We start from the raw sequence: 72,089 nt of genomic DNA, 5'->3' as shown, positions 1-72,089 counted from the left end.
ACGTCCTTTACTTTTTAACTTTAAAATCCTACATTTTTTTTGTAATCATAAAATTCGAAACACTCATTTAAAACAAATCAACCTTTAAAAATATTAAATGAATAAAAATTCATAAATCATCAACCACCAAAATCATACGTCAACTTGTCAAATAATCCGAAAATAGACTTCAAAATAAATCATAAAATCTCTAAATAAATAATCCTCAAAATCTTTATGTAAAACATTAAATACTAAGTAAGTGCAGAAAATAAAGTCCCTCGGGAATGTACAGCCGGATTCTATCAACTCAAGCTTCAGCGCCTCCCTCAAAATCGTCCTCATCTGCAACTATCCAAACCTAGTTAGTCTAATGACTCAGCATGTTCTAACCATACGTAGCAATTAATACATATACAGACACATGCATTAAAATCATACTTTTATTTAAAATAATCTAGCATGATTTGTAAGCGTAAATAAATCATTAAATCATAAAGCTTTCAATCATCATATATCATTTTGGGTGCAGTTTGATCCTTGAAAATGACTACCTGTAATCGTATCATCATTTGGTCGACTTATCGGTCTTAGCTCACAAAGTACATGGGGACGGGGCATCAGCAACTCTCGTCATAGCAAAGAAATGGAAATATAATCGTCGGGCTCTCTTGGGGCCTTTCTCCCGTAAAAAAGATCCTTCTGAGGTCTTTTTCCTCACGATATCCTTAATCATATTATATCATATTTGTCACAGTTAATTCACATACTTTAAAATATTTTCCCTTCCTTTTATTTATAAAATATCGTATCCTTCAAAATTCGTAAAATAGCATTTTTCAGGAAAAATCATTTAGCCTTTGCATATATCAAAAAATATCAAATTTTCATCATAAAAATTTTAAAATATCATTTAGCATGTATTATGATTCCTCGTTACCCCGCCAGACCTTTCGTACTACTAGGGACGCAAAATAACCATTTGACTCTGGACTCCAAAATTCTCGATTTTGATTTTATCTCACTTTTATTGACTTGAACCTATCTCAAATCATCATACAAGCTTAAATTTGACTTCTAAATTTTTCTTAGACGGAAATTCGAGCCTTTCGATTTATTTTCTTAATAACTAAACTGTGAAACGTTTTAAACCCAAATTAATTCAAAACTTAATATCTCAATCCCAAATTGGAAACATAGACTTTTCATACCTAAACTACCCTTGTGAACCATGAACCAACTCCGGTGGACCACGGTTCGAGCACCTAACCGCCCCTAGCCATAATCAAGCCTTCAACCCTTCCTATGCAACTTTTTTTCCCAAAACTTTCAAACCACCCTCGAGCGAGCCCGGACCTCGAGCGAACCAGACCTTAGCCTACTGTCCTGGACCCTCACTGACTTGCCTAGCGTAGCCGTAGCCAGCCCTAGCGATGCACGTGATCTTGCCCTCGTTTTTGCACAAGCCGCACGCCTGGTCCTTTCCCATCACTCATGGGTCCCTTTCTTGGAGCAGCATGCTACGACCACCCGTCCGAGGAACAACCTAGGACCCTCCTCGATTCCTCTGGACCAGTCCCAAGCTGCCCATGACCGCCCTTGATCCTTCATCCATCCGTGCGCACCAACATGATTCCTATGGCTCGAGGTTGTTGCTCCCATTTGTCTAGCCACCATCTAGCCTGCCTTGAACCCTTCTTAACCCTCCAGACGCAGACACACAGGGCCTGGTTCAAGACCTGGCACGACCTTCTTTTGGGCGAGTCCATCATGTGCCAAAAACTCCATGGAAGACTCTAGAAAACCCTAGGTTCATATTTCCATAACCATGAACATTTCCAACCTATGTTCCTCCGTTAAACGACTTTTTTTATGACACATAAATGTCTCATATTAGCAACGCGTCCTTAGGAATCATAAAGCGTATCAAACAAGCGTAAAACGTGACAACTTTGAAAAGTATACATCTAAACGTAAAATAATTTGGACTTCAACGTTTTTCATGCTAGAAAACATAAATCATACATAATATGATTTGAATGGTGCAAAAGAAAGATTGAAAATGTGTCTTTGCATTTAGAACGCTCGAATATTCGATCGTTGGCGTGGGTTGCGAAGAAAGACGAGCGGGAAACGAGAAATATTTGAATTTTGCTCTTGGAGTTTTCGAATTTTAGTGTGTGTGGTGTGTGCACATTTCGGCTACTAGGAGATGTTAAAACCCTAGGATTATTATTTTTTTAATTAGTGTTTAAAAAGTTATGGTTTTAGGCTTTAATTTTAGGAATAATTCGGCCCAATAATCTTAGATAAATTAAGCCCATTAATACCTATTTAATTGTAAAATAAAAGTTCACAAAAATTTGTTTTCAAAAATAATAACTTCCGAGCCTTTAAAAGTCCTTCTTTTGGCTAAAACAGGCTTCCGGGATAAATTAGGTCTCGACTCGTAAAATAATTTGTACTCCAGCATTTTTAGAAAATTTTAATCCTATTTAATCATATTATCGAGCCTTAAAAACATTTATCGAAAAAATTTTCATCTTGGTCGTCCCCGCTCTCTTTTCCTCAACCTATTATCGAATATCCGGTTAAAATCTTTAATTCTCATGAAATCATGCAATTAAATCTTCAATCATATAATATGCATCATTTAAGCATTTAAAATTAATTAAATAATGCAATTAAGTAATTTAAATAATTTGCATGCATGTGGCTTACGTGGAATGATTTTTGGACGTTACATTCCAGCTCCTTGATTTCTGTTTCAGTCCATAGATGGATCTCTAGTTTACATACTTTATGCTAATTTCCTACTGATGTAAATCTTTTAGGTTGAGACATGTAAATCTCTTCCTTAATATTGCCATTAAGGAACGTTGTCCTCACATCCATCAATCATATTTCATAGGCATACCATGTTATTGTGGCTAGCAATATCCTAATAGACTTGAACATAGCAACTGGAGAAAATGTTTCCTCATAGTCAATACCTTGCTTTTGCGTTTATCTTTTTGCTACCAATCTTTCTTTGAAGGTCATGAATTTTCCATCCGCCCCAAGTATTCTTTTGTAAATCCATTTTCTTCCTATGAGAACAATTCCCTCAGGTAGATCTACTAAGGAGCGTACTTGGTTCGAATACATGGAGTCCATCTCGAGCTGCATGGCTTCAAGCCATTTAGATGAATCGACATCATACAATGCTTATTTGAAGTTTCTTGGATCACATCGATAAATGGACTCATCTTGCCTTTCTTCAAGAAGTAGGCTCATCCTCTTAGTTGGCATTGAGACCTTTTTGGATCTCCTATGAGTTTGTGCTTCTTCAACTGGCTATTGGGGTGTGGGTTCTACTATTTTAGCAGTGAATATCCAATATAAACTCTTTCTCTAAGAAGGTGACATTCTTTGAAACAAGCACTTTTGTTTCAATGGTATCATAGAAACAATATTCAATGGAATTCTTTGGTTATTGGATATCCCACAAAGTAGCACAAATTGGCTCTACTATCCAATTTGTTTCACATTGTCTGTTTTACGTAAGCAGGACATCCCCATACTTTTAATAAAGAATATTTTGGAGATTTTTCCATTCATATCTCATATGGAGTTTAATTCACTTTTTTTTTTGTATGGGATTTGTTCAACAACATTGCCGTAGTCTCAAACGCAAATCCCCAAAGAGATGGCGGTAATTCAGTGAATCACATCATAGATCGAACCATGTTTTTCAATGTTTGATTACATCGCTCCGACACACCATTAAACTGGGGTGTGGCAGGTGAGGTCCACTGTAAGGGAATCCCATTTTCTTTAAGATAATCTTGAAATTCAGTACTTAAGAAATCTCCACCTCGATCAGATCAAAGTGTTTTGAAACTCTTTCCTAATTGTTTCTCTAATTCAATTTTGAATTCGTTGAACTTTTCAAAGACTTCAAACTTGTATTTAATTAAACACACATACATTTACCTTGAAAATCTATCAGTAAAGGTAATGAAAAAGGATTAGTCATATTTCGTGCTAATATTTAGTTGGCCACACACATCTGTATTATCAAATCAGATAGATCATCTACACGTTCCACTTTCCCTAGGAAATGGGCTTTGGTCATCTTTCCTTTGAGACGGGACTCGCTTGTTTCAAGATAATTAATCTCCGACATATCAAGCATTCCCTCTCCTACTAGCTTGTGCATCATTCTTTGGAAATATTTGCTAACCTAGCGTGCCACAAGTGTGTTTGATTTAGATTATCTTGTGTTTCTTTTGCTTGTTTTTGAAATTGTTTGGACATTCAATTGTCATTGTCAAAAAATTTCTGGCCCGGATATTTTCTTATATTCAGATTCTTGCAGTGAAACAAATATATTAAAACTTATTGGTCTTTGTGGGCCTTTTAAGTATCATTTGGAGCTGGTATGTTATCGGGCTTATTTTTCTTTCAAGGGGTAGAACATTTTTTTCTCTTAAATTGAGGGCCATTTTTCGTCCTTGGTGAGAAGCCCACGAAGAAAACAACATTTTCCTTCTTTCTGGTGGCCTCGTAAGTGATAAGCATATTGACTTGCTCTTCAAACCTAGCCTCTATCTTATTCATACTGAAGTTCACCATGAACCCTTCAAATGAGTAAGAGATTGACAAAAAGATGATGTCATCATGTAACTCGTTAGGAATCATTAATTCTAAGCCCGCCATCTTCTCAATATGCTCAATCATATGCACACCATGCTCAGTAGAGGAGAAGAGGTGGTGGAAACGAAAGTTCAATTCTACCTACTAAAGTTGAGCATGGCAGAAGATAAGACATGAGGAGAGGAAGGGAGCTTTGGCAAGCTCGTACCCCATTGGTTCCAAAACGTCAAAGATAAACTCAAAAGAAACCATATATTGAAACACATGATACTCGATGTAGCATAAGGGTGTTCAATATAGTGGGTCTCATACATATCAAAAGTGCGCAAAAAGAAGTAGCCGAATATAAGTGTCATACAATCCATAATCGCATAATAAACTAGGAATGGAAAATAAAGCGTAAAATGCGTGACAAAATATGGCTCGAAAGCAAACATCGTCTGCAGCAATGGTAACATAGAATAAACAAATAAATATTGTCTAGAGGTCAGGAGAGAGACTCGCTAAGAGGTCCCTAAGGCTGATGAAGTTGGGGGAAGCGCCTGTCGGAGGGTATCCATGAGCCTTGAAGGGGTTGACTGCACCCTTGAAGCCCATCTCCAAGTAACGAAAAGCTTTTGGATCACAAATATCGCGGAATATAATTCTTCAAACTTGAGAAATTCTCCCTTGAATGAGGAGGCTTCCTTCACGTGTTGAGCCTTGCATCTTTGAGATCTTTGCGGGCTTGTGCTACTTCAGCTCGGGAAACCTTTATCTCTTCCTTCAACTTCTGGAGCTCTGTTTTGTGGCCTTCTGTCAGTCGCTGAAGCTCCTCCTATTTCTTCTTCAGAAGCTCGTCATATCGAGCTTGAGACTCCAAAAGCACTTCAGCATTTGTTACCTTCACCTCGTCGATCGTCGCCTAAATTAGGTCGTGAGGGGCCTACCCTCGTGCGAGTCGTGGTAGGCATTCGTCCAGAAGACTTCAGCGCGCTCAACCAGCTCTCTTAGATACATGACGCCCTGACCAAAGGAGATGAGAATGAAAAGATGAGAGGAAAATTAATCATATATTGAACATCAATTTAAAGTATAAAGGGAGAAACATACCTCGGTGAGATTGTTTCATGTCCGGCGAGCAAGATCAGACCATCCCAATGAATTCAAGGACGCTGCATCTGCGTGGGAAAGAAACTGAAATAACAACTTCTGGGCTATGTGTGTATGACCTCGTCCAACAATAACCGATTCTGGGGTATACAACGGGTGTATCCCCGGCCCAGAAAGATGTTCATCGTTTGATCCGAACACCTTTTGAGAAGAGGCCGATGTGATCGAGATCTCGGAAAGTTTCTGTTTACCTTTCTGTTGGACTGATGGGCTTGGATCTATGTGAGTTTTCTTCATGCCAAAGTGACGAGAGGACTTGGCTTGAGGAGAAGGGGAGGGATCAGATTTTCCTGGGGGATGCATAGAGGAAACTCACCTCTGGATTGAGGAGGATGAGCTTAACTTTTTTTCTTCATGGTGGTAGTCGAGCCAGCAGGTTACTTTGTAGTAATGGATCAATTATCCTTTGTTTTTGTTGTGACTTCTGGAGTAACTTGCTTTTTGGGTGCCGATGATGAACCCCCAGCCTTCTCCTTCTTCTCAAGCTCACGTAGAAATATGGTATTCATCATGCCTCTAGTCCGTGTGAATAAAGACAATGAACTAGATGAGAATGTTATCAAAGAGCAGAATAAGTAAAAATAAAGCAAGGTAGTGTAAGAAGAAGAGAATATCTACCAACTTCCCCTTTCAGTTTAAGTTTTGCAGGACTTATCCCAGCATAGCACAGGAGATCTTCAGATAAAATTTTGGGAATACTAGAACATCGGTCCCATAGTACACTCACTATGCGCATGTGTGCTTTATCCTTCTTGACACCCTTGGGAAGGATAGGCTCGGTGAAAATGGGATACCACTCCGTGGTACAAGTCTACTCTTTGAGAGGTTGGATAAAGAAAAAGTTTTTTTTCCAATCCTTTCCGTGATTAGGAGTTCCATTAAAAGCTTACGGCTGGATCAAGAGGTTACGTAGAAGGCCCTTCCTTCGATTTGGCCAAGACCAAAAAGTAGGAGAAAATAGTGGAATCTAGAGTAAGGTCTAGACCCCGTAATAATACAATGAAGCAACATATCAAACGAAAGGCATTGAGGGTGAGTTGACATAGGTTCACTTGGTAATAACTGCTCAGCTCTTGAAGGAACTCAGATAGAAGAAAGCGAAGACCTACATCTAATTGATGTTGGAAAAAGGTACAGCAACCCTTGGGAGATAGATAAGGTCAGTCTTCGGAGGTCGAAATGATGATTTTGTTGGAAGAGAGAATGTGCCACGAAGCCCTAAGGTCTGATTCACTAGTAGGAGGGATGTGGGATGATAGGTGGCCATACAATAGTGTACCAGCATTGGCTATGTTCATCCGTTGATTCACGTGATGGATTTCCTTACCAGGACGACTATGGCTTACGATTTCCTCTTCTTGGGAGTTAGGGGAAAATTTTGGATCTTCAAAAGAAGTCCTAGTCTCATCAGACTCACTAGACCTCTCGAAATCACACGAGAAATTGAACTTAGAATAAGATTAAGACATGGATTTTAAGGGTAACTAAGCAAGTAGGGGAGAAAACTTACCCGGAAAGAGCGTAGGAAAATACTTGAGGTAGAAGACTAAGGGAACGAGCAAATAAACCATTGGAGTCAGACAAAATGTTGCTCCATGAAGAAAGAAACTCGTATCACAGGTGTAGGGAAATTGTCGAACAGAAACGAGAGTCTAAGGCGAGGGGTTGGCGAAGGCGGGGCTGTGGCGAAGGTGAGAGGGTGAGGCTAGGACGAGGATGCACGAGGGAGGAGGCGGGTGAGAGGCGTTGGCGAGGCGGATAGGGCTAGCGAGGGGCGAGATGAGGCTGCGAGGATGGGGAAAAGAGACTGGCGAGGATGGGCGAGAGGAAGAAGGCGTGCGAGAGGCATGGGCGAGGTGGCTAGGGCAAGAGCAAGAAGCGAGGCAGGTGAGCTGCGGCGAGGGGCGAGGGAAGATAGTGGCGAGAGTCGAGGGCTAGGGCGAGGTGGGCGAGGGGCAGCTGCGGGCGAGGCGGTTGCGAGTCGAGGCATGTAAAGCTATGAGAGAGGGGCTGTGGGTGAGATGGGAGATAAGCGAGGCGACTAGGGCAAGCTTGAGCGAGGCAATATGTGTGAGGCTACGAGAGAGGGGCTGCGGGCAAGGAGACGAGGCTGCGGGTAGTGGTAGGCGGACGTGGGCGAGGAGATATGGTGGAGAGAGGAGGCTGTTGGAGAGGGAGAGGGTCAGGAAAGGTTGGGGTGAGGCAAGAGCGAGGTGTGGAGGGAGGAGCTGTGGGCAAAGAGGCAAGGGTGGGCGAGGCGAGGGCCTGGATGCGAAAGGCGAGGCTAGGGTGAGCTAGGGCAAGGGAGGCACAGGCGAGAATGTGAAAGGGAATTGATTAAGGTTCTTGCTAACGCAACGGAAGTTTCAAAAATTATTTTTTAGCAAAATCGAGCACCCTAAACACTATAATGTGCAGCAAATACAATAAAACACACAAATGTCATACATAGGGTGTTTTAGAAATTATACCTATCAATCTCTCAATATTGATTATGGCTCCAACTTAGTTGTCAAACAATTAAGCTCTTCAATTGCAAGACTAATCTTCAAGCTTCCAATGAGCACTCCTTGCTAAAAAATTAAGCCCACCACCAACAAGGAAGAACCCCTCTAATTTTGCACTAGAACAATTAGAGGATTTTTCTTTGAGAAGTGTATATAATCTTCAACAATTGAAAAAGCAAAAATAAAGGAGAGAATAGCTCAAAGTTTCGGCCAAGAAGGTTTTGATAGAAGAGAGGAGTTTTCTTGGTTGTGTAAAAAGTTAAAGTAAAAAGTTGGGTGTGCATGCGATGCCATTGACTCAAAAGTTGCCTCCAACCCTTCACCTCCCAAGCTTGCAATTTTATTTGGACTTGTAACAATTATAAGGCCCATGGAATTTTATTTAAATATCTCAAACCCATTTGAGAAAATTTAAACTTTACTTGATTTTACTCAAGCCCACTAGTTGAATAATTATTTCTATTGAGCTCTACAAGACCCAATATTATTTAATTAATTCAACACTTGAATTAATTTAATTATTTGGACTCTACTAGGTCCACTAGTGTTTAATTAATTCAACATTTGAATTAATATAATTTAGTCCATAATAATGTTTGTGAAAATCACAATTTTCAAATACATTATTTATTTGGCCAACTTTTAATTTAGGAACACTTCCACAAATTAAAAGTTACATTCCCCTCATAGAAGTCTCACTTCTATTTTTCTTTACGCTTGTAAACTCCTTTATAAGCCGTTCAACACATTGAACTATTTTTACTTCTCAACGGGATCTAGAAGTTAGCACTTGTGTGGCCCTCAATGGTTCGTTGATACAACTAGCCGTGGGTTCACATCTCCATGTGATTCGGGACTAAACATGTCCTTATATGACATTACCACAATTGCTCCATTCTTACTTATCAACTCCTTGATAATAAGAACGTCAGAACTCAAGTCTGATAGTACCCAACCAATCATGTTAAACGCCTAGCAGCATCGCTTACATGATTCCCTAGGTATCAAATGATAGTGCATGCATGAACCAATCTATTATGTTTAGCGTATAGTACGGTCTCTTTATCTCATATATCCCGACCGATTCGACAACTATTGGTATATCGAGAGTTGTCAATGAATCGATACTACGTGTCATGTCGTAGTTGCATCGATGATGTAATCTATGAAACCCCTTTCCTAATTACCACCGACACTCTGATCATAGATTTCATACTACATACACATAGGATATCCATACCCGAAGGTAAGCGGTGAATCCCTGACTACAATGCATCGACTCTATATGTTTCGACAGAACACCCAACATTGCCACCTGATGACCCCATGAGAGTCTGTAAACAAGTCAAAGGGCAACGCTAGCATATAGAGTCTCAATGTTGTCCCGGGTCATAAGGACTAATGGTGTACAACTATAAACTAAGACGTTTCCACTCGATTAGTGAGAACCACTTGGAAAGTCCTTTATAGAGGGTTGTTCAGTGCACTCTACAAGGAGCACCTATCTGCATGCTCGGACATCACAATGTTCCCTACCAATGAAACATGGTACTCACATCGCAGATACTAGTCTCAAACTCGAGCGGCCTATATCCTTCTTAGGGGCGGCTGAATCGACTAGGAACTGTTTAGAAATTACAGTATTCCAAATATGAGTTTCATGATACTCATCATATGAGCATTTCATATTCTTTCTACTATTTGTATATTCAAGTGCTTTATCTATGCAACTAACATGGGTATAAAGATAAAGATGTGCCAAAACAATAATTTCAAATATAATTAAAATAAATATTGTTTATACATAGAGTTTCATTGTGAACACTCGGCCAACACTTGGCTCGACGGACACATACTCTAACAAAATGTGCCAGGCATGGATGGAAGAGGCGCAAGCAAGAGGAGCGAAGGGGAGACAGGCGAGAGGAGAGGGAGGCAAGTGCTTGCCAAGCGAGGCTGTAGGTGAGGCTTGAAGAGGAGGCGCGGAAGAAGTGCTGATTCGACGGCGGCATTGCTAGCGTAGGCGCGGGTGATGGCGAGGCTAGATCAAGGCGAGGGGCGAAGCACGGGGCATGATGCATGGGCGTGGGCGTGGGTGTGGGCATGGGCAAACATATTAGGGATAGAAGAGAAAGGGAGAGCTAGTGAGTGAGGGGAGGAGAAAATATTGAGTTTGGGGGAGGAGAATGAAATGAGGAGGGGACATCTATTTATAGAGAAATAAAAAAAAATGAAATGAAGGGAGATTGATGGATGACGTGTCTAGGGATATGGGAAGGTGATTCAACTCATGACATTTTTTCATCTTGTTCCAAAGTTTTTGGACACAAATGTACAACAGAGGAAGAAATCATGGCTCACATATGGTAAGCCAAGGTCAGCGCAATTAATCAAACTTCGAACATGCGATTCAATTCAACTTGAGAGGGTGATACTGGTGATATCCAATGAATGGGCCCATCAAGATCAGGTCCAAACTGGACTTTGGACCTCCGTCCCATTCTTAATAGAGGTAGGTGGTCCATGATGGATCCTAGATACTCTACGGGCATTAATCGATCGGGTGCCTTGAAAATTGGCACGGTACTCGACATAAGATCAATGCAAAACTCCACCTCGCGCTCAAGTGGGATACCCGCAATTTCGTCAGGAAACAAGTCAGCAAAAATTCTGACAACTAGAATGTCTACCACTGTCTGACTAGTAGTAGCAGGGGTTGAAATAATGGTCGCCAAGAATCTCTCGCATCCGTTATGTTTGAGCTTCCTAGCCTGAAGACATGATATCATTCGAGGCATGTTGTTGCATCCATTTGGCTCGAATACAAATTCATCCTCACCTAATGGTCGGACCCTCACTGATTTTTGTTGGAAGTCGATCGTCACTACATTCTTTGGCAACCAATCCATTCTCAGAATGATTTCAAAGTCAGGCATCGGCAGAACAATAAGGTCAGCGTAGACTGTGTGGCCCTGCAGCTTGAGACTCATGTCTCTAACCACAATAAAAGTAGACAGTTCCTCCCCGGATGGCAAGGTCACAGAATAACTCACATCCAGCCTAGTGGGCTTGACGCCCAAATAACTCACAAAGCCGTCTGATATAAAAGAATGAGTAGCCCCGGAATCGAATAAAGCATTCGTGGCTACTCCTGCTATAAAGGTCCTTCCTGAGATAATATTAACATACACTCAACAACTTCCAAAAAGGACTAAACTTAATCTTACGCACATGTTGAATTCACTATACTAGAGTTCTCATGTAAATTTCGAAAATTAGTCTTCTCGTATACCCAAAATTCGAGCCATGCATAATAATTTCCAATAACTAATACGCTGCTGAATAAATTTTATTACCTGTCAAGAGTGTAGTGTCTGGGCACGCCTCCTCGGCATGCATTGCACAGACTTGACCTTGAGTCAGCTGCTTCCACTATGGATAGTTCTAAAGCATATGATCAGCAGATCCACACTTGAAGCACTTACCTGGACCCCATAAGCACTCTCCCTCATGCTTGTGATTGCACTTTGTGCATACCGGATATTCAGTAGGCTTCTAAACAGCCTTTTTCAGTGGTTGTTGTCCTTTGCCCTTGTTAGTCCTTGAAACGCCTTCTTAGCTGGTTGCTGAAACTATCGCAGAGGTGCCTGAAAGAGTCTCTAGCCCTGCCTGTAAGTCTCGATCTCTTTCTGATCATGCTCAATCGCCAAATCTATGGTCAATGCAACGACATAAATAGGAGGACCAGCTATTAACATCACGGCACAAGATCGATCGTAATCCATCCATTAAGTGCGTCAATTTCTCCCTGGCGTCATTATCTATCAGGGGCACGAAGTGACACCCCTACTCAAACTTCCTCACGAATTCCGCCACACTGCGGTCACCCTGTCTCAACCTCATAAACTCCCTAGTCAGTCGGGAGCGTACCTCATCAGTGAAGTACTTGGAATATAACACCTCCTTAAAGCATTCCCAAGTAAGGGTCTGCAGGTTCACCGACACTAATACTCCTTACCACCATAACCGAGCATCATCCTTTAGCAAATAAGTGGCACACCTAACTCTGTCAGCATCCTGCAACTCCATAAAGGTAATGATCACCTCTATGGACTTGATCCATCTCTCACCCACCATAGGATCAGTCATTCCTCAAAAATCCGTAGGGTCCATCTTACTGAAACGCTCATACACAGCCTTTGGCCTCGCCCTCCTATCCACCACAGCATTGTTCTTGAAAAACTTCTCAAAGAACTGGGTCATAACTGAAAGTATCTGAGCCTGAAGATCTGGTGGTGGACTTGGAGGGGAAGATCTCTGCTCCTCACGAGCCTCGTGGCCCTCACAATCAATAACACGTCTAGGAGGCATACTGTTCCAGAATTTGACCCAACACATAACCAACATGCATAACCGAACTTCTCATATAAATGCTAAAATGATTCAAAACTTAAACATGTAGTTAATGAAACTCGTACTTAACACTTAATACATTTAAAACCATAAAAACTTATAGACTTGAGTCGTGACTTCTTGAGCTTCTCGCAACCAACAGTAAGTACAACCCTATATCAGGAAACCTTGCACTCTGATACCAACTATGACGAACCATGTCTTAAAATACTACTACTTAAATATTTAAGGAAAATTTTGAAATTTTTTTTAAATAATTTATTTTAAACATAATTTTTAAAATAAAATAGTGGCTACCATGCATATTAAAATAAAGTTAAAATTAAAACTCCATCATTTTTAAATTCCACAACCATAAAAATCACAAGTTAAAACATCCACCATAATTTGAAAAATCAAACATAATATGAAAAGTTTCAATTTTCTAGTCACCAAAACCAATGCAACAAAGTTAGAGTAAATAGTTTTAAAATGTGCATAATAAACTCTCGCAACTACAAGGTCCTTGGGTTTGCACTGCCACTGGCCTGAGCTTGCTCACTGGTCACCAACTCCCCTCTCCTCAACTGCATCTTCTGCATCGATCAAGCCTAGTGAATCTAAAGACTCAGCATGCATAAATCTTAAATAACAAATAATACGTAATAAAATTCATGCAACTTAAACATAGCTCGTACATAGCATAATATAAGCATAAATATGTATAACACGAATTTCCTGCAAAAAAACATTCATAAAATCATATTTTCGTGCTCATCATCGTAATCGTAAATCATTTTGCGTAGAGTTCTATCCAATGCAAATGGCCCATAACATAAATCTTTTGATCAAACTAACTATAGTACTGGGCCGACAGGGATCACCACAGTCCTTGGACTAGATGTTCACTCCCTAACATAACATTATTCCTCCAAAGAGGTTGGAGAGGTCCCCGGACACATTGTTCGCCTTCCAAACCCGTAACATATTTTGGTCACAAGACAAATTGCATACCTCAAAAATAATTACTTTGCACGTCATACATACTTTCAAACATCATGAACCTCGTGGGATCATCATTGGACATGCTGCCATAACATACTAAAGTTTATACCGAAAACAACCCTTAAAGTGCATTCGGACACATACAACTTCTGAATTAAATAGAACCACTTAGGATGTACCAATCGACTCGGGACTCAACCCATACATAAAACATATCCTAACCTACTGCGCAAAGCCCTAAACCAGCCCAAACCATGCCCGAATCCCATACCATTCACAACAAACCATAATAACACAAGATGCCCAAAGAGTGACGCTATGTCACCTATGTGTCCTGTATGACTTCTTAACGATTCCAACTCGAATCAAGCCTGAACCAAGCCCTAAACTCAACTCCTAGACATAACTTAAGACTCTGGTCCAGCCCGTTCCAACCCATGAACACATGCACAGCCCCTAAAACCACCAAAATCGTAACTCCCATGCTCGAGCCCTCACGCACGCGCATGACCTTCTTGACTCCAGCATCTCTTCCGTCCAACCAGTCCAACCCATACTAGCCTACCCCAGAACCCTAAGACCCCACCTAGACCCTAGCCACGAGCCCTGGTCCAGCCTACAATCAACCCTTACACCACCCAAGCCGCAACCACCCTTATGCATGCGGTGAAGCCTCCTTCGACTCCTACTGCACCAAAGGCCTGCTGGCACATCCCGGCCACGTGATGACCCCTAAACAAATCTCTTAACATGACCATATGTAGCAGCAAGCCATATGATCGGTCAAGCGAAGACGACGATCAAAAACTTGAGAAAACGAAGGAGTTCATGCATATCATATATCGAAACGAGTTTTAATTACGATCAAGCATACATATAATCAAACCAATGTTTTTCAGGTATAATTTGTATCAAAATACAGTATATAACATGTTCGATGAGTAAAAGAAAGGTTTAGACATGCCTTTGCATTAAAAAAGAATGAAATATCGACAACGAATGCGAGGAAGAACGGAGACCGAACGGAGACGGTTTGCTACATTTTAAGGTTTGAATAGAGTCTAAATTTATCAAGAAACATTGTGTGATCGATGATCGCCCTATGTTGTTGCTAGAAGAAAATCGAAAAACCAAAGCTCTAGCCTTTAAGGATTTCTCAGCCAAGTGTGTGTGTGTGGTGTGTGTTAGTTTGGGTGTTTTGTGTGTAGCGTGGGTTTTGAATGAAGTTTGGTTAGGACTCTACCTCTTATTTAAATAAAATAATAGCTAGGTAATTAGGTTAATTAATCAAGTTTTTATATTACTAATTAAGTCCTCCAACTTTTAAAATTTACCAAATTAAGAGTCCTGCAAATCCTAAATTCTATCCATAATTAAATAATAATTAATTTAGTCATTAAAATAATTATTAAAATATTGTATTTCGAGTGAAAGTATTTAAATTTCCTTACTTTTTGAAATTTTCTAATTAAAATGCTTAACGTCTCTATTTCACTCGATAAATTAAATTTAGTCCTTAAATGCTAAAATTCATAAATCCTATTCAATACCTAATTTTTCGATTTAAAAAAATATATATAACTTTAATTTTTTAACACCTTAATTGTCTCAGGTTTCCTTTCCCAGTTCGGTATCGAATACTCGTCTGAAAAATAAAACTTAAGAAAACATTTTAAATTGCATAAATAAATAAATATATATACCTTTTAAAATAATTTAACATATAGTATGCATCACCTAAATATTAATTAAATAATTAAATTATTTCAATCATGCATGGTGTTTATGTGTACTAGTTTTTGGGCACTACATATATATTAATTTTTTTGTTTACAATACAATTTGATTTAATTGTCATATAGAATATTTCTTGTGTAAAAAGTTTAATTTAATACATTAGAAGAGAAGTAAAAAAATAAGTTTACTTTCATAATGAATTAGACAACTGGAAGAATATATTTCGATGTGCACCAAAAATTGGTATATTCTCTTGTTCATGTTATAATTTGGGTACATTGGAATGTAAAACTAGTAAAAAAATGTATTTTCGGAGAAAAGAAAAGGAGAGACCTCCATCACGAGTTGATTTATTTCATGCTTGCTTCACTCATGCTAATGGAAGCCCCTCAAACATCATTGTGGCAAAAAAATTGATAAGCTGCATTATAAACTTCAGCTACATTATTTTCAAAGAGATTTTTTTTATCATCACTGTTTATTAAATAAGTTCTATTTTTTGATGTTTTTGTAAAGGCGGGAATGGAAGAACTAGAAAATCAAATTCTTGAAAATTCGGATGATCAAGTTGGTTATGATGACATATTTGCTCAAATCATTGGATTAGATAGATCAGACCGAGCACGTAAGTTTTGTGATGGTGTTAGCCCATATGATTTATGGGGAGACGTTCCAAGTCGTAGTACATGCAACCGAATAGTGATGGAGAAAATTACAAAGTTAGAAAAAATGGGTGAGCAAGTTAGAAAACAAGGTCAACACATTGCCATGTTAGAAGAAAAAATTTCCAATCAACCAATGTTAGAGTAGGTGCCCAGCGAGGCTAACATTTGTGTTGTAAACGTCATGTTTCATTGAAAAGGGCATGGAGATGTTCATTCACACAGATCGGTGATCATGTGATGATGCACTAAGGAACCCTCCATCGGACTGTATAAGTGGTTCTCACTTATCGAGTGGAATAGTCAGTAGTTAAGGTTGTACACCATTAGTCTTTTGACCCGGGACAATGTAGAGGCTATACATACTAGCATGCACTTTGATCCGTTTAACGACTCCATTGAGGGTCATCAGGTGACGAGGTTGGGTGTAGTTTTGAAATACGTAGGAGCAAATGCATTGTAGTCGAAGATTCACCTTTCACCTACGGGTTAAGATATCCTATGTGATTTAATGAGTTAATAGTGCAAGAAGTCTCTGGCCAGAACAAGAAATGTGCTTTAAGGAAATGTGTTTTCCTAGTTGCACATACCATGCCACTATTAATACTCAAAGATAAATCGCATCGTTATCGAATTCATATGCAACTCTCGATATACCAATGGTTGCAGATTCGATCGGGATATATGTGTTGAAGGGACCATACTGTACTCTAATCATTACTGAAGGTTCTTGCAGGCACTATCAGGGATACCTAGGGGATCATGGGGCGATACTATTAGACGCTCTTACCAGGATCCGATGGGTGCAATGAAAAATGAGTTCTGACATTCTTGATCAAGGAGTTGATAAAAAGAATGGGGTTAACTAGTGTAAACCCAAATAAGAATAAATGTTATTCTGAATCACATAGAGATGTGAACCCACGGCTAGCTGTATTCGTGAACCATTGAGGGTCACACAAGTATCGGATTCTGTGTTCCCGTTGAGATAGTCAAATTTCAAGGAGTTGGAATGTAACATCCCGAAAATTTGAAGGTCCACGTGAACCACATGCATGCAAGTTATTAAATTTCTTATGTATTTTAATTAAATGGTTTTAATTGCATAAATTAAATATGGTGTGCATGCTTACACAATTAAAATGTACTTTTCAACATGGGTGCATAAAACTGTATTTTTAAAGGTTATTCGAGATGCGATCGAGGAACGGAGATCGAAGGCTGAAAAAGAGAAAATATTTTTATTAAATAATTGTTTTTAATTATTTAAAATAAGGTTGATGCTTTATGATATTTTTAAAAATATAGAGTTTTGATGTGATTTTATACGCCGAGTCATAATTTTTAACGGTATTCGATTTTCAACGAAAATAGGAACTTTTTAAGAACTCGGCTTGAAACGTCCTCTAATCGTTTTCTTAAAAAGTACTAGAATTTTTTTTTCCTCTCAATGATTTGGCCGAAACAATACATATACATATATATTCTTCAAAATATTAGTTGCACCATTTAAAAAAAATAAAACAACCAACTATATTTGAAAGTCAAAGGAAAAAGTTTAAGAACATAAAATCGTCAAACGTTTCCAACTCCTAACTTAGCAATAAAGCTAAAACTAACAACCTCTCAAAAACCACTCAAAGCATAATAAAAGTCGTAAAAAATTTTAACATAAACTTAAAATCATAAGTCATAATCAAATGCGGAAATTCTAGCGCTGGTCCTCGGATTATGTGCACATTCAGTCCAGTAAGATAAACCATCAAGACCTCCACTACCATCATCATCAAACTCACCTGCATCGATCACACCTAGTGAGTCTAAAGACTTAGCAAACCATAATCTTGATAACAAGTAATACGTATACAATCACATACAACAGTGAAAATACTTTTACCTAAAATAACATTTTCATAATCATGTATAAACATAAACATTTTTATTTCATCATATACATAGTCCATATCATCATATACATATTTCATATCATCATATACGTATACGTATTCCTTTTCGTTGAATTCAGATCGTTAATTGTGACTTTCGTATTCGTATTGGGGGCGATGGAACCATCTACCTGTAACCACAGTACTGGATGGCGGGAACATCAGCGACACTGTCACCCGTCAACTGAGTCTTGGCCTTACGTATTCACATATCATCGTATTCTTATTATCGTATTAGTCACAATTACTTCACATACTTCAATATTTCATATTTCCCTCACTTTATGAAATCCATGCATATAAATATCATTTTTCTTTTAAACCAAGCATGCAATATATCTTTTAACGTTAACGTTTCATCATAAAATTCCATAAACATTTAAAATAATCATATTAAAATATAAAACAACATTCAGAGCACTGCCATGACGTTAACTATTTTCTAGGTGCAAAATGACCGTTTTACCCCTAGACGTAAAATTTCAAGAGTTTAATTTTTTCTTATTTACGTTGACTATGGACCATCCCAAATAATAATTTAATCTTAGATAAATTTTCTCATATTTTTATTTAGCTTAATCGATGGCTTTTTATTTATTCTTTAATTATTAGTTATTAATGCGTTTTAATCTCGAATCAATTCAACCTCTAATATAAAATTCCAAAATTCAAAACTTAGACTTTTTATATTTAATTTGGCCTTGTGAACCATGATTCGACCCCCGTTGAACAATGTTTCAAACCCTAGCCAACAAAACCCGAACTTCAAACCATGCACTAAACCCTTAAGCCATCTTCGGACCAGACTTGCCCTGAACCCTCATGAACCCTCTAGACCCCTAGGACTTGACACTAGCCCCAACCGAAGCAATCTGCACCAGCAGCGAGAAATCGGTCGAGACTCCAACCTAGACAAGGACTCTACGATTTCCTGCTAGAACCTTAACCACAGGGCCAGCCCCTGACCCAGACCCTTGTGCACCCTCTTAGGACCCTAAAGACCTAGCCTTGCCCAGCCCTAACCCCCTGTCCGAGCCACAAGTCCCCTCGCGCAGTAGCTGAACCTGAGCGCATACTCTCGGGTGGAGTCCTAGCTTGCTAGGACTCCTTCCCAGCCACTTCTCTCTAATCCTATCGTGGCTAGGACTCCTCTCCTGACCCAACCATGACCCAGCCCAGCCCAGCCCAGCCCTGGTCGCACCCAAGTCAAGACATGCACCATGGTCCCCCCTGAACCGAGCCCTTGACCCCAAAAAATTGAAGCCACAGTTCCAGCTTGAGCAATTCTCATGTCCATCTTATTTCGTGTGACTTAGGACCCTTAAATCGTGTAAAAACGTTGTCCTTTTAATCCTAGAACATGGCAGCCCCTTCATGTGTGAAATCATCAAGTTTTGGATAAAAATCCATGCTTTGAAATTCATGTTTTGCACAAAAAAGAAAATAAATAAAAGATTAACTTGTTTTTCATGCAATTCATATCAAATACATATTTAGGGTGTGATAGATGAGAAAAAGAAGAAATGTGGCGTTCTTTTGCGTATTTAACGCATGAAATTTAGTTGACGATGCGAAGAACGACGACGAGAGAACCTTGGCTGAAAACTCTTGAAATTTCAAAGCTTTTCTCCTTTGAAATTGTGTGTGCCGTGTGATTTTGATGGAGGAGTCTTGTAAATAAAATATTAGGGTGGAGCTTGTATTTATTAAAAGATGGGTAGGGTTTTGGGCTTTATTTTGATAAAATAAATAAGTGTGCAAGCTTGAGCCCATTAGAAAGTTATACTAGGCCCAATAAGTCCAATAGTGATTTAAAAATTATTTTGTTTAGGAAAGTTTGTGAAATTATTAGCCGGTTTGTCAAAACGTTCGTATTTTTGTTCAAAACCGATAAAAATTACGTCACGGCGTATAAAATCATCTCAAAACTCTTTATTTTCAAAAATAATAAAAAGTATCAACCTCATTTTAAATAATTAAAAACAATTATTTAATAAATTTTTTTTCATTTTTCAACATTTAGCCTCCGTTCCTCAATCGCAACTCGAATAACCTTTAAAAATATATTTTAATGCATTTAAGTAGACAACTACTATAAAATCATATAAACATATTACACATAATTAATTTATGTAATTAAAATAATTTAATTAGCTATTATTCATTTTTCCTAGATTCGCATGTAGTTAGATTACGTCGTCTTAATTTTGGACCTTACAATTCCTCTCTCCATTAATAAAATTTCGTCCTCAAAATTAGAACTTACCGAATAGTTCCGGGTAGGGACTCCTCAAGTCCCTCTCGGTTTTCCAAGTAGTTTCTTGCTCCGAGTAATTTAGCCACTTGACCTTGACCATTGGAATGACTTTTTTTCGGAGTCTTCTTTCTTGCCTACCCAAGATTTGTATAGGCCTTTCTTCATAAGTCATATTTGGAGTCAATTGTAGAGATTCTTGATTTAGTAAATGTGATGGGTTCGACATGTACTTTCGCAGCATCGAGATATGAAATACATTGTGTACTCCAGATAGCATCGGTGGCAATGCCACTCAATAGGCTAGTGTTCCAATACTCTCCAAAATCTTAAACGGGCCTATGAATCTTGGACTAAGTTTGCTTTTCTTTCCAAATCGTATAACACCCTTCATAGGTGTTATTTTCACAAATACGTGGTCTCCCACTGCAAACTCTAGGTCTCTTCGTCTCTTGTCGGCATAGTTTTTCTGTCGGCTTTGTGCAGTCTTCATTCTCTCTCGAATATTGACTACTAGCTCGGTGGTCTGATCGATCACGTCAGGACCAATATCCCTTCTTTTGCCAACCTCGTCCCAATGAATGGGTGATCTACATTTTCTTCCATAAAGTGCCTCAAAAAGAGCCATCCCAATAGATGATTGATAGCTATTATTGTAGGTGAACTCCACTAGAGGTAATTTCGGTTCTCGACTTCCTTGGAAATCGATAACACAAGCTCACAGTAGATCCTCTAAAATTTGAATAACTCGTTCAGACTGACCATCGGTTTGTGGATGGAATGCTGTGCTGAATAACAATTTTGTCCCCATCGCTGCATGCAGACTTTTCTAGAATGACGATGTAAATCTCATATCTCTGTCAGAAACAATAGATACGGGAATCTCATGTAGACGAACTATCTCTCGAATATACAGGTCAGCATACTGTATCATGGTGAATGTCGTCTTGATATGTAGAAAATGCGCTGATTTGGTAAGACGATCTACTATCACTCATATAGCATTAAATCCCTTGATAGTCCTCGGCAATCCCACAACAAAGTCCATAGTAATATTCTTCCATTTCCACTCGAGAATAGGAAGTGTCTTAAGCTTCCTCGCTGGCCTCTGATGCTCCGCTTTGACTTTTTGACATGTCAAACACTCGATCACAAAACGCAGAATATCACGCTTCATGCCTGGCCACCAATATAACAATTGAAGATCTTTGTACATCTTCGTGCTTCCAGGATAAATGTAATATGGCGAGTCATGAGATTCCTTCATAATGAGCTCCCTCAAAGAGTCGTCACTAGAAACCTATAAACGATCTCGTATCAAACTATACCATCCACCTCGGAATATAATTTCTGGCCCTTGGCTTCATCTCTCAATCTCCACTTCAGCAATTGTTCATCAGTAAACTATCCTTCACGGATCCTATCTCTCAAGGTCGACTGTACTGTCAAGGTGGCAAGATTAGGGGCCTCACCCCTAACATACACTGTAAGCTCAAACCGATGCATCTCGGATTGCAGTGGTCTTTGAAGAGATAATTGAGTAATAAATGCTGTCTTTCGACTCAATGCGTATGCCACTACATTAGCTTTTCCAGGATGGTAGCTAATCTCATAGTCGTAGTCCTTCACCAACTCAAGCCATCTTCGTTATCGCATATTCAACTCCTTTTGGGTAAAGCAGTATTTCAAACTTTTATGGTCGGTGAAAATCTTGCACTTCTCCCCATATAAATAATGTCTCCAGATCTTCGATGCAAAAACTACAGCTGCAAGCTCAAGATCATGAGTGGGGTAGTTTTCTCGTGAACTTTCAACTGTCTCGACGCATAGGCTATAACTCGGTCATTTTGCATCAGAACTGTGCCCAAACCAAGTTTAGAAGCGTCGGTATTAAGTACATACTCTCCTTGCCCCGATGGCATAGATAACACTGGCGCTAAAATCAAGGCTTGCTTCAACTTGTCAAAACTGTCTTCGCACTCAGATCTCCATAAAAACATTGCATTCTTCTTTGTCAAGGGGGTCATGGGAACCACAATAGATGATAATCCTTGAATAAATTTTCGATAATAGCCAGCTAGTCCCAAGAAACTACGAATCTCGGTGACGCTCTTTTGTACTTGCCATTTTCTCACCTCCTCTACTTTACTCAGATCAACTTCCACTCCATCACTAGAAATGATGTGGCCTAAGAATGCCACTCTATCAAGCCAAAACTCGCATTTGCTGAACTTTGCATATAAGTTCTTATCTTGGAGTACTTGCAGTGCTGTCCTCAAATGATGACGGTGCTCCTCTTTATTCTTTGAATAGATCAAAATATCATCAATGAAGACAATGACGAATTGATCCAGATACGGCTGAAATACGCGATTCATGAGATCTATTAAGATCGCTGGCGCATTGGTCAACCCAAATGGCATGACCATAAACTCGTAGTGCCCATATCTAGTCCAAAACGCTGTCTTATGAACATCAGACTCTTTCACTTTTAGCTGATGGTATCCAGAACGAAGATCAATCTTCGAAAATATCGATGCTCCTTGCAATTGATCAAATAAATCTTCAATTCTTGATAGAGGATACTTATTCTTGATATTGACTCTATTCAACTCTCGATAATCGATACAGAGTCGCATACTACCATCCTTCTTCTTCACAAACAATACCGGTGCGCCCCACGGAGAATAACTAGGGCGAATAAAACCCTTGTCTAGCAATTCTTGAATTTGTTCTTTTAATTCTTTCATTTCAGCGGGTGCTAGACGATAAGGTGCTTTAGAAATGGGTACAGTGCCCAGCATCAACTCAATAGAAAATTTCACCTCACGGTCAAGTGGAATGCCAGAAACGTCCTCAGGAAAGACACTAGGAAAGTCTCTGACAATATCCACATCCTCCAACTTCTAACTGATAGGAGCATCTGCGGTAGTGACACATGCTAGAAAAGCTTGCATCCTCGTCTCATAAGCTTCATCGCACACAGACAAGAGATAACGTGCGGCATTTGCTTGTTCCTCGCCGCCTCAAAGACAAAAGATTTCCCACTAGACGGTCGAATAGACACTGATCTCTGGCGAAAATCTATCGAAGCTCCATTCGTTGATAACCAATCCATACCGAGTATGATGTCAAATTCAGGCATAGGGAGTATGATAAGATATGCTCGAACCAAATATTTAAATAAACGAAGCTCCAGATTCTTCACAATACTAGACGTGATCATTTGGTCACCACATACTTATATTTTCAAAAATTGCATTTCGGTCCCTAAACATTTTCGAAAATTTCAATTAGGTCCATAAATTTTCGAAAATTTTCATTCTTGCCCGAAAAGTTTCGGTACCTGCATAATGGTCCCTCAAAATTCAAAAATCCTCTAACAAGCCCTTGGTTATGATTTTTTTCTCAATTTTTGGCCATAGAACTTTCATTTGGAATTATTACATCCTTTACATAAATTAAAGCTCAAAATCAATACCGTTTTCTATGGTTTCCATCATCATTCCTTAATTCCAATTAAGGTAGAGCATGCAACCTAATTTCTACTAGTTTATCTTGATCCCAAATTCAAATCTCATAACCAATGTAATATTTCATGCAATAAAATAAATATAAAAATATTAAATGACTAGGTTACCAGTAATAAGAGTCGTGTCTGCCTCCTCTTCAGCCTCCTCGGCATGCATAACATAAGCTCTGCCCACAGTATGTGCATTCTTCTTCAGGCAGTCAGCAGCCTTATGCCCTTCCTCCTTCCATATGAAGCATCTAAAGTATCCCTACATGCACTTGCCGTAATGTAAGTGATTGCACTCCTTGCATGGTTGCCTCTCTGCAGGCTTTGGTGCTCCAGGATGTGGTGGCTTAGGAAGTCCTGGTTTCTTGACTTGACCTTGGGGCTTTTGCTGCCCTGGAGGTCTAGGAGGCCCCATGTATGGCTTTTTACTCGGTTGAGAATTCTGCTGGTGTTGCTGCCATTTCCACTGCATGTCAAAATCAATCTCTTTCAAAGCTTGCTCGGCTTGAAATGCATAGGCAGTGGCAGCAGCGTAATCCAAGGGACACATCATCGTCACGTCACGTCGTATAGCAAGTCGTAGACCATCTAGAAAGTGCCTCAACTTCTCAGCAGTGTCCCTAGCGATAAGGGGTACAAAGTGACAACCCCTATCAAACTTCCACAAAAACTCAACTACAGTAGTGTCTCCCTGGCGGAGAGTCATAAATTCCCTCTTCAATCGTCCTCGGACGTCAGCAGTGAAGTACTTCTCATAGAAAATTTCCTTGAATTGAGCCCATGCAAGAGTATCGAGATTAATACCATGCTCAGCTCCTTCCCACCATAAAGAAGCATCGTCCCTAAACATATATGTAGCACACCTCATGCGATCAGAATCTCGCATCAAGTAACGAAAATGCACCTCAAGTGCTCGAATCCAAGCCTCAGCAACAAATGGGTCTGTGGTGCCAAAAAATTCCTTCAACCCTAGCCTCCGGAAATGATCATAAATATCGTGTTGTGGCCTAGGGGCCTGCTGAAACTGCTCAAAGAAACGAGCCATGCCCTCCTGTGCATGCGTAGCAGCATCCCCATTAGGAGGTGGGGGTGCATTAACATGACGATCATCAACATTCTCGACTTGCCCTTCAGCATTAGGTGCGCGTCTAGGAGGCATAATATCTTAACATTTTTTCACAATTCTAACGTAACCAACATACATTTAAATCTAAGTTTTCTAACCATGCAACGTATTCTAATCCGTTTTGAGCAATTTAAGCATATAAAATATATATTCTCAAAAAGCTATTAAACATGTGACATAAACGTATAATTCATGTAATCATCCAGGTAACATCGTAAAAATCATATAAAGCATATAAACTTAAACATAAACATATAATTCATGTAATCATCCGGCACTGATGGTGGCACAACCCTTTACAAGAATATTGCTATGATACCAACTGAAATGTCAGCTACTCGTCTTCTCAAAAAGTACTAGAAATTTTTTTTTCCTCTAAATGATTCGGCCGAAACAATACATATACATATATATATACTTTAAAATATAAGTTGCACCATTTTAAAAATAATAAAACAACCAACTATATTTGAAAATCAAAGGAAATAGTTTAAGAGCATAAAATCGTCAAACATTTCCAACTTCTAACTTAGCAATAAAGCTAAAACTAACAACCTCTCAAAAACCACTCAAAGGATAAAAAAAAATCGTAAAAAATTTTAATATAAACTTAAAATCATAAGTCATAATCAAATGCGGAAAATCTAGGGCTGGTCCACGGGTTATGTGCACCTTCAGTCCAGTAAGATCAACCATCAAGACCTCCACAACCATCAAAATCAAACTCACCTGCATCGATCACACCTAGTGAGTCTAAAGACTCAGCAAACCATTATCTTGATAACAAGTAATAAGTATACAATCACATACAACAGTGAAAATACTTTTACCTAAAATAACATTTTCATAATCATGTATAAACATGAACATTTTCATATCATCATAAACATATTCCATATCATCATATACATATTTTATATCACCATATACGTATACGTATTCCTTTTTCGTTGAATTCAAATCGTTAATTGTGACTTTCGTATTCATATTGGGGGCGATGGATTCATCTACATGTAACCACAGTAGTGGACGGAAGGGACATCAGCGACACTCTAACCCGTCAACTGAGTCTTGGTCTTACGTATTCACATATCATCGTATTTTTATTATCTTATTAGTCACAATTACTTCAAATCCTTCAACATTTCATATTTCCACCACTTTATAAAATCCATGCATATAAATATCATTTTTCTTTTAAACCAAGCATTAGGGGTGGGCATAGTTTGGTTAAAACCGAAATAACCGAACGAACCGAAAAATTCTGTTTAAATGGTTTGGTTTAATCGGTTTTTCGGTCGGTTACGATTTCAAAATTTAAAAAATTTGATTTTTCGGTTCGGTTTACGATTTTGATCCCCATAAAATTGAAATAACCGAACAGGTCATATTATATTTAACTATAAGGCTTTTTATATAATGGGCTAATAAATGGGCCTTAGTCATGTGACAAGTCCAATATTGACAATTGGAATTTCAAATTGTTATTGAAGCTCATATTGTTAAATGTATTGAGATTTGTGATGCAAAATCTATGTGCATTTTGGAGTTGAAAATTGGAATCTAATGACTGTGTATCTTTTTATTGAAGAGTTACTGTTTGAAATTGTATTTCAAATTGTTATTGAAGCTTAGATTTTCAAGTCATAAATTTATTGTAATCGTATATGTTCTACTCATCTACTATCATTGTTTCTTTTATTTGTGTTGCATCCATCAAGCATCAAGTGATGTATAATTTTATTTCTTAACAAAATATTATAAAACCATATATAACCCAGTGTTTTTATAACCGGACCGTTAATCGAACCGGTCAAGCCTTAAAAATGGGTTCAACCGGTTCCACCGAACGGTCGAACCGGATCAATAAAATTAATATTTTATTTATTTTATATAATAAATAAAATAGTAAAATATTGATTATTTATGTTTTTATAGTTTTTACTTAATTTTTAAGATGAAAATTACAACAAATATCCAAATAAACATCACTTTTCAAATTCAAAAATCCAAATTACACCTAACATGTAACCAAATAGTGATGACCAAGTTTAAGTGCCTAAGAAAACATCAAGTTTAATTATACAAAAAAGTAGCAAACATCAAGTTTCTTATACAAAAAAGTATCAAACATCCAGTTTCAACTTTCAAGTTGCATCCTTTGATGCCCACACCGCATCCAATTTTTGAAGTGTTCTTTCGTAGTCATTATCATCTTCATCCCCACCATCCAAAAGTTCTTCCAAGTCCAAAGAAGGTGTTTCTTGCATTTCACCAACACCTTTATCTAAATATTTTTTAAAAAATTAAAATAATACATGTTTAGCAAACAGAAAGCAAAAATTTGTTAAAAAATATTTCCGGTTTTTCTGGTTTAACCGGGTTTTAACCGATTTTTCTGGTTTAACCGGGTTTTAACCGGTTTTTTTCGATTAAACCTGTTTTCCGGGTTTTTACTTATCTCCGGACCGGTCTGGAGGCCGGTTCGCGGTTGAACCGGTCCGACCGGCCGGTCCGGTCCGGTTTGGAGAACATTGATATAACCAACCATATAACCGAACCATATTACAAAAAAATGGACCGAACCGTAATAAAATGGTTTGGTTTTGGACCAGATATATTCAAAATCGAAAACCGAAAAATCGAACCGTTATAGAGAAAAACCAGACCGAACCGACCGACGTCCACCCCTACCAAGCATGCAACATATCTTTTAATGTTAACGTTCATCATAAAATTCCATAAACATTTAACAAAATCATATTAACATATAAAACAGCATTCAGAGCACTGTCATGACGTTTACTATTTTATAAGTGCAAAATGACCGTTTTACCCATAGACGTAAAATTTCACGACTTTGACTTTTTCTTATTTCCGTTGACTCTAGACCATCTCAAATAATAATTTAAGCTTAGATAAATTTTCTCATATTTTTATTTAGCTTAAATCTATGGCTTTTTATTTATTCTTTAATTATTAGTTATTAATGCATTTTAATCCCGAATCAATTCGAACTTTAATATAAAATTCCTAAATTCAAAACTTAGACTTTTTATATTTAATTTTCCCTCGTGAACCATGATCCGACCCCTGTAGAACCATGTTTCAAACCCTAGACAACAAAACCCTAACTTCGAACCATGCACTAAACCCTCGAGCCATTCTCGCTTTTTCACTTAGCCAACCCGAACGATCTTCGGACCAGACCTCCCCTGGACCCTCATGAACCCTCTGGATCCCTAGGACTTGACCCTAGCCCCAACCGAAGCCATCTGTACCACCAGCAAGCAATCGGCCGAGACTCCAACCTAGACAAGGACTCTACGATTTCCTGCTAGAACCTTAACCACCGGGTCAACCCCTAACCCAGACCCTTGTACACCCTCTTAAGACCCTAGAGACCTAACCTAGCCCAGCCTTAACCCCCTGGCCGAGCCACAAGTCCCCTCGCGCAGCAGCTGAACCTACGCGCATACTCTCAGGGCTAGGACTCCTTCGCAGCATGGCTAGGACTCCTCTCCTGACCCAACCATGACCCAGCCCAGCCCTAGTCGCACCCAAGCTGAGCCATGCACCATGGTCCCCCCCTTAACCGAGCCCTTGACCCCAAAAACTTGAAGCCACGGTTCCAGCTTGTGCAATTCTCGTGTGCATCTTATTTCGTGTGACTTAGGACCCTTAAATCGTGTAAAAACATTGTCCTTTTTATCCTAGAACATGGAATCCCCTTCATGTGTGAAATCATCAAGTTTTGGATCAAAAACCATGCTTTAAAATTCATTTTTTGCACAAAAACTAAAATAAATAAAAGAATAACTTGTTTTTCAGGCAATTCATATCAAAATTGTGTATGCCGTGTGATTTTGATGGAGGAGGAGTCTTGTAAGTAAAATATTATGGTGGGGCGTGTATTTATTAAAAGATGGGTAGGGTTTTGGGCTTTATTTTGTTAAAATAAATAAGTGTGCAAGCTTGGGCCCATTAGAAAGTTATACTAGGCCCAATAAGTCCAATAGTGCATTTAAAAATTATTTCATTTAGGAAATTTTGCGAAATTATTAGTCGGGTTGTCAAAACGTTCGTATTTTTGTTGAAAACCGAATACCGATAAAAATTACGTCACGCCGCATAAAATTACCTCAAAACTCCTTATTTTCAAAAATAATAAAAAACATCAACCTTATTTTAAATAATTAAAAATAATTATTTAATAAAAACATTTTCCATTTTTCAGCCTTCGGTCTCCGTTCCTCGATCGCAACTCGAATAACTTTTAAAAATACATTTTAATGCATTTAAGTAGACAACTACTATAAAATCATATAAACTTATCACACATTATAATTTAAGCAATTAAAACAATTTAATAATCTATTATTCATTTTTCTTCGATTCACATGCAGTTGGATTACGTCGTCTTAATTTTGGACCTTACATGGCTAATAATTTCAAAAACCTAAGCAAAATATTTTAAATAATAACTAATGTGTATAATGGGCCTATTATACTTGGCTAATGGGCTCAAACTTGCACCATGAGTTTTAACTAGAATAAAAAGCTAATAACCCTCCCCAACCACACCACAACTCAAGTCCCCTCACCTCCAAAACAAACTAGGACTCTTCCTAGCAAAACACACACACACCACACGAGATTTTGAAGGGAAATCCATGAAAATCTTTAGGAAAAATTCAGCAAGGTTCTCTCTGTCGACGTCCCTCGAATCGCCAAAACTTTTTCGTGCGTAATATACGTAAAGACATGCCTTAATCTTGCTTTTTTCATCTTTCACACCATATTATGTATTTAATACATGATTGCATGAAAAACATGATACCCTTTATAAATTTTCGTTTTTATGGCTTTACATACACAAAACTAGTGTTTTCATCTTCTAAAACTCTTCCTAATGATGCACAAATTGGCTGCCATGGTAGAGAAACTTGAAGGGATGTTTTTCCACATGTTTAAAGGTCCATAGATGCATGTTAAAGGGGCTGGACAGTAAGGGTGCAAGGATGAACGAAAATAAGAGTCCTAGGGGCTAAGGAGTCTTCGGCTAGGAGTTCTTGTTAGTTATGGTTTCTAGTTGCTATTAGAGCATGACTAGGAGACTTAAAAGGAATGCATGAGGGTCCTAAGATGGCTGCACGAGGGTTGGCTCGAAGGGCAAGGGGGAATAGCGTGAGAGTAGAGTGCCATGCGCATGCTTTAGTTCACGGGTTGAAGGGTTGAGGCTTCTAGGTCTTCTAGGCTCGGTCCAGTAGGGTCCTTAGGGTTTGATCATGGTCCTAGGAGGGTCATCTAGGGTCTGGTTAGGTTGGTTATGGGCTAGGGCCATTCAAATCCTTAATTGTAACTTTTGTATTAGCTGTAGGTCGATGGATCCATCTACGTATAACATTGGTACCATGCGATGGGGACATCAGCGACACTCTCACCCGTCAACTAAGTCTTGGCCTTACATATCATCATATCATTGTATTAATCACAATCAAGTCAACTCCTTCAACCTTTCATTATCTTCATCACTTATAAACATTCATGTATATATATAACATTTTTCTTTTAAACCAAGCATGCAACACGTATTTTAGCATTATCGTTTTTCATCATAAAATTCCATAAAATTTCAAACTAAACATTTTAACTTTTATTACATTATTCAAGGCACTGCCAAGACATCTAACATTCTCAGGTGTAAATTGACTGTTTTGCCCCTGAAACCCTAACTTTCATAATTTAAACTTGGACCTTAAAATGAAGATCCGAATCCATCCAAACTTAACATAATACCTTAAAATGTACCCATAAGAATTTCTTAGATGTAAAATTAAGATCCCCGACTAATTTAACAATTCCTTTTAAAACTTATACCCACGTCACGGTTTTAACCCGAATCAACTCGAAACTTAACCAAACTTTATGAAACTTGAACCATAAAATATTAACACCTAACCATACCCTATACAACCCAAATAAAACTATTTAAGACCCTCGATCAAGCCTAGGTACCTGCTGGAAAATTCTGTTCATAATTCGAAACCCTAGTTAACTTACAATGGGTTCCGTCAAGCCTAGACCCTAACCATCATGCCCAGACCCTAACCAACCATACTATGGTCATACTTGAACCCTTAACAAGCTACTGGACTAGAACTAGCAACCCAAGCTTGCCCAGCCCATCAAGTCGTGCCCTAGGAGACTCACGCGAATTCAAGCTAGCGCCTACCACCATCCCTCGCTCCAGGTACAATACCAGCCATCTAAGACCATGACTCAGCCCTCTTAAGACCCATGAACATGTCTCTATAGCATCTAAGTGCCGCGCCCCTCTAGGAAACCCTAGCAAAAACCCTAGCTTAATTTTGTACAAAAAAACGTTCATCATAGCATCCTTACATCCAGCCCTTACACATGCATCTAGGAATCCCTAAACTTACTGAATTTAGTCCCTTTTTATAGCCTTATCATGGCAGCCCCTTTGTGTATCATAAACATGAATTTAAAAGCATAAAAATCAAAGTTTTGATCATGCATTTCCAATAAAACGAAAATAAAAGAAAGTGTATCATTTTTTTCATGCAATCATGTTACATGCACATAATATGGTATGAACGATGAGTGAAAGAAGATTAAGACATGCATTTGCGTATTTTACGCACGAAAAACAATCCTTGACGCACGGAAAACAATCCTTGACGCAAGGGAAGTTGGCAAAGAGACGGGGGAGAAAGCTTGCTGAATTGTCTTTAAAGTTCATGTGGATTATGCCTCAAAACATGTGTGTGTGTGTGTGTGGGCTGCTGATGTAGGAGAGAAAACTAGGAGTCTTTGGAGTGGTGTGTGTGTGGGTAGTGTGTGTAGGATAGGGTTTTAGGAGTCCTTGTTTAATATAAAATACTAGGTGCAAATTTAGGCCCAATAACCTTGTTATAATAGGCCTATTATAATGTTGGTAAAATATTTCGTTTAGGAAAGTTTTCGAAAACATTAGCCGAGTTCCCAAAAAGTCCTTATTTTGGTCAAAAATCGATTACCGATTTCAAATACGAATCGACGAGTAAAAACAACTCAAAAGTTTCCATTTTCAAAAATAACACATCAAATATACCATATATTAAATAATTAAAAATAATCATTTAATAAAATAATTTTCTCTTTATGCCTCGGTCTTCGTACCTCTATCGCATCTCGAATAACATTTAAAAACACAGTTTTATGCATTCTAGTAGAAAACCATATTTTAAACATGTAAACATGCCTACAACATTTAATTCATGCAATTAAAACAAATTAATTAGTCATTTTTCATTTTTTCCTAGATTTGCATGGAGTTGGATTACGTTTTCGATTTTGGACCTTACAATTTCTTCCTCACTTAAATGAAATTTTGTCCTCGAAATTAAAACTTATCGAATAACTCCGGGTAGCGAATCCTCATGTTGGAACATTTCATGTTCGCAATCTTGATTTTGATGTTAACAAAATTTGTTATTGTGTTTCTAACATATTTACTTACGTGTGAAGTTGCAAACACAAGAAGCAAGCTGAAACTGAATTCTGCACAAACTGAATTTCTAGCGAGCTTCGGTGTTTTGATGATATCTACCAGCTGGATGATTTAAATGACAATCCGCCAATAGACTTATCAGAAAACTCAATTTGGAACAAGTTGTATTTCACATTTGGTGGGCAAATTCGGATGTTATCTAGGCCAAACTGATCGTAACTGATCGCACGAAGACAACAATCAGTTGGGTTTGAGCAGCTGCGGTATTTTGGTCATATCTATCAGCTCGGTTATTAAAATGAAGCGATTCAGTATGCGTTGGAAAGATAAGATGATGGTCGACAAAGCATCTTCACAAGTCAAAGTCTGAATCGAAACTTAAGATGCTGATAAATGACGATGAAGCTACTGGTTCTTCACAAACTGAAATCAGCCTAGCTGAAACTGAACTGAACCGAACCAGTTGAACTGAAACAGACCAACTGAACTTGAACAACTGAACCAAACCAGCATCTGACCAGCTGAACTGAACCAGCTGCTGACCAGCTGAACTGAACTGAAATGAACCAATTTCTTACCAGCTGAACTGAACGACCAGTTGAACTGAATGACCAGCTGAGTTGACCAGAGTTTACCAGTCGGGAAAATGTCCAGCAAGGCGAATTTGACCGTTGCAATTCCAAAAACAGTACAGAAACTTTCCAAACGGTCATATTCTTGTGTCTAACGTATATATCATTGTTAGAGCCTATAAATACATCATCTTGAAGATCAAACAAGAGCTTTTGAAGAGTATTCAAAGCATGGGCAGTTAGCATGAATATATCAGCTAGTTGAGAGCACAAGCCCTTGTGTGAGGATACTTGAGATGTACACTGTTAATGATAAATTCCTCACACACAATCACTCATACACATACAAGAGAGTTGAACTTCAAAGATTAGTTGAGTGAGTCTTGCACAAAGACAATAAACTTGTGTATGTAGTCTTCGCATATGAGACATTAAACGATATGCTGATTGTAAGGTGCTGCCTAAAATCTTGAGGACTAGGAGTTCAGTTTAGGCAGTGGGTAAGTCCTAGCTGAATGGATTTGTACAAGTAGTTGTATAAATCAAAGTCTTCTAGTGAATCCTTCCCAAGGGGAAGAAGTGGTGACGTAGGAGCATTTGAAGTCTCCGAACATCCGTAAACAAATTCATGTCTATTTGTTTATTGCATTTACTTATCATTTCATAGTTTTAAAGATGCATTGTTGAAGCATTTTATGTGTTCTTCAAATATCAAAATATTGAATACCAAGTATTTGATAAAATGCTTCAACTAAAATATTTTTTACTCATTCAGCTTGCATATATTTTAAATGCTTTACAAAATATTTAATCGGTTTCTACGAAGGATTATTTCGAGTATCTTCCGCTTGGTTTTTAACCAAATTCGATTTAATTCATCGACGTTCAATATTTCAAGAACCGAGCTATTGTAGCTCAACGATTACCCCCCTTAATCGATCCCAACAATTGGTATCAGAGTGGGTTGTTCGTGAAAGAACGTTGAAATTGATTTTGATGTTTAAAATTCGAAAATTTCAGATTTTTTAAAGCATATATATGCAAAAGTGAATTTTCGCGCAGTTTGCAGCGACTGTAAGAAAAATAGCATATCTCCTTGCTCGAGTGTCCAAACGACAAACCGCTTTTGCGTTACAAACTAGACTCATAGAAGTTTACAGCGGTATAAAATTTTCAGCCTAGTTATGCTCGAAAAAATACAGTTTATTTGTTGAAGGCAGAGCATATGTGCTGCGGCAGAAAATGAGCCATGGAGAAAATTGGTTAGTTATCCCTCTTCTTTTATAATTTTCAAAATTTCAAAAATATAGGGGGATAACTCATTAAAATTTTAATTGAGTTATTATTTTTAAATATTGAGGGGGGGAAAATTTTGTGCTTAAAATGTTTTGAAAATATGACTTTTTGATTCACACAAAAAGGGGGAGAAATTTGTTAGTCGAATAGATTGTTTATCCAAGTTTTGTGATCATCAAAAAGGGAGAGATTGTTGGAACATTTCATGTTCACAATCTTGATTTTGATGTTAACAAAACTTGTTATTATGTTTCTAACATATTTACTTACGTTTGAAGCTGCAAACACAAGAAGCAAGCTGAAATTGAATTTTGCACAAACTGAATTTCTGGAGAGCTTCGATGTTTTGATGATATCTACCACCTGGATGATTCAAATGACAATCCGCCAACTGGAATGATCAGAAAAATTAATTTGAAACAAGTTGTATTTCACGTCAGTTGGGCAAATTCGGATGTTATCTAGGCCAAACTGATCGTAACGGATCGCACAAAGACAGAAATCAATTGGGTTTGAGCAGCTGCGGTATTTTGGTCATATCTAATCAGCTCGGTTATCGAAATGAAACAATTCATTATGCATTGAAAATATAAAACAATGATCTACAAATCATCTTCACAAGTCAAAGTCAAAATCGAAACTTAAGATGTTGATAAATGACGATGAAGCTACTGGTTCTGCACAAACTGAAATCAGCTAGGCTGATTTCAGCACACCAGCTGAAAGTGAACTGAACCGAACCAGTTGAATTGAACCAGACCAGTTGAACTGAACCAGACCAGCTGAACACCAGTTGAACTGAAGCAGACCAACTGAACCAGACCAGCTAAACCGAACCAGCAGCTGACCAGCTGAACTGAACGACCAGCTGAGTTGACCAGTCGGAAAAATGTCCAGCAAGGCGAATTTGACCATTGCAATTCCAAAAACAATACAGAAACTTTCCAAACGGCCATATTCTTGTGTCTAACGTATACATCTTTGTTGGAGCCTATAAATACATCATCTTGAAGATCAAACAAGAGATTTTGAAGAGGATTCAAAGCATGGGCAGTTAGCATGAATATATCAGCTAGTTGAGAGTAAAAGCCCTTGTGTGAGGATACTTGAGATGTACACTGTAAATGATGAATTCCTCACATACAATCACTCACACATATACAAGAGAGTTGAACTTCAAATATTAGTTGAGTGAGTCTTGCACAAAGACAATAAACTTGTGTATGTAGTCTTTGCATATGAGACATTAAACAATATGCTGATTGTGAGTTGCTTCCTACAATCTTGAGTGCTAGGAGTTCAGTTTAGGCACTGGGTAAGTCCTAGCTGAATGGGTTTGTACCAGTAGTTGTATAAATCAAAGTATTCTAGTGAATCCTTCCCGAGAGGAAGAGGGGGTGACGTAGGAGCATTTGAAGTCTTTGAACATCCATAAACAAATTTGTGTCTATTTGTTTATTGCATTTACTTATCATTTTCATAGTTTTAAAGATGCATTGTTGAAGCATTTTATGTGTTCTTCAAATATCAAAATATTGCATACCAAGTGTTTGATAAGATGCTTCAACTAAAATATTTTTTACTCATTCAGCTTGCATATATTTTAAATGCTTTACAAAATATTTAATCGATTTCCACGAAATATTATTTCAAGTATCTTCCGCTTGGTTTTTAACCAAACTCGATTTAATTCATCGGTGCTCAATATTTTAAGAACCGAGCTATTGTAGCTCAACAATTAGCCCCCCTAATAGATCCCAACAGCTCATCTCCGTCTCGGTTTCCCAAGTAGCTTTCTCCTACGAATGATTTAGCCATTTAACCTTGACATATGAATGACCTTATTTCGAAGCCTTCTTTCTTGTCTATCCAGGATTTTTACAGGTCTTTCCTCGTATGACATATTTGGAGTCAACTGCATAGGTTCATGATTCAATACATGTGAAGGATTCAACATGTACTTTCGCAGCATCGAGATATGGAACACATTAAGCACTCTAGCTAGCATCGGTGGCAACGCCAATCTATAAGCTAATGTTCAAATCTTCTCTAAAATCTCAAATGATCGTATGAATCCCGGACTGAGTTTGCCTTTCTTTCCTAATCTCATAACACCCTTCATAGGTGCTACTTTCACAAATACGTGGTAACCCACTGCAAACTCTAGCTCCCTTCATCGCTTATCAGCGTAACTCTTTTGTCGGCTTTGAGCAGTCTTCATCCTATATCGGATTTTTACTACTAGCTCTGTTGTCTACTTGATCAAGTCCAGAAAAAATTCTCCTCTTTCACCGACCTCGTCCCAATGTATCGGTGATATAAACTTCCTCCCATAAAGTACCTCGTAAGGAGGCATAACTATAAAATATTGGTAGCTATTATTATGGGTGAACTCCAATAGATGTAGCTTCGGTTCCCAACTTCCTTGGAAATTGATCACACAAGCTCAAACTAGATCCTCCAAAATTTGAATCACCCTTTCAGACTGACCATCGGTTTAAGAATGAAACGCTATACTGAACAACAACTTTGTCCCCATCGCTGAATGCAGGTTCTTCAAGAAGGATGATGTGAACCTCGAATCTTGGTCATAAACAATAGATAATGGAATCCCATGCAGTCGGACTATCTCTTGGATATACAACTCTGCATACTTAGTCATGGTGAATGTCGTCTTAATATGTAGTAAGTGTGCTGATTTCGTGAGACAATAAACTATCACCCAAATGGCATTGAATCCCTTAATATTCATTGGCAATCCCACTACAAAATCCATAGTAATATTTTCCTATTTCCACACGGGAATAGGAAGTGGCTTAAGCTTCCCTGCTGACCTCTAATACTCTGCCTTAACTCGCTGGCGTGTCAAACACTTGGACACAAAACGCAAGATGTCTCGCTTCATACCCGGCCACCAATACAATTTCTGCAAATCCTTGTACATCTTTGTACTTCCAAAATGAATGGAGTACGAGGTATTGTGAGCTTCCTTCAGAATAACCTCTCTCAGTGAATCGCCACTAAGAACCCATAGTCAATCTCGATATCGAACTAAGTCATCCTCTTCAAAATAAAGCTTCCGACCTTTAGACTCATCTCTCAGTCTCCATTTTTGCAACTACTTATCAAAAGACCGACCTTCACGAATTCTATCACTCAGAGTCGATTGTAATATCACAGTAGAAAGATTAGGAGCATCGCTCCTAGCATACACTGCAAGCTCGAATTTTTTGAATCTCTGCTTGCAATGGTCTTTGAACTTTCAATTGAGCGATAACGGCTGTATTTCTACTCAAAGCATCCGCAACTACATTAGCTTTTCCCGGATGGTAGCTAATATCGATGTCGTAGTCTTTCACCAATTCTAACCATCTTCTTTGCCTCATATTCAACTCTTTATGGGTGAAAAAGTACTTCACGCTTTTATGATAAGTGAAAATCTTGAACTTCTCCCCATATAATTAATGTCTCCAAATCTTGAGAGCGAAAACTTCTATTTCAAGCTCGAGGTCATGAGTCGGGTAATTCTTCTCATGAACCTTCAACTATCTAGATGCATATGCTATCACTCGATCATTTTGCAACAGTACTGTGCCTAAACCAAGCTTTAAACCGTCTGTATAGAGAACATAATCTCCTTGCCCTGATCGCATCGATAGAACTGGCGCTGAAGTCAAAGCTTGCTTCAGCTTCTCGAAACTCTCTTGGCATTCAGATCCCCAAATAAACTTTGCATTCTTCTTCGTCAAGGTGGTCAAGGATACCACAATAGAAGAGAACTTTGAATGAACTTTCGATAGTTGTTGTCACTTTGATTGTTGCACTCCCAATAGCAGGTTGTCCGCAAGTAGTAAAATTCGGTGAGTCCGATATCGTATCCATAGGGAAGCTACGGTAATTACAAGTCCACTACAATGTCTTTTTGTTTTTGTTTTTGCTTTTTTTTTTCTTTTAATTGTTTGAATCTTTAATTGGTAATTTTTAATTGTTCAAATTTTAATTTAAGTAGTTGAGATTAGAGGATCCACTCCTGATATTTTAATAAAGTTAACATTAATGAACATTATTGAAATCCACTTAATAAAATGGTTCCAATATATTAAATAATCATATTTATATTATGTTATATACTATTTTCTTATAAGTATAAAATATATATCAAAACTTATAAATGTTGTCAAGTATTTATTGTGCTATATATATTTGTAAACACTAAATCAAGGTTCCCACTTTAAATGGTTGGTAAAACCAAACTAACATTTAAATGGTACCAAGAAATTAATAATATGATATATTGATATATAATAAATCAAGGCATCCACTTTAAATGGTTGGTAAAACCAAACAAACATTTAAATGGTACCAAGAATTTAGTGTAACATATAGCAACAATAAATCAAAACTCCCACTTATAAGTAGGGTATAAAAATGCTTAAAGAAATAAATATAACATAAACAATAAATAATGATTAAATAATATAAAACATAGATTATTACCTTTTAATAACCTTATTATCATACCAAGAGCTTCACCTTTTCATCTCAACCTTGGTAAGTTAGCTACTCATTATTCAAAGTATAAAACGTTGAATATGAAATTAACATGCTAATTATTTTTAAATGATGAAATAAAGGAAAAATAAAGAGAAAAATATTATGAACTCAAATATTTATTCATAGAATGAGGGATATCTCAATTCATTACAATGCACCCCTATTTATATCCAAATTTGGGGAGACAACCACAAATAAAATATTATTTTTTACACATAAGTCTTCATTGGTGTTCCAAGAAATTATATTTTAATACACATCACTTTTGAAAATATTCCCATCCAATTTTGCTTCTCCACATAAAATAAAACATGTGGATAATTGAGTTGTTTGAATTTTGGTATTTTATTTTAACCATTTGACCAAGTAGTTTGAGAGATATGGTCAAAATACTAGAGCAAGGTAAAACTGTCACTCCTTTGGTAACTTTGTTTGTTGCTTAATTTGATCCCAATTGTGAGAAGATTTTTATCTCATGCTTGTTACCAATATTGTAGATATTATCATCAACTTTCTACATGTCCAAGAATCATCTTAATCTCATTTTCAACGCCAAGTTTATTCTCGTTTTATCGAACCTGTAAAAATAGTAAAAACATATAATTACACAACAACTTATTTTTTATACAATTTATTATAAAAATATAATATTTAAACATTTAATAAAACAAAAACTATAAATTTATATTATAAAACATTTAATTAATGTACAATTTTTATATTTATCACACCCCCCAACCAGCTTATTGCTAGTCACTAGCAATTTAAGCGTTAATAGCAATACAAAACAAATTGATTAATTTAAATAGAAATGTAATCGGAATTATCCAAGTGTTTAAATTAAATTTGAAAACTGTCAAAGTTATATCAAGATCATCATAAGGATAATTTATGAAATAATCTGAGCTGATCAATTCAAAGCTTATTTTCAGGTAGTTAAAGGTACATGGCCTTCAGAAATTCCTAGTAAGAGTCTCAACTCCATATTCTCACGGGTTAATAAATTTTTCAATTTATGGGAACGATTTCTCTCATGGAGTTGGAATACAGATAAATACTCAGGAAAATGGTCTACAGAATGCAGACAGACAAACGAGCCAAACTAATCAAAAGATAGGATTCAAAATCTAATTGTTGTTGTTATATATTTTTTCCTGATCTTTTTTTTTTGTTTTCAGAACATCATGGAATCAGACTAAGTTTATGCTTTTTGACTACATATTTATTTAATTTGTACAATAAATTTCTCTCTTTCTTTTTTTTCCTTTTATGAGAGATAAATGGGTCGTAGCATATAACTTAAAAATTACATAGATCTTCAACATCTTTCTTTTTGTTTTTTTTTCTCTTTTTTTTTTACTTCAGGAAATATCATTTTTTTTTCAAAATAAGAACTCAAGATCTAAACAATAGATAGCCTCTCTCATGATCAATAAAGGCTCGAAAGCTGTTTTCTCAGTCCTCTCCACTCACTCACAAAATATGTGTGAGTTTAAAATTTTAGGCACTCTTATAAGGTATATCTTGGGCCATATACTTTAATACCTGATTTTATCACAATGGTTAATCACTAAAAAAAATTTAATAAATCATATTTTTATATTGATCAGAATATTAAAATTGACATTTTTTCAAATAAAAATTTAAACATCCTTAAATAGATTAATACATGTTCTAATTTAAACCTTTCAAACATGTAATGTATGATATTTTTGCAAAAATTACTAAGATACAAACAATAAACATGGTTTTATTTTAAAATAATATTTTTTTTAAAATATATATATATTTTTTATTTTTTTTTATTTTTTTTAAATATTTTTTTATAAGTTTGTTCTCCCCTAAACAGAATATGACATTGTCCCTAATGTCAAAATAACTATTAATAAAGAGTACATAATGAAAGAGATATCACCTTGAATTTTATTGAAGATAACAAACTGAAACAAACGCAAACCAATTCACGACTTANGACATTTTTTCAAATAAAAATTTAAACATCATTAAATAGATTAATACATGTTCTAATTTAAACCTTTCCAACATGTAATGTGAGATATTTTTGCAAAAATTACTAAGATACAAACAATAAACATGGTTTTATTTTAAAATAATATATTTTTTTAAAATATATATATTTTAAATTTTTTTAATTTTTTATTAGTATTTTTTTTTTATAAGTTTGTCCTCCCCTCAATCAGAATATGACATTGTCCCTAATGTCAAAATAACTATTAATAAAGAGTACATAATGAAAGAGATATCACCTGGAATTTTATTGAAGATAACAAACTGAAACAAACGCAAACCAATCCACGACTTTTGAATCAATGATCCAACTTCCTTTTCTTATTGCTTGATTGCGACCAATTGATCTTTGTTATCATCGGATCAGGCTTATGAACAAAAGCTTCCAAATCATCAATTAATTGGTCGGCAGTCGAAGCACAGATGAGCATCCGTCGTGAATTTTCTGAAATGAAATTCTGTTCCACAGCTTTATCAAGAAATGTCAACAAACTGTCATAATAATTATTGATATTCAACAAGCCCACAGGTTTATTATGGATATTAAGTTGTTCCCAAGAAACAGTGTGAAAAATTTCTTCTAATGTACCAAAACCACCTGGTAATGCGATAAAAGCATCAGAATTTTCAATCATTTTGGTGATTCTTTCATACATTGAAGAAACTTTTAATTCCTCCCCAATCGTAACACATGTAATATTTCTTTCAGCTAAAGCTGTAGGAATAATACCCAAAACCTGACTACCTCCAAGATGTGCAGATGTTGAAACAGATCCCATTAACCCAATATTACCTCCCCCATATACCAAGTGAATTTTTCTCTCAGCCAATATCTTTCCAAGATTATTTGCTGCTTCTACAAACACTTCATTTTTTCCAGGACTCGACCCACAAAATACACAAATATTTTTCAATGTTTGTGCAGAGGATCCAGCCATGTTTTTACTTTCTTTTTGGTCTGCGAAAATAGAGAGAAAGATGAGAGATTTTATAGGGGTTATATGTTATCATGACAAAACTATGGGTCACAGTTGTAAACAGAATAAACAGTAAAAACAATAATAACACACATGCATATAAACAGTAGTGTGATTGTGACTCACAATTTTCCTCTGGTTTTACGTCCAGAAACGGCTTCAACGCCTTCTATGAGTCGAGGATATGCTTCCCATCCAATTTTCTTATAAATTGGCAAACAGGGTCTTTTTTAGTCGGATTCCCAAGACTATGACGCTCATCTTGGAATTGTTTCCATAAACGGAGAAGTTCAATATGCACATGTCCACTAGAATGCGTCTCAAGAGTCAATAAGATGTTATCTAAAGACTCCTTACTCAGCCCATTCTTAATGAAACCAATTTTATCTTCTCTGTTATTGGAAACACATCCCAAAGATCTGCATCGTTTGTCACAAGTCCATCTTGCACACTTATGACAAACCCCTAAACTTTTGGCCCTTCGTTTTTTCGCATAAGTGCTTTTTCCTAATCCAGGCAAATACCGAATGAGCAATGATTGTGGAACTTCTCCTCCTAATCGGACCTTAGCTTCTATTACAAGACGAATATCTTCTGGAATTCCTTTTTGCATTAGCAATCTCAATCTTTCACACCTTCCTGCATAAATTTTTCTTAGAACATTTTCAGAAACAGAGGGAAAATATTTACAAATTTTTGAGAGAATTTCATCCATTTTGAAAAGAAAAGAAATGATTTTTTTTTTTTTTTTATCAGCAATTATGGGAAACTGATTAAACCGACTATGAGAGTCACGGAGTACCGTTATCCGCCATTTAACCGGGAAAATAAAAAGATTAAGGAAACCTGAAATAAAAACAAACAAAATTAAATGCAACACAAAAAAAATCAAGGATCGGAAAGGGAAATAAACTCTTCTTGAAAAATTTCATTTTCTAAAAATGGTTTAAGCCTTTGTCCATTTACTTTAAAAACATCACCATTTTTAGGATTTTCAATATCCACAGCTCCATAAGTATACACATGCTTTACAACATATGGGCCTGTCCATCTTGATCGTAATTTTCCTGGGAATATGTGAAGTCGAGAATTATAAAGCAAAACTTTTTTACCAATCTCAAAAGATTTTCTAAGAATTGTTTTATCATGAAATCATTTGATTTTTGCTTTATAAATCCTTGAATTCTCATACGCGTCATTTCTGAGTTCATCAAGTTCATTAAGTTGCAATTTGCGCAATTTGTTGGCATCATCCATGCTTGAATTAAAAGTTTTGATCGCCCAATAAGCTTTATGTTCCAATTCCACAGGCAAATGACAATTTTTCCGTAAACCAACCTATAGGGAGACATATTCAATGATGTTTTAAAAGCTGTTGGATATGCCCAAAGTGCATCATTAAGTCGCAGAGACCAATCTTTTCTATTTGGGTTAACAGTTTTTTCCCAAATTTGCTTTATCTCTCTATTAGCTAATTCAACTTGTCCATTTGTTTGAGGATGATAAGGAGTAGTTACTTTGTGAGTAATACCATATTTTTTCATCAACGAAGCAAATTGTTTATTAACAAAGTGAGTTCCCCCATCACTTATCATGGCTCGAGGAATTTCAAATCTACTAAAAATATTTTCTTTTAAAAATTTGATGACGATTTTATGATCATTTGTTCGACATGGAATTGCCTCTATCCATTTGCAAACATAATCAACTGCAAATAAAATATACAAGTATCCAAACGACGGTGGAAAAGGTCCCATAAAATTAATTTCCCAACAGTTAAAGATTTTAATTTCAATGATAGGATTCAAAGACATCATGTTTCTTTTTGAAATCGCACCCAATTTTTGACAATTTTCACAGATCTTGCAGATTTCGTAGGTATCTTTAAACAAAGTGGGCCAATAAAATCCACACTGCAAGATTTTTGCAGCAGTTTTCTTTGAAGAAAAATGTCCTCCACATGCTTCTGAATGACAAAATTTAATGACACTACTTACCTCATTGTCGGGTATGCAACGCCAAAAAATTTGATCTGGACAATACTTGAACAGATACGGATCATCCCAATAAAAGTTTTTTACCTCATTCAAAAATTTTCTTTTATCTTGAGAGCTCCATTGCGGTGGCATTTTGCCTGTCACAAGAAAATTTACTATGTTAGCAAACCAAGGTGTAGTAGTAACTGAAAATAGATGTTCATCAGGAAAATTTTCGTTAATTGGTGTCATTTCATAAGATGATCCTGTTACTAGTCTCGATAAATGATCGGCTACAACATTCTCGGTTCCTTTTTTATATTTGATCACAATGTAAAATTCTTGGAGCAACAAAATCCATCGTATCAGTCGTGGCTTTGCATCCTGTTTGGTCAACAAATATCTAATAGCAGAATGATCAGTAAACACAATAGTAGTTGATCCAATCAAATAAGAACGAAATTTATCTAATGCAAATATTACAGCAAGTAGTTCTTTTTCACTTGTGGAATAATTTATTTGAGCATTGTTTAAAGTTCTACTTGCATAATATATCACATAAGGCTTACCATTTCTTCTTTGACCCAATACTGCACCGACTGCATAATCACTCACATCGCACATGATTTCAAATGGTAAAGACCAATCAGGAGGTTGCATGATAGGAGCTGATGTTAAACGTCAAATGATTTTATCAAAAGCATTTTGGCATTCTTGAGTCCACTCAAATACAGTGTCTTTTGTTAAGAGGTTACAAATGGGTTTAGAGATTAAACTAAAGTCCTTTATAAACCTCCTATAAAATCCAACATGTCCCAAAAATGAACGAATTTCTTTAATGGTTTTTGGAGGGGGTAAATTGGCAATGGTATCAACTTTTGCTTTATCAACTTCAATTCCATGAGATAACACAATATGTCCCAAAACCATCCCAGAATTAATCATGTAATGACATTTTTTTCAATTTAAAATAAGACCTTTTTCCTCACATCTTTTTAAAACTTTTTCTAAATTTTCAAGACAATTATCAAATGTACTCCCAAAAATAGTTAAATCATCCATGAAAATCTCCAAACCATTTTCAACCATGTCACTAAAAATGCTTAGCATACATCTTTGAAATGTTGCTGGGGCATTGCATAAACCAAATGGCATCCTTCTGAATGCAAGTGTTCCAAAAAGACATGTGAATGTAGTTTTTTCTTGATTTTCAAGAGCAATGGGAATTTGATAATAACCTGAATATCCATCAAGAAAACAGTAGTAGGGATGACCTGCCACTCTTTCTAAAATTTGATCCAAAAATAGTAATGGAAAATGATCTTTCCTAGTGGCATCATTTAATTTTCTGTAATCAATACACATACGCCAACTAGATGAGACTCGACTTGTTAACAATTCACCTTTTTCATTTTTTATCACTGTGATGTCAGATTTTTTTGGAACTACTTGTGTTGGACTTACCCACTTACTATCGGAAATATGATAGGTAATTCCAACATCAAGTGGTTTGAGAACTTCAGTTTTCACAACATCTTTCATGTGCGGGTTTAATCTCCTTTGTGGTTGTTGAGATGTTTTAGCATTTTCTTTTTAATGAATTTTGTGAGTGCAAATTAGTGGATTAATGCCCCTGAGATCTTTTAATGTCCAACCAATTGCATTTTTATGTCTTCTAAGCATATCAACTAATTTACCTTCTTGATCACTTGCTAGTTTGGAAGAAATTACCACAGGATATGTTTCATCTTCTCCAAGAAATGCATACTTCAATTCTTCTGGCAAAGGTTTTAACTCCAATATTGGTGGTTCATCTTTGTTCTCAAATTTTGCCTCAAATTCTTTCTCTGATCCTGGTAACGAGTGATACCTGATAAAATCATCAAGACCAATTTCAATATTTTTTTAACAGTATCAATTGAACAAATATCTAATTGGTCACGAGTACTCCCTTCTTGAATTTTTTCTACCACAAGAGTTTCAATAAAATTTTCATTTTCACTTTCATCTCTTTTGTCATGTGGTTGCTTACAAAGATTAAAAACATTAAGCTCCAAGGTCATGTTACTAAATGACAACTTCATTATTTCATTCCTGCAATTTATAAGAGCATTAGAAGTCGCTAAAAATGGACGACCCAAAATTACAGGAATTGCATTACAAGCTTCGATAGGTTGAGTATCTAAAACTATGAAATCGACAGGATATACAAATGTATCAACTTGGACCAACACGTCTTCTACCATACCTCTTGGCACTTTAACATATGTATCGGCAAGTAAAAGTGTTACCGAAGTAGGTTTTAACTCACCTAGATTGAGTTCTTGATAAACTGAATATGGAAGTAAATTCACACTAGCTCCAAGATCAAGCAAGGCTTTTTTAATCTTTCGTTCTCCAATAATACATAAAATAGTAGGACAACCAGGGTCTTTGTATTTCAAATTATTATTATTTTGAATAATTTCACTTACTTGTTCAGCTAAAAATGATTTCTTTTTCACATTCAATTTTCTTTTCACGGTGCACAAGTCTTTCAAAAATTTGGCATATGATGGTACCTGCTTTATTGCATCTAATAAAGGAATATTAACTTTTACTTGTTTAAAAATATCATATATATCATAATTCAAATTTTATTTTTTTGTATTTTTCAATGCATGAGGGAATGGTGGTGGCACTATCTGTTGATCCTCTTTTTCGCAAGTTACGGGTTCCACTTCCTTACCCTTTGGAGTTGATTTATCATCATTTTCACAAGGTTCAAGAATGAATTTTTCCACTACCTTACCACTGCGAAGGGTAATAACAGATTTTACCTAATCCATCGGGTGAGTTCCAGAAGTTCCGATTTGTGAATGATGATCCTTGGGATTAGGCTATGGTTGTGAAGGAAACTTACCTTTTTCGTGAACATTAAGTGCATATGCAAATTTAGCAAGAGTATCTTTCAAATCTGTCATGGTTTGAGCAGTTTGAGTATTGATAGACTCTTGCTTTGCAATGAAAGAATTCAATATATCTTCCAAGTTCCTTTTAGGTGGAGGAACATAAGGTGCATAATTTTTAAAATTTTGTTGATTTTGGAAATGTGGTTGTGAAAATTGTGCAGCATTATCATTCCTCCAACTAAAATTTGGATGATTTCGCCAACCTGGATTGTAATTTTGAGAAAATGGTTCAAAATTTGGCCTTTTGAAATTGTTCAAAACATTAGCTTGTTCATGGAGACATTCTTTAAAAGAGGGCAAAGTGGGACAATCTTTTGTAGAATGATAACTTGTATCACAGATGTGACACGCAATTTCTTGAACAGATTTTAATTGACCATTCTTTTTCAATTCAAGTGCTTCAACTTTTCTTGCCAAAGAGGTAAATCTAACTTGCAGATCATGTTCATCTTTGAGGGTATACATACCTCCACCAGATGTGGGAGATTGAATCTTGTTTGATGGTTCGATTGTACCTATAGTGTCCCAATTTTGAGCATTTTCAGCTAATGAATCGAGATACTCAATTGCCTCATTTGGATCTTTATCTTCAAATGTTCCATTACACATAAATTCAACCATTTGCCTATCTTAGGTGTTAAGCCTTCCTAAAATTGAGAAACAACTCTCCAAATTTCAAAACCATGATGTAGACAAAGATTAAGCAATTCTTTATTTCTATCCCAATACTGATAAAAAGTTTCTCCTTGTTTTTGAGTGAAAGTGATGATTTGCCTTTTGAAAGAATTTGTTCTATGAGATGGAAAAAACTTTTTCAAAAATTGTTGTTGCAATTCATCCCAAGTTCGAATGGATCCCGATATAAGATTTTGTAGCCAAGTTTTAGCTTTATTTTTTAAAGAAAAAGGAAAGAGCGTAAGTCGAATGGTGTTCATGCTACAATTTAGATCATTATATGTGTTGCACACTTCTTCAAATTCTCGTAAATGCATGTATGGATTTTCAGAATCTAAGCCATGAAAGTTGGGTAAAAGTTGGATAATACCAGGCTTAAAATTGAAATGAGATTCATCAGGGGGAAAAACTAGACATGAAGGTGTACTAGTACGTGTAGGATTCATGTGATCTCTAAGTGTTCTTCGCCTATCATGATCATGTTGAGATTGAATTTCATCTTCATTTTCCTGGATGGGTTCTTGCGCCATGTTTTGTAAAAATAAAGGGTTATTTCGAATGAGTCGACCACTAAGTGTACGTGACCAAATAATGCTCATGCAAATGCAAAAGAAAAAGAAGAAAAACAAACAAAAACAATAAAAATTTCAAAGAAAGAAAATTAAATAGACTTGAAATTAAATTATACTTCCCCGGCAACGGCGCAAAAAACTTGTTGTGACTTTCATTGTTGCACTCCCAATAGCAGGTTGTCCGCAAGTAGTATAATTCGGTGTGTCCAATATCGTATCCACAGGGAAGCTACGGTAATTACAAGTCCACTACAATGTCTTTTTGTTTTTGTTTTTGTTTTTCTTTTAATTGTTTGAATATTTAATTGGTAATTTTTAATTGTTCAAATTTTTATTTAAGTAGTTGAGATTAGATGATCCACTCTTGATATTTTAATAAAGTTAACATTAATTAACATTATTGAAATCCACTTAATAAAATGGTTCCAATATATTAAATAATCATATTTATATTATGTTATATACTATTTTCTTATAAGTATAAAATATATATCAAAACTAATAAATGTTGTCAAGTATTTATTGCGCAATATATATTTGTAAACACTAAATCAAGGTTCCCACTTTAAATGGTTCGTAAAACCAAACTAACATTTAAATGGTACCAAGAAATTAATAATATGATATATTGATATATAATAAATCAAGGCATCCACTTTAAATGGTTGGTAAAACCAAACAAACATTTAAATGGTACCAAGAATTTAGTGTAACATATAGCAACAATAATTCAAAACTCCCACTTATAAGTAGGGTATAAAAATGATTAAAGAAATAAATAAAACATAAACAATAAATAATGATTAAATAATATAAAACATAGATTATTACCTTTTAATAACCTTATTATCATACCAAGAGCTTCACCTTTTCATCTCAACCTTGGGAAGTTAGCTACTCATTATTCAAAGTATAAAACTTTGAATATGAAATTAACATGCTAATTATTTTTAAATCATGAAATAAAGGAAAAATAAAGAGATAAATATTATGAACTCAAAGATTTATTCATAGAATGAGGGATATCTCAATTCATTACAATGCACCCCTATTTATAGCCAAATTTGAGGAGACAACCAAAAATAAAATATTATTTTTTACACATAAGTCTTCATTGGTGTTCCAAGAAATTATATTTTAATACACATCACTTTTGAAAATCTTCCCATCCAATTTTGCTTCTCCACATAAAATAAAACATGTGGATAATTGATGTGTTTGAATTGTGGTATTTTATTTTAACCATTTGACCAAGTAGTTTGAGAGATATGGTCAAAATACTAGAGCATGGTAAAACTGGCACTCCTTTGGTAACTTTGTTTGTTGCTTAATTTGATCCCAATTGTGAGAAGATTTTTATCTCATGCTTGTTATCAATATTGTAGATATTATCATCAACTTTCTACAGGTCCAAGAATCATCTTAATCACATTTGCAACGCCAAGTTTATTCTTGTTTTGTCAAACCTGTAAAAATAGTAAAAACTTATAATTACACAACAACTTATTTTTTATACAATTTATTATAAAACATATAATATTTAAACATTTAATAAAACAAAAACTATAAATTTATATTATAAAACATTTAATTAATGTAAAATTTTTATATTTATCAATAGTAGCCAGCTAGACATAAGAAACTACAAATCTCGGTTATGCTCTTAGGTACTGACCTTGATTGGATCGACCTTGACTCCATCTCTAGAAATAATGTGGCTTAAGAACGCCACTCTCTCGACCCAAAACTCGCACTTGCTAAACTTATCTAATAATTTTCTATCTTGCAGTATTTGTAGTGTCGTTCTTAAGTGCTGACTATGCTCTTCTTTGCTTCTCGAGTAAATCAGAATATCATTTATGAATACTATGACAAACTGATCTAGATACGGCTGAAATACATGATTCATGAGATCCATGAAGATCGCTAGCGCAATGGTCAACCCAAATGGCATCACCATAAACTCGTAGTGCCCATATCGAATTCTAAAAGCCGTCTTTTGAACATCGGACTCCTTCACCTTTAACTGATGGTATCCCGAACAAAGATCTATCTTCGAGAAAATTGATGCTCCTTCCAACTGATAAAATAAGTCTTTGATTCTAGGAAAGGGATACTTATTCTTGATGGTGACTCTGTTCAGCTCTCTATAGTCAATGCAGAGTCTCATACTTCCATGTTTTTTCATCACAAATAATAACGGTGCGCCCCATTGAGAACAACGAATAAAACCCTTGTCCAGAAACTCTTGAATTTGATCCTTCAACTCTTTCATTTCAGCGGGTGCTAGACGATAGGGCGCCTTAGAAATTAGCACAGTGCATGACATCAACTCAATAGAAAATTTCACCTCTCGGTTCGGTGGAATGCCAAAAAACATCCTTAAGAAAAACACTAGGAAAATCTCTGACCACCTCAACATCCTTTAGCTTCTGACTGACAGGAACAGGTGCTGAAGTAACACATGCTAGAAAAAGTTAGCAGACTCGCTTTATAAGTTTCCTCGCACATGTGCAGGAGATAATATGAGGCATTTGCTTGTTCTTTGTTGCCTCAAAGACATAAGATTTCCGATTAAGTGGTTGAATATATACTGACCTTTGCCAAAAATCTATTGAAGCACCATTCGAAGATAGTCAATCCATGCCAAGAATGATGTCAAATTCAGGCATCAGATGTACGATAAGGTCTGCCCGTACCACATCCTTTTGCAAGCAAAGCTCCATATTCTTCACAATGCTCGAAGTTACCATTTGATCAATAGAAGGAATAGAAACTTTAAAGCCCAATTCCAAATCTTCGGGTATAATCTTTAGTCTCTTGACGAACGTCTCAGATATAAATGAGTGTGTAGCTCCCGAATCCAACAACGCATAAGTAGTTACACCTAAAAAAATAAATATCCTTTTAGTGATTAAAGTCGTGTCTGGCTCTTCCTCAGCTTCCTTAGGTTGCATAACATAAGCTCTGCCAACAGTTGGTCCTTTTTTCTTTGGGCAATCAGCAGCTTTATGTCCTTCCTCCTTGCATATGAAGCATTTGAAAGGGGATCGGTTACGGTGACCGGAAGCGCAACGGAAGTTTAAAAATCAAATTTTTAAGTAAAAATTTCGGCCACCTCCATATCTTGGTGTAGCAAATACAAAAACAACAAAATGACATTCATAGTGTGTTAAGAAATGTACCTATCAATCTCAAAGATTGATGTATGGCTCCAACTAAGGTGTAAACACCTTAGCTCTTCAAAGGATGACTAATCTACAAGCTTCCAACCTTCAAAATTAGGCCCACCACTTGCTAGGTAAATCCCTTCTTGTTTTGCACTAGAAAAACAAGAAGATTTTTCAATGAGAAGAATATTTCTTCCTCAACACTTGAAGAAGAAAAATGAGAGAAAAACTTGGAGAGAAAAATTGAAAATTTCGGCCAAGGTGGAGAGTGGGAGGGAAGGAGTGTGTCTTAATTTTCTTGTCTTGGTTGTGAGAAAAGCAAAAACAAAAGTTGCATGCCATGCCTTGAAAACACAAAAAGTAGTCTCCCAACCTTTCACCTCCCATGCATGTATATTATATGGTTTTTAATCAAATTAAAAACCATGGACTAAATTTAATTATCTCAAACATATTTGAGACTAATTAAACATTACTTGAATTTACCCAAGTCCCACTAGTTAAATAATTATTTTAATTGAGCTCTACAAGACTCAATATGATTTAATTAATCCAACACTTGAATTAATTTAATTATTTGGACTCTACTAGGTCCACTAGTGTTTAATTAATTCAACACTTGAATTAATTTAATTTAGTCCATAATAATGTTTATGAAAATCACAATTTTCAAATACATTATTTACTTGGCCAAATTTTAATTTAGGAACACTTCCATAAATTAAAATTTACATTTCTCTCATAGAAGTCATACTTCCATTTTCTTTACGCTTATAAACTCATTTATAAGCCGTTCAACACATTGAACTATTTTACTTCTCATCGGGATCTAGAAAGCTAGTACTTGTGTGGCCCTCAATGGTTCATTGATACAACTAGCCGCGGGTTCACATCTCCATGTGATTCGGACTAAACATGTCCTTATTCGAGCATACCCCAATTGCTCCATTCTTACTTATCAACTCCTTGATAATAAGAACGTCAGAACTCAAGTCTGATAGTACCCAACCAATCATGTTAAACGTCTAGCAGCATCGCTTACATGATTCCCTAGGTATCAAATGATAGTGCCTGCAAGAACCATTCAATTATGGTTAGCGTACAGTACGGTCCCTTCATCTCATATATCCCGACCGATTCGACAACCATTGGTTTATCGAGAGTTGTCAATGAATCGATACTATGTGTCATGTCGTAGTTGCATCGATGGTGTAATCTATGAAACCCCTTTCATAATTACCACCATACTCTGATCAGAGATTTCAAACTACATATACATGAAAAACACATAGGATATCCATACCCGTAGGTAAGCGGTGAATCCCCGACTACAATGCATCGACTCCTATATGTTTCGACAGAACACCCAACCTTGCCACCTGATGACCCCATGAGAGTCGGTAAACAAGTCAAAGTGTAATTCTAGCACATAGAGTCTCAATGTTGTCCCGGGTCATAAGGACTAATGGTGTACAACCATAAACTAGGACTTTTCCACTCGATAAGTGAGAACCACTTGGAAAGTCCTTTAATGGAGGGTTGTTCAGTGCACTCTACCAGGAGCACCTATCTGCATGCTCGGACATCACAATGTCCCCTACCAATGAAACATGGTACTCACATCGCAGATACTAGTCTCAAGCTCGAGCGGCCTATATCCTTCTTAGCGGCGGCTGAATCGACTAGGAACCGTTTAGAATATACAGTATTCCAAATATGAGTTTCATGATACTCATCATATGAGCATCTCATATTCTTTCTACTATTTGTATATTCAAGGGCTTTATCTATGCAACTAGCATGGGTATACAGATAAAGATGTGCCAAAACAATAATTTCAAATATTATTAAAATAAAGATTGCTTATACATAGAGTTTCATTGTGAACACTCGGCCAACACTTGGCTCGACGTGCACCTACTCTAACAATTTCCCACTTGCACTAGAGCCAACTACCCATATACTTCAAACCAATTGATTCGCGATGCATCTCGAATAATGGTTCAGGTAAAGGCTTAGCTAGTGGATCAGCAACATTATCTGCGGAGCCGACTTAGTCGATAGACACTTCTCTTTCCACAATCTCTCCGAGGATGTGGTACTTTCTCAATACTTGTTTGGATTTCTGATGAGACCTTGGCTCCTTTGCCTGAGCTATGGCTCCCGTGTTTCACAAAACACCGGGATAGGAGCAACTCCATTAGGAATGACGTCCAACGCTTGGACGAAATTCCTTATCCAAACAGCCTCCTTTGCTGCATCCGATGCAACAATGTATTCGGCCTCAGTGGTGGAATCCGCAGTACTGTCTCGCTTGGAACTCTTCCAAGAGACAGCAGCACCAATGAGCATGAATACGAACCTAGAGGTTGACTTTGAGTCATCGATATCGCTTTGGAAGCTAGAGTCGGTATAGCCTTCCAATTTCAGTTCTCCACCCCATAGACCAATAGCAACTTACTGGTCCTTCTCAATTACTTGAGGATGTCTTTCACAGTTTTCAAGTGTGGAAGACCAGGGTTCGATTGATATCTATACACTACACTTAGTGCTAAAACCACGTCAGGACGTGTAGATATCATCCCATACATGATGCTACCAATCGCAGATGCATAAGGAATGCTCGTCATCGCCGCTATCTCTGCATCAGTCTTGGGAGACATAGACATGGATAGGGACACGCCATGACACATTGGTAGATGTCCTCTCTAGGACTCATCCATCGAGAACCGCTTCACGATGGTATCATGTATGTGGACTGGGTGATACCAAGCAATCTTCTTGAACTATCTCTATAGATCTGTATTCCCAATACAAAAGATGCTTCACCCAAGTCCTGCATCGAGAACTTACTCGCTAACCATATCTTAGTTGATTGCAACATTCCTACATCATTCCCAATGAGTAGAATGTCATCAACATAAAGCACAAGGAATGTCACCACACTCCCACTGACCTTCTTATACACACAGGGTTCCTCAGGATTCTTAGTAAAACCAAACTCTTTGATTGTATTATCGAATATGAGGTTCCAACTCCTAGATGCCTGCTTTAGACCATAAATAGATCTCTGAAGTTTGCATACCATATGCTCACTTCCGATAGATGTAAACCTTTCAGGTTGAGACATGTAAATCACTTTCTTAAAATCCCTATTAAGAAAGACTGTCTTGACATCCATCTGCCATATCTCATGGTCATACCATGCAGCCATGGCTAGCAATATCCTTATAGACTTGAACATTGCAATTGGAGAAAAGGTTTCCTCAAAGTCAACTCCTTGTCTTTGAGTATATCCTTTTGCCACCAATCGCTCCTTGAAGGTCAATACCTTCCCATCCGCCCCAAGTCCCTATGGGAACCGTTCCCTCAGGTGGATCCATAAGATCCCACACTTGGTTCGAATGCATGGAATTCATCTCAGATTCCATTGCTTCAAGCCACTTGGATGAATCGGCATCAGATAACGCTTCCTTGAAGGTCCTTGGATCACATCCATGAATAGGCTCATCATGGCCCTCTTCAAGAAGCAGACCATACCTCATAGGTGGTCTCGAGACTCTCTCGTATCTTCTAGGAGCTTGTATCTCCTCTCTTGGCTCTTCGGGTGTGGGTTCTACAATTGTGGGTGTCTCTCGAACCTCTTCGAGTTCTATCATCTCCCCTTTTCTATCCAATAGAAATTCCTTTTCCAAAAAGGTTGCATTCTTAGAAACAAACACCTTTGTTTCTTGGGGATGATAGAAACAATATCCAACTTAATTCCTTGGATATCCCACAAAGTTACATAAAATGGATCAACAATCCAATTTTATCTCCCACTACCTGCTTCACATAAGCAGGGCCCCCATATTCTAAGACAAGAATATTTGGGAGACTTACCCATCCATATCTCATATGGTGTCTGCCTTTAAATGGACATTTAGTGGAATATCTTTCAATTTTAAGTTATAGAGATCGTCTTCAAGTTCACCAGTACCAATCAAACATTCATTCTTGTAAATATTGCAAACACCTTTGCCAAATAAACAAGAATATCCATCTTTATCAACATAGAAATGGAAACAATGTTTTCTTACCAAATCAGGTACAAACAAAACATCTCTTAAAAATAACTTAAAATCATTGTTCAACAATAAGTAAACATCTCTTAAGGTCTTGGCAGCAACTCTTGCTCCATTGCCCATTCTCAAGAAGGTCTCACCTTCCTTGAGCCTCCTACTTCTTCCCATCACCTGCAACTCATTACAGAGATGTGAGCCACAGCCGGTATCTAATACCCAAGAAGTAGAGTTAATTGAAATGTTTACTTCGATAAAGAACATACCATTTCCAGAACCCTTCTGGGCAAGATATTCCCAGCAGTTACGCCTCCAATGTCCAGGCTTCTTGCAGTGATGACATTCATCAGCAGTCTTGTCAGCCTTAACTGGTGTGGCTGCCACAACGGGATTCGGAGATTGCCTCATCAAGGGCACGTTCTTCTTGGGACGTTGGAAAGAACGCTTCTTTCCCTTCCCATGTGGATCAATCTTCGTACCAGATGAAGAACCCACATAAAGAACCAGCTTCTCTTTCTTGATGGTGGACTCAAAGGTCACAAGCATGTTCACCAACTCCTCAAGGGTCGGCTCCATCTTGTTCATATTGAAATTCACCACAAAAGGATCAAACGAGCTAGGCAGTGACAAGAGTAACACGTCAGTGGTCAACTCCAAAGGCAACATCAAATCCATGCCAACGAGCTTGTCCACGAGCCCAATCACTTTTAGGCCATGCTCATGGACCGAGGCCCCATCTCGCATGCGTAAAGTGATTAGCTCCTTGACGGTAGCATGCCGAAGAGGCCGTGTTTGCTCTCCAAAGAGCTCCTTGAGATGCAAATGAATGTCAGCAGCACTCTTTGCATCCTCAAAACGCCTCTGTAGCTCATCATTCATAGAAGTCAGCATATAACACCTGGCTTTCAAGTCATGGTCACACCATTCCTTGTAAGTCTGCAATTCCTCAGGAGTGCAGTCAGTCGGAGCCTCAACAGGGGGCGACTCAGTAAGTGTATATGCTATCCTTTCCGAATTCAAGACGATTTTTAGGTTTCTTAGCCAAGTGAGGTAATTAGGTCCGGTTAACATGTGTTTGTCGAGTATTGCAGATATCGGATTGCGAATCGAAGACATTGTCAATTTGTACTGAAAAGTGAAAACAGATAAATGTTGATGACTATTTCAAAATATTTAGTAAGATATAAAGTATGGACTTTTACTTTATAAATATTCGCTCCCACTGTTTTGACATCTTTCACTACCCTCTAGTGAAAACGGGAAACTCCTTTCCTCAGTAGGTACGTAAGGTCCAACTAGCGAATTATGATCCCGAATAATATCAGCCAATCACAATTCCTAAAAGGTAGTTTCCAATTGCATCTCCATGCAACCCTCTACGTAAACTTTTGTCTCACGTTTGATTAGGACCCAATAATATGACGTCGTTCATCTTCACGTGTCAAGCCTAACCCATCGATATTGAACCTTAATGGACGGTCGCCATGAGTTCCCTCAATAATATGAGCCGAAATCATGGGAGTTCCACGTAGTTCACATCACCATGTCAATGGATGTCACAGCTTTCCGGCACCCAAGGCCCCCCCAATAATATGAGCCGAGCCCCGAGCACGGGTAGCGTTCATCATGCACCCATTGTCGATGGAAGACATGGAAATTATAAACAAATTTATAATTCCCCTTTTCGGGCTTGATATTAATTTTGAATCTTATTCAAAATGAGGGTTTTTAATTTTGAAAGGTCTCATCATTAATTTTATTTAAAAGCTCGCCATGTTTGATCGTATGTTTGCCGGATTCATGCAACTTTGTTATTATCATAATAATAACGCACATACTCATTATTTATAACATATCATGCATATATTATAAACAGTAAACAAAATAAGGATGATCAATCGCCCCAACACTAATGGCCCGTGTGAGCTAAACACGGGCCTAGGTCCAATCCTAGGGAAATGCACGGGATGCAAATGCAACTATTACATTAGCTTCCAATATTTACATGTCTTCGATCTTCATAATCATCATGGCCACCATCTTCCAATCTTGATCATCCACTATACTAATATTTACAAATAAATATCCATGGCAAATAGGGATACATCTCATGGGGTGGGAACGGGCCATAAACCAAGCCCACTTTATAAATTTGATAATTATTACAATCATTCAACACAAAATATCCTAGCATACACCTAGCAAATTGGGCTTGGGCTTTTGATCATCCTTCATGCATAATATCACATATCATACACCATCAATTAATTATCACAATAATTAATTGATCCAATATTATATATCTTGATCCAATCACTAACCGCCACGATTATAAACTAAATTAACAAAGTATACAAACACCTTTGTCTACTTTCAAATTAATTTATTTATAACCGAATTTCTTGTAAATCACCATTTACTATAAATAATTAAAGTCCAACTTAAATTATTTATTTCATGAGAAAATATTTGCAACTTTTGTAAATTTAAACTTAAGGGCCCAAAAATTCATTTTTCACCAAAAACATTTTGGCCCATTTAAAATTTCACAAATGTGTTAGCCATCCAATGGCCCAACAACTCAAGGCCCATGACACTTTGATATTTCAAAACACCTTTTGAAAACCCTAGTCGTCATCGCCGTCGCCGGAGCTCCGTCGCCGGATTCCGGCAACAAAAAAATTTTTTTTTTTTTTTTATTAAAAATAGGGGCTGTTCGGGCAGCCCTTCGGGCTGCCCTTGCTGCCCGAAATGGGCAGCACTTCGGGCAGCCCGAGCTGCCCGAAATGGGCAGCAACTTGCTGTCCAAAAACCCCCCGAAACCGGCCTTGATTCGATGCAAAATTTTATCTCATGCGGTTAGAAATGAACCTCAACATAATATTATGTATTTACTACACCAAAATCGTAACCATAGCTCGGATACCACTTGAAAGGGGATCGGTTACGGTGACCGGAAGCGCAACGGAAGTTTAAAAATCAAATTTTTATGTAAAAATTTCGGCCACCTCCATATCTTGGTGTAGCAAATACAAAAACAACAAAATGTCATACATAGTGTGTTTAGAAAAATTATACCTATCAACCTCTTGAGGTTGATGAATGGCACCAACCAAGTTGTAAACAACTTGGCTCTTGAGTGGATGAAGATCTACAAGCTTCCTCCTCCTTCAAAAATTAGGCCCACCACTTGCTAGGTAAATCCCTTCTTGTTTTGCACTAGAAAAACAAGAAGATTTTTCAATGAGAAGAATATTTCTTCCTCAACACTTGAAGAAGAAAAATGAGAGAAAAACTTGGAGAGAAGTGTGTGTAATTTTCGGCCAAGGTGTGTCTAATGGGGGGAAGGGAGACTTGTCTTGGACATGCAAAAAGTTGAAAGCAAAAGTTGCATGCCATGCCTTGAAAACACAAAAAGTAGTCTCCCAACCTTTCACCTCCCATGCATGTATATTATATGGTTTTTAATCAAATTAAAAACCATGGACTAAATTTAATTATCTCAAACATATTTGAGACTAATTAAACATTACTTGAATTTACCCAAGTCCCACTAGTTAAATAATTATTTTAATTGAGCTCTACAAGACTCAATATGATTTAATTAATCCAACACTTGAATTAATTTAATTATTTGGACTCTACTAGGTCCACTAGTGTTTAATTAATTCAACACTTGAATTAATTTAATTTAGTCCATAATAATGTTTATGAAAATCACAATTTTCAAATACATTATTCACTTGGCCAAATTTTAATTTAGGAACACTTCCATAAATTAAAATTTACATTTCTCTCATAGAAGTCATACTTCCATTTTCTTTACGCTTATAAACTCATTTATAAGCCGTTCAACACATTGAACTATTTTACTTCTCATCGGGATCTAGAAAGCTAGTACTTGTGTGGCCCTCAATGGTTCATTGATACAACTAGCCGCGGGTTCACATCTCCATGTGATTCGGACTAAACATGTCCTTATTCGAGCATACCCCAATTGCTCCATTCTTACTTATCAACTCCTTGATAATAAGAACGTCAGAACTCAAGTCTGATAGTACCCAACCAATCATGTTAAACGCCTAGCAGCATCGCTTACATGATTCCCTAGGTATCAAATGATAGTGCCTGCAAGAACCATTCAATTATGGTTAGCGTACAGTACGGTCCCTTCAACTCATATATCCCGACCGATTCGACAACCATTGGTTTATCGAGAGTTGTCAATGAATCGATACTATGTGTCATGTCGTAGTTGCATCGATGGTGTAATCTATGAAACCCCTTTCATAATTACCACCATACTCTGATCAGAGATTTCAAACTACATATACATGAAAAACACATAGGATATCCATACCCGTAGGTAAGCGGTGAATCCCCGACTACAATGCATCGACTCCTATATGTTTCGACAGAACACCCAACCTTGCCACCTGATGACCCCATGAGAGTCGGTAAACAAGTCAAAGTGTAATTCTAGCACATAGAGTCTCAATGTTGTCCCGGGTCATAAGGACTAATGGTGTACAACCATAAACTAGGACTTTTCCACTCGATAAGTGAGAACCACTTGGAAAGTCCTTTAATGGAGGGTTGTTCAGTGCACTCTACCAGGAGCACCTATCTGCATGCTCGGACATCACAATGTCCCCTACCAATGAAACATGGTACTCACATCGCAGATACTAGTCTCAAGCTCGAGCGGCCTATATCCTTCTTAGCGGCGGCTGAATCGACTAGGAACCGTTTAGAATATACAGTATTCCAAATATGAGTTTCATGATACTCATCATATGAGCATCTCATATTCTTTCTACTATTTGTATATTCAAGGGCTTTATCTATGCAACTAGCATGGGTATACAGATAAAGATGTGCCAAAACAATAATTTCAAATATTATTAAAATAAAGATTGCTTATACATAGAGTTTCATTGTGAACACTCGGCCAACACTTGGCTCGACGTGCACCTACTCTAACAGCATTTGTATGTTCCCCACATGCACTTGCCAAAGTGTAGGCGATTGTATTCTTTGCATAGTGGGCTCTTTTCAGGTTTTGTTGCCCCAGTTTTTTCCATTGTCCTTGGGGTTTTTGCTATCTTTGAGCTTTAGGAGGTCCCATAAATTGTCTCTTATTTGGCTGAGAATTATGCTGGTGCTGCTGCTTCTTGCGGTGTATCTCAAAATCAATATCTTTCAGGGCTTGCTCAGCTTGGAAAGCACAAGCAGTGACAGTTGCATATTTCGTCGGTTGCATCAACATCACATCCCGGCGTATAGTGGGTCAGAGACCGTCCATGAAGTGCCTCATTTTCTCAGCAGCGTCCCTGGCAACAAGGGGCACAAAGTGACAACCCCTATCAAATTTCCTAACGAACTCGGCCACAATTGTGTCTCCCTGATAGAGACACACGAACTCTCTCTTCAAGCGCCCTCGGTCGTCAGCAGTAAAATACTTCTTGTAGAAAATGTTCTTAAATTGCATCCAAGTGAAAGTGGCCAGATTAACTCCAAGTTCAGTTCTTTTCCACCAAATACAAGCATCATCTCGCAGCATGCAAGTAGCACATCTAACTCGGTTAGCATCTCCCATATTCAGATGACGGAAATGCACCTCAAGAGATCGGATACAACCCTCAGCAGCAAATGGGTCGATGGTGCCAGAAAACTCCTTCAGACACAGCCTTCGAAACTGATCATACATATCGTATTGTGGCCTCGGAGCCTGCTGCTCAAATAAACGTGTCATGCTCTCTAGTACATGAGTAACAACATCCCCATTAGGAGGTGGGGGTGCATTCCTTGACGATCCTCATTAGTCTCAGCTTGCCTATCGATACTAAATGCGCGTCTAAAAGGCATTATATCTCCACATTTTCAGAATTCTAAACGTAACCAACATGCGTTTAAATCTAAGCTTCTAACCATGCAGCGTATAAAAATCCCTTTTTGAGCAAATTTAAACATAAATGTCATTTAAGTTCAAAAAGAATTTAAACATGTAACTTAAACATATAAATCAAGTAAACATGCGTGTACCATTATAAAAATTATTTTAAAGTAATTAAAATTACAGACTTGAGGCTGGACGAATGAGCTTTCCGGAACTGGCGGTGGCACAACCCTTTGCCAGAACATTGCTCTGATACCAACTGAAACGTTTACTACTCATTTTTCCTTAAAATATACTAGAAAATTTTTTTCTTATCTATCTTTGGCCAAAATGTCCATATATATATATATCTATGTTTTAAATATACTTTGCACCCTTTAAAATAAACCAATCAACCTATTATTTGAAAATCCAAAAGAACGCAATTCAAAACATGAAATCGTAAATCGTCAAAATAAACCTAAAACTAGCATTTTTCAAAATAAAGCATAAGCATCTTGCTCCTCTCAGAAACCACTCAAAAGCATCAAAATTCATAAGCGTCAAAAAATATTTAAAATAATCTTAATGCGGAAAACTAGAAAAGGTCCTCGGGTTATGTGCACCATCAGTCCAGCTAATTCAACCATCAAGTCATCCATCATCAACAACATCATGCTCACATACATCGATCACACCTAGTGAGTTTATTGACTCAGCAAACCTTAACCAGGACAACAAGTAATACACATATATTCACAAGCAACAATGAAATATACTTGTATTAAAATAGCTTTTCATAAATATGCGTAACTTTAAATCCTTTTTCCTTTTATCATATTATTTTTTCTTTCATCATATACATATATGTTTCTCTTTTATTAAATTCAGATCCTTAATTGTGACTTTTGTAATATCTGTAGGTCGATAAATCCATCTACGTAACCATGGTACCAGGCAACGGTGACATCAGCGACACTCTCACCTGTCAACTAGGCCTTGGCCTTATAAATCATTTTTCTTTTAAACCAAGCATGCAGCACGATTTTTGGCATTATCGTTTTTCATCATAAAATTTCATAAACTTTCAAACTAAACATTTTAACTTTCATTACAGCATTCAGGGCACTGCCAGGACGTCTAATATTTTTTAGGTGTAAAATGACTTTAACCCAAAATGACTCGAAATTTCACCAAACTTTACCAAACTTGATCCATAGAATATTAACATCTAACCATACCCTATACAACCCAAATAAAACAATTTAAGACCCTCAATCAAGCCTATGTATCTGCTGGAAAATTCTGCTCATAATTTGAAACCCTAACTTAACTTACAATGGGTTCCGTCAATCCTAGACCCTAACCAACCATCCTAGGGTCATGCTTGAGCCCTTAACAAGCTACTGGACAAGACCTAGCAACCCAAGCTTTCCCAGACCATCAAGCCGTGCCCTAAGCAATTCACGCGAATTCAAGCTAGTGCCTACCGCCCCTCCCTCGCTCCAGGTAGAGTACCAGCCATCTAAAACCATGACTCAGCCCTCTTAAGACCCATGAACATGTCCCTATAGCATCTAAGTGTCGCGCCCCTCTAGGAAACCCTAGCCGAAACCCTAGCTTAGTTTTGTACCCAAAAACGTGCATCCTAGCATCCTTACTGTCCAGCCCTTACACATGCATCTAGGAATCCCTAAACTTACTGAATTTAGTCCCTTTGTATAGCCCTATCATGGCAGCCTCTTTGTGTATCATAAACATGAATTTAAAAACATAAAAATCATAGTTTTGATCATGTATTGCCAAAAAAAACGAAAATAAAAGAAAGTGTATCATATTTTTCATGCAATCATGTTACATACACATAATATGGTATGAACGATGAGTGAAAGAAGATTAGGACATGCATTTGCGTATTTTACGAACAAAAAACAATCCTTGACGCGAGAGATGTTGGCGGAGAGACGGGGGAGGAAAAGCTTGCTGAATTGTCCTTAAATTTCACGTGGATTATGCCTCAAAACTTGTGTGTGTGTGTGTGTGCTGCTGATGGAGGAGAGTAAACTAGGAGTCTTTGGAGTGGTGTGTGCATGAGTAGTGTGTGTAGGATAGGGTTTTAGGAGTCTTGTTTGATACAAAATACTAGGTGAAAATTTAGACCCAATAACATAGTTATAATAGGTCCATTATAGTGTAGGTAAAATATTTCGTTTAGGAAAATTTTCGAAAATATTGGCGGAGTTCCCAAAAAATCTTTATTTTCGTCAAAAATAGATTACCGATTTAAAATACGACTCGGTACGTAAAAACACCTGAAAAATTGTCATTTTCAAAAATAACACATTAAATATACCATATATTAAATAATTAAAAATATTCATTTAATAAAAATATTTTTCCTTTATGATCTCCGGTCTCTGTTCTCGATCGCACCTCGAATAACCTTTAAAAATACAGTTTCATACATTCTAGTAGAAAACCCTATTTTAAACATTTAACATGCATACTAAATTTAATTAATGCAATTAAAACAATTTAATTAGTCGTTTTTCATTTTTCTTAAATTTACATGCAATTCGATTACGTTTTCTTATTTTGGACCTTACAAAAACTGTGTCAAAAGTGGTGGTTCGTAGCATGGATCAGAATATGAAGTAGAGAGACAGACGTTGGAACCAAATTGGTGTGAAATACAAGTTTTAGTTATCCTAGAACTAGAAGAAATCTTGATTAGACCCTATGATTTTTTGCAAAGGTTTGGGGATGCGCTTGGAGGAATTATAGCTTGGCCTTGTCATCCGGTATGGTATTCGACTTTCAATAATTATCATCTATTGATAAACCTGTCACTTTATTATGGTTTTAAGCAAATATCATTGTATTTGCAGTTGACAGGTAATGAAAACTTCTATTAAGTGAATTTGGATTAATGATAGTTTGTTAGTTTCTTATTTGGTATGATATTTGATGGTTGAATTCTTTTTTAATCACTTATAAATTTTATTGTTATTTTATTTACATATATATATATGAATTGTGTTTGTAGGTGACAAATGAAGAATATTGGATTTTTCTAAAATATGATGGTTGAAGATGTCCACAACAAGTTTGTTGAATTGTTTTTTATGAGACTTTGTTTCTAGTTCTTAAATTGAATATTTTTTGTACATTTGTTGGTGTATATACACTTTTGGAGTAGAAAACATTGTCATTGGTGTTACATTAGTATACATGATATTGACTAAAATGATTGCAAGATGAATGACAATTATGTATTAGCACTTTGATTTATATTTTGAAAATTTTTTATTATGTTAACTTGTTACGTGCATAATATGATGAAAATCTTGAAATTGGATGAAACATTTCATAATCTATGACATTTTTTTATGTGGCGAAAGAACATCAAATTTTGTAAATAACAACTGAAAATGTCATTGTAGAACTCATAAAAAAACATTTCAAAACATCATCATAAATAACTATTAGTAATCATTTTTAATGTCCTTAATAGACTAGTATAAAATTGTTAATTGTCATTATATATTTGTTAACAAGGCAATTTAAATTGACCTTATAAACTATCATTAATGATATTTTTTACTATCACTATAAATAAAATAAAAGACACTTATAAATGTCAATATAAATGAGTTTAAAGGGTATTTAAATTTTTCCTTATAACCACAATAAAAATGCATGAATAAATGTTGTTGGAAATTTTATATTCGCAATCTTGATTTTGATGTTAACAAAACTTGTAATTTTGTTTCTAATGAATTTACCTAAGTGCGCATAAAGCTACCGAGCCTAAACAGAAGCTATCGAGGCGCAAACTGAAAGTGCCAACTGAATGCCCAAACTGAACCAGTTCAACTGATTGACCAGCTGATAGGTAGTTCAACAAAAAACCTGCAGAAGCCCGGCCAGCTGATAAAGAGCTCAACTGATGAAGAGCCTAGCTGACCAGTTCAACTGAAGCAGTGAAATCAGTCTAGCTGACGAGCCAGATGATTTCACCAAACCAGTTCAACTGACCAGTTCAGAACATCAGTTAGGAATCGACCAGTTTGCATAACACGACAAGCTTATTTAAGTGGTATCATGATGTGCGCATTAAGGAAAGAAATTGTCCAGCCAAAAGACAATAATGAACGTTGTAGGAGAACTTAAAGTCAAGACGTTCCAGAATGGCTGTCATAAAGGAGAAGACACAAATATCGAGGAACAGATTCAAACTGCAACGGACATATTTGATGAGTCTTGATGAACGGTCTCGTAGCCTCTATAAATACAAGACCAAGACCATCAACAAATACACATACATACATAGATAAAAGTGTGTGAAAAAGGACACGCTTAACTCATATCTACTTACAAGAAGCAATCAGCCCAGATTTGAGGGAACACTTCAAAGTGTAATCGGCTTATTTTATAAGCACATTTTCCTCGGTTTGTGAGAACACTTTCGTGTTGTATTCATAAATCAGTTTTCACACACGCGCACACCATCACTCACATATACATAGTGAAAAGACCGTATTGAAAAGCTGAGTGAGTCTTGCACAAAGACAATAAACTTGTGTATGTAGTCTTTAACACATAGACGTTAAACAAGTATTGGCTGGAAGGTGCTACCTTCAGTCTAGGCTAGGAATTCAGTTAGGCAATAGGGTAAGTCCTAAGTAAAGTGGGTTTGTACACGGCATTGTATAAATCAAAGTCTTCTGGTAGATCCTACTCGAGATGGTAGAAGGGGTGACGTAGAAGCAGTTAAAGTCTCCAAACATCCATAAACATATCTTGTGTACTTAACTTGTAAGGTCTAGGAAATTCGAACTACGTAACCCGACTGCATGCAATCTATGGTTTCATTTAAAATATGTGATTAGTGATTTTATGCATTGAACGCATGATTATTGCATGGATAGGTGTTATTTCATGTTTATTTTAAAGTTTCATGCATTAGGATATTAGGTTGCATTTCGCGCTTGAACGAGTAACGGAGACCGAGGATAATCAGGAAAAATATTTTTATTGAATTAATTTTAATTATTTAAAATAAGGTGTATTTAAATGTGATTTTCGAAAATGAGCCTTGGTTGGGTATTTTTACTCGTCGGGCCGTATTTTAGATCGGTACGCAGATTTTATCGGTTCGGAGGACATTTTGAAGGATCGGGCAATATTTTCAAAAACATACCAAAACGAAATATTTTTTGGGAGTGTTATTGGGCTTGATGGGTTTAATTTAATGTTTAATGGACCCAAAACCCTTTTAAATTTTAATTAAGGGCCCATTATTGAGTTAATTTTCAACTTAAACTCTACCCCATCAAACCCTAACCCTTAACCTACCCCATGTTCGCCCATCTCTCTCATAGCAGCGGCATTTTAAAAAAAAAAAAACAGCATCCATTCTCAATTTCCTCCATAGTTTTCAAGAAAAGCTTTTTCCGCGCCTCTCCGGTGCAAACCCTACGCGCGTATCTTCAAGTTTTTGAGCACATAAACGTTAAGGCATGCCTTGTATCATTCTTTTTCCCATAATTCATGGTATTTTTTTTCACATCATTCATGTGATGTATGCTAATATGTATGTAATTGCATGAGGAACTCTTCGATTTTCCTTGTGGCATCATTTTTACAAAGGTTTGACACGAAATATGCATTATCTTGTTTCATACTCACGTTTTTGTGATTCTTTGTGCAAGGGGCTGCCGATTAAGGGCCCTAGGGGGTTGTAAATGTCTAGGAGTAAGGCGTCAAGGGGCTGGAGTTGGTTTGGGTTCGAGATTTTTGTGAGAGCCGATCGTTTTCCTTGGGTGTATGTCTCGGCTATGGCTAGATGGAGAGGTTAGGGTGTTGCAGCAGTGCATGGCTAGATTCCAGCCAAGAAGCTGACCCTCTTGGGTCCATGACAGGGCTGGGAGAGGGCTATGAACAGCTGGTGGTGGTCTTGGAACCAATCGAAGGGGTTTGGTTGAGGTTGGTCTTGGTTGGAGCCCTTTGGGTGATTCTCTGGTTAATGCACCTAACGGCGTGCATGGGGCTGAAGGGTAGGGTCATGTAGGTCCAAGAGGGTCCAAGGGTGGTCTAAGAAGGGTTGACTCGGAGCTGGTCCTTGTCGGTTTGGGCTAGAGTCGAGAATTCTAGGCTAGGGTAAAGCTAGGGTTTCGTGGTAGGTGCGCCAGAAATTTCCAACAACTTTCGGGCATGGTTCATAGGTCCTGTCTAGAACGAGTGGTTTAGGGGCTAGTCTAGTAGGTTCAAGTCATGGTTTAAGTTGGGAAAGATTTGGTCAAGTTTTGGGTTGATTCGGGTTAAAACCGAGACTCCGGTCCAAGTTTTAAAACGAATCATGTAAGTTACGGAACGGGCTTGAGATTACCTCTAGGAAATGTTTTTAATTATGTTTTGAGGAGTTTGGTTGGCTTCGGGACGAAATTTTGAGGTCCATGTGTAAATTGGTCAATTAGGGTTTCAAGGGGCAAAATGGTCATTGTTGGAAACTTAATTTCGGCTGTTTGACAAACCATTTATCTACGGAATGAACTGATCAAGTATTCGTATTAAGCAACTGAAGTATCACGTGAAATATCAAGGCAACTGAATTCAGCTGAACTGAACTTTCGAAGTTAACTGACTGATCAGTTGAACCTAACTGGATTCCTGAAGAAAGCTGACTGATCAGTTGGAAACTGATCAGTTGATTCACTCAGCGCAAGCTTATCAGTTACTTTCATCAGCTAATCGCTCAGCCTTAACACGTCATCAAATGAAAGGGATGTTCAACCGACATCAGTACAAGCAGACTGCAACTTATAGTGGAACGCCGCATTTCAGAGTCTACAGTGTACTATTGTCAGAAGAATATCGACGTGGCAAATCAACGGATATAAAATTCAAATATTATATCAAGTTACTGTTGGAAGAGAAGCCTATAAATAGGCGAACAGAACAGCTGAAACAAGATACACAAGAACTACTATTTTACTCAAGCTGTTACTCTGCTGAAATCAAAAGCTCAATCTTTTACTAAGTTCTATCTGTAGCATTCAAGGCTACCATCTTTGAGCTTGTTAGCACACTGTAATCTCTACTATATTATTAAGTTGTGCTAAGATCAGTTACGAACTGAAATAGCCTGTTGTAACTAAGAGTTTCAGTTGTGGCATTGATAAGACCAAACTGAAGTGGGTCAGTACAAACATTGTATTCGATCAAAGTCTTTTAGTAGAAATCCTATCTTTGTGATAGAAGGGGTGACGTATGAGTTATTCCTTTCTCCGAACATCCAGAAACAAATCGCGTGCTTTTTACTTCAGTTACCTTTTATTTTAGTTATTCTATCTTTCATTCAGTTTACTTCCGCAACTGTTTTCTCAGTTAAACTGATTGTCATTGACTTACGAGATATTTAGTTTCCGTTTGTCATTAAACTGAACTCAACCTTCGAAAAACGAATATAATCTGTCAGTGTTTATTCAACCCCCCCTTCTAAACACATTTCACTTATTATCCGATCCTTTCAAGTGGTATCAGAGCACAGTTATATCTCGTCTCAGAATATCTACACTCTCAAACTTATCATTATGTCTTCCTTCAACAAGATCCCTATGTTTTCCAGAGAGGACTTCGATGATTGGAAAATAAGAATGCAGGCTCACTTAGCTGCACAGGATGATGACATGTGGTACGTTATCACTGACGGACCGATGAAGATTCTGAAAGCCAATACAGCAGTGGCTATTACTGAAGGGGCACCTCACCGCATTGAAAAGCCCAGAGATGAATGGACAGCAGAAGACAAAAGAAAAGCAAATCTGGATAATGTGGCAAAGGATATACTGTACAAGACACTGGACAAAGTAACCTTCAGCAAGATCAAGATGTGTAAGACAGCTAAAGAGATTTGGGAAAAGTTGATCCAGCTGTGTGAAGGAAACGAACAAACCAAAGAGAATAAAGTTTCTGTTGCTGTGCAGAAGTTTGACAACATCAAGATGAGAACTGGAGAATCGATGCATGAGTATGATGAAAGAGTCAGCTGCATGATCAATGAACTCAATGCACTTGGAAAAGTATATACCAAAAAAGAAGTTGCATTAAAGGTAATCAGAGGTCTTCCCAAGGAGTGGGACGTAAAGACCATGACAATGAGGGAATCCAAGGATCTGAACAGAGTTGAGCTTCATGATCTATTCGCTGATCTGAAAGCATATGAGTTTGAGCTTCGAACTCGAGAAGGAGAGCCTTCCACTCCAGCAGTCTCAACTGCATTAGCTGCTGTCAGAACAGAACCAACTGGTTCAGTCGAGAAGTATGCTGATCAATTGAGCAATGATGCTATGTCATTGTTTATTAAAAAATTCGGAAGATTCATGAGAAGAAATCAAGGGAACTTCTAGAAGAATGATCAGAGAAATAATTCTAAAGAGGAATCAAATGGCTGCTACAACTGTGGCAAACCCGGCCACTTCATTGCTGACTGTCCAAAACCCAAGAAGGACAGTCAGGGCTCGACTGAAACAAGAAAGAATTCATATGAGCATAAAAAGAAATCCAATGATCATAAGAAGTTTTCCAGAAAGAGGCATGAGATACTCCTAGCTGAAGAAAACAAATCTAAATGGGTAGAAACTGACAGCGAGGAGTCAGAACTAGAAACCTCATGCAATTCCAGTGAAGGTGAAGAGGAAGTGAAGTGTCTAATGGCTGGTGATACAGAAGAAGAGTCAAGCAGTCAACAGGTATTTGACTTCAGCTCAACTGATTTCACTAGAGATGAACTTATTTCAACTCTTCATGACATGGTTACTGAGTATCATAAGATTGCCTTATCGTTTGAAAAGGCCAGAGCAAAGCAAATTGATCCCATAGACAATAAAACTAAAACTGATGAATCAGTTGATGTGTTGAGTCTGAAAAGGGAGATTGCTGAGCTCAATGCTGAAAAGAGCAGGAATCAATCAATGATTCAAAAGTTGACGCTTGAGAATTCAAAGCAAACTGAGCTCATACAGGCTTGGAACAAATCATCTGTTCCATTAACTGAAATGCAGAACTCACAGAAATCAGTTACTGATAAGACTAGTTTAGGGTTCAGCACCCAAGATGAAATAATTCTCAATGATACTCGACCAAAACTGAATATGGATAAAGGGAAATACATTCACTTTGTCAAACCAGTTATGGTACAAGAACAAGCTGAGCCAAGTAAATTGGTTGAACAACCTACTGAAAGTACGAACAAGGCTAGAAGATATGGTATTGGTTATAGCCCAAAAGTTTCAACTGACTCACACATTCAGTCATCAAAAAGATTCAGCAGGAAATATTCAAATGGCTACTCCAATTACTATAAAAGCAAGCCGGTTCAGAAAAGATATCGGCTGAACAATCAGTAGAACAAAGCTAAATCACATGTTGTATCATCTGCACACTACACACCAAACACACACAAATCGAGAAAGACCATCTGGAATACAGCAACTGGACAATCAGTCAGACTAATCCAAGTCTGGGTCCTAAAGGACTAATCAGTTTAGGACCCAAATAGAAATGGGTACCAAAGATTATATCTTGTGTGTGATTGCAGGTAACAGGTACAATTAAGGAATCAATCTGGTACTTGGATAGTGGATGCTCACGACACATGACGGGAAATGCAGATCTATTATCTCAACTGATCAAGTACATTGTACCAAACATCAGTTTTGGATAAAATTCCAAAGGTAAAACTGTGGGTAAGCGTAAGCTTATCCATGGTAACTTTATGATTAATGATGTTTTATTAGTTGAGAATCTCAAGTATAATCTGATTAGTATCAGTCAGTTATGCGATAACGGATTCTCAGTTCAGTTTGACAAACACTCTTGTTCAGTCAAAGACTCAACTGATGAGGTTATTCTAACTGGCAAACGGTGTGGAGACACTTACAAAGTCAGTTGGAATAATCAGCCTTATGCACCAGTATGTTTCATTGCTTCAAAATTTTCCAAAAACTGGTTGTGGCATAAGAGATTGAACCACCTGAACTTTAAATCAATTGCATATCTAAGTAACCACGATCTTGTAACTGGTTTGCCCAAAATGGACTTTGTCAAAGATAAAATTTGTTCATCATGTCAGTTTGGTAAACAAGTAAAATCTTTTTTTAAAAAACAAGGGCCGTAAATCTTCTTCCCGATGCTTAGAACTATTACATATGGATCTTTTTGGTCCAATACCAATCATGAGCTTAGGGGGAATGAAATACACCTTGGTGATCGTGGATGATTTTTCAAGATTTACTTGGGTTATTTTTCTCAAATCCAAAGACCAAACTGCTGTACAACTGATAAAGCTTTTCAAAAGATTATTAAATGAAAAATCAGTTGGAATTGATAGAATCAAATCTGATCGAGGAACTGAATTCATCAATCAAATTCTTTCAAATTTTTTAGAAAATGCTGGAATAAAGCATGAGCTCTCAGCAGCTAGAACTCCTCAGCAAAATGGTGTAGCTGAACGGAGAAACCGGACGCTTAAAGAAGCTGCTAGAACAATGCTTGCTGATTCAGGCATTTCTCAAAGTTTTTGGGCAGAGGCAGTAAACACTGCGTGCTATACTCAGAACAGATCGATGATTAATAAGAATCATATGAAAACACCATATAAGATCTGGCATGGAAGAAAAAGTGTGGTCTCCTACTTTAAAATATTCAGCTGCGGATGTTTTATTCTCGATAATGGTAAAAATCATTTAAAAACCATTGATGCAAAATCTGCAGAGGGAATATTTCTTGGATATTCTTCAGTTAGCAAAGAGTATAGAGTTTTCAATAAAAATTCTTTGAATGTTGAAGAATCTATCCATGTTGTTTTTGAGGAAAACGCTCTAACTGATAAGCCAACTGATCCAGTTGAGCTAATTGATAGACTTACAGAGATCAGTCTTGA

The 72,089-nt window shown here is 37.0% G+C and overlaps 1 protein-coding gene across 1 annotated transcript; it reads right to left on the bottom strand.

Annotated features, from left to right (window-relative positions):
- Positions 1-27,065: 27,065 nt before the first annotated feature.
- LOC140982042 (uncharacterized) lies at positions 27,066-60,976 on the bottom strand. Its single transcript, XM_073448458.1, has 2 exons — positions 60,565-60,976; positions 27,066-27,205 (listed from the first exon to the last, which is right to left on the bottom strand). Exons 1-2 carry the CDS (start codon positions 60,974-60,976, stop codon positions 27,066-27,068), a joined length of 552 nt encoding a protein of 183 aa, XP_073304559.1.
- Positions 60,977-72,089: the final 11,113 nt, after the last annotated feature.

Source organism: Primulina huaijiensis, chromosome 8, assembly GCF_012295235.1.
Source record: "Primulina huaijiensis isolate GDHJ02 chromosome 8, ASM1229523v2, whole genome shotgun sequence".
NCBI classification, from domain to species: domain Eukaryota; kingdom Viridiplantae; phylum Streptophyta; class Magnoliopsida; order Lamiales; family Gesneriaceae; genus Primulina; species Primulina huaijiensis.
The sequence above is the reverse complement of the archived record's forward strand: the minus strand, read 5'-3'. Positions and strand labels throughout refer to the sequence as shown.

Coding starts and splice junctions, on each gene's coding strand:
- LOC140982042 (XM_073448458.1), bottom strand. CDS start 60,976: ATGTATGATCAGTTTCGAAGGCTGTGTCTGAAGGAGTTTTCTGGCACC. Junction 27,206..60,564: donor AATGAGGCACTTCATGGACG/GTCTCTGACCCA, acceptor AAAAATATTTAG/ATAAAGGTGTTGGTGAAATG.